Source organism: Equus przewalskii, chromosome 29 (genome assembly GCF_037783145.1).
Source record: "Equus przewalskii isolate Varuska chromosome 29, EquPr2, whole genome shotgun sequence".
In the NCBI taxonomy this organism is placed as follows: Eukaryota; Metazoa; Chordata; class Mammalia; order Perissodactyla; family Equidae; genus Equus; species Equus przewalskii.
Genome location: NC_091859.1, coordinates 35,277,052 through 35,337,999, shown reverse-complemented (window position 1 = coordinate 35,337,999; position 60,948 = coordinate 35,277,052). Strand labels below are relative to the sequence as shown.

The 60,948-nt window shown below is 62.6% G+C and overlaps 1 protein-coding gene and 1 long non-coding RNA gene across 6 annotated transcripts; one reads left to right on the top strand and one right to left on the bottom strand.

Moving 5' to 3' along the window:
* The first annotated feature begins 1,002 nt into the window (after window positions 1-1,002).
* ELFN2 (extracellular leucine rich repeat and fibronectin type III domain containing 2) lies at window positions 1,003-51,339 on the top strand. Of its 3 annotated transcripts, XM_070600684.1 has the most exons (4): window positions 1,003-1,414; window positions 10,063-10,230; window positions 35,543-40,231; window positions 48,210-51,339. In XM_070600684.1, the coding sequence occupies exon 4, from the start codon at window positions 48,642-48,644 to the stop codon at window positions 51,096-51,098; it is 2,457 nt and encodes an 818-aa protein (XP_070456785.1). In that variant the 5' UTR covers window positions 1,003-1,414; window positions 10,063-10,230; window positions 35,543-40,231; window positions 48,210-48,641; the 3' UTR covers window positions 51,099-51,339. The 3 variants fall into 3 exon arrangements, with proteins under 3 accessions (XP_070456785.1, XP_070456786.1, XP_070456787.1); XM_070600685.1 differs by lacking the exon at window positions 35,543-40,231; XM_070600686.1 differs by lacking the exons at window positions 1,003-1,414; window positions 35,543-40,231 and adding an exon at window positions 1,523-1,819.
* LOC139080380 (uncharacterized) lies at window positions 42,173-56,057 on the bottom strand. 3 transcript variants are annotated; one of them, XR_011534859.1, is made up of 4 exons: window positions 51,732-56,046; window positions 46,534-48,308; window positions 43,082-43,164; window positions 42,173-42,402 (listed from the first exon to the last, which is right to left on the bottom strand). It is a non-coding gene; the product is annotated as an uncharacterized lncRNA (long non-coding RNA). The 3 variants fall into 3 exon arrangements; XR_011534861.1 differs by having other exon boundaries at window positions 47,109-48,308; XR_011534860.1 differs by having other exon boundaries at window positions 43,082-48,308; window positions 51,732-56,057.
* Window positions 56,058-60,948: the final 4,891 nt, after the last annotated feature.

Here is a 60,948-nt window from a genome sequence, read left to right as displayed (position 1 = left end):
CTTCTTCAGCTGACCAACTCCTACTCATCCGTCAAGATTCAGCTCAGGCAGTGGCTTCCTGCAGGCACCGCCCCCTCCTTGGCCTGGAGGAGATGCTCCCGCCAGCAGTCTGCAGCCGGGGCGGCGGGCGGGCGGGTGCAGCGTTCCGCTGTGCACTTCCTGAGGACAGGCACTGGTGCAGGCGGCCCGATAAGAGTGACTGAGACGCACAGGGCCTGCTGTAGCAGCGCTTCAGCTTGTGCGTTTGCGGGTCCCAGGGGCCGACGGGCGCCTGTTTCTTCCTGCACAAGTCACAAGCCCAGTCTCCTCATCAGGGGCTTGTGTGCCCAAGTGCAGGGGTACGGCCTGGAGGCCAGAGCTTTCTCCTGCAGCTCCTACCTCGCCCTAGCATCTAGCATCTCCCCCTTCGTAGGAGGTGCAGGTGTGCGCGGGGGTGGGGGGGGGGGGCTGCGTTGGCCAGAGAGGAGCTTGGGCTCAGAGCCCAGCATCCTCCCCCCCCCCCCCCCCCCCCCCGCCCACCTTGCATGCTTCTCAAGGGGTGGGGAAGGCAGCGAGCGGCAGCCAAGAGCCCTGGCACAAGGAAGAGACCTGGAGTCCAACACCGGCTCTGCTACCGAGCTCGCCATGTGACCTTGGGGGAGTCACTCCTTTCACCGAGCCTCAGTTGTCTCGCCTGTAAAATGGGAACGCAGCAGCCACGCGTCTTGGGATGCTAGCCGTTCAGCATGGGACGCGGCGGCCGGGCATGGGGTAAGGAGGGGGTCGGCGGGTGGAGGGGGAGTCCGGGGGTCGCGGGCGTCCTCGGGCGGGCGCTGGGGGGCGCTGCGCACCTCGGGCGGCCCGCCCCGCGGCAAGTTTGCCTCCAGCTGTTGAATGCGCGCGCGACGGCGCCGGCGGCACCCGGACCCCGGGCTGGGCAGGGCCGGGCCGGGCCGGGCCGGGCGGGGCGGGGGCGCTCAGCCGTCCGCGGTGCCGCCGCTCCCGGGCGCCGCAGCTGCCGCGCTCCAGCCAGGCGCGGCCCCCACCCCCGGGCGTGTGTCTGCGAGTGTGCGTGTGTCCGTGGAAGCATCCGGCCGGGAGAGGGGGCGGGAGGGTCTGGCTGCGGAGAGGCCTGCGGAGGGAGCCCGCGCCTGGCCGGCGAGGGCGGACGGACGGACAGACCGCCGGCCGCGGCCCCTGACGCACGCTGCGCCCCGGCCCCCTCCCGGGCGGCGGGGGTGGCGGTGTCTGCGCGCACACGCTCGCTCACAGACACACACACTCACACGGGCCACGCCATAGACACACGACACGCACCGAGCCACGGCCGGGCGCCGCGCACACTCGCACCCGCGTTCACACTCACTCACGCGCAGGCCCCGCCGCCGCGGTTGCCGGAGGCGGCGCTCAGCCCGGATCCTGGCTGGGGCTGGAGGTAAGTGAATTCCTCCGGATCCGAGCGCCCGGGGCCGGCAGAGACGGTGGGAGTGGGGGCTGGAGCCGGAGGGCCCCCCCCTCCGCCAGTGGGGTGGGGCTTGGAGGGGGACACAGCCAGGGGAGGATGAGATGGAGAAAGCCACCCCAGTGCCTCCTGGGTCTGGGGATCCCCGTGAGACCCCCGGGGGACCACTCTGTGTGGGGGGTGGGGGTAGTGGTGGAGGCGGGAGGTCGCGGAGGACGGTCGGTGAGGTGAGCATTTTGGGGGGTGGTGCAGAGGCTCGATGGTGGTGCCGGTGAGTGCCACACCGCACCTCTCTGTCCCCATCTTTGCAAACCGGGGGGCCTCGCCCCCCGTTTTCACGGAGCGCTGCCGGGGTCAAGGAATTCATCTTCGTAGCTGGTAAGGGGGGGTGATTGGTGCTGGCTGACAGCTCCAGGGGCAGGCGGCCGGGGTGGGGCTTTACCTGCTTCCCCGCAGGAGGGCGATGGGTTTGGTAAGAGGATCAGAATTGGGGAGTGGGGGCCCCCGGGGGGTGGGGACCCTTGCGAAGGCTCTGCCCCTTTCTTCCTGGCGCTGGTGCCGGGCAGGCAGGGAGGCAGCCCAGGGAAGCAGCAGCAATCGGCAGAGACTGCAGCTCTGGCAGGGCCAGGCCACTGCCTGGCTGTGTGTGTGTGTGTGTGTGTGTGCGCGCGCGCGCGCGCGCGCGTGTGTGTGTGTGTGTGTGTGTGAGCGTGTGTGGGCTCCAGCAACTGGCAGAGGAGAAGGGCAGTGGGGTGGGCTTGTTGGTTGGAGGGGCGGTGTGTGCACGTGGGGAGGGATGTGTGTGCGGGGTGTGTGCACCCAGGGCCGTGTGCAGGGGTGGACCCCACTCTCTCTGTACACACACACACAGACACACACACTGTCCGTGCCCAGCAGGGTTTCCTCAGCATCTGGAGGAGAGAGAGCCGATGTGTCTATGTGCGTGTTCACTCGGGGAGCTCGTGTCCAGGACAGAGGCAGCGCGGCTGTGGTGTGTCAGGCGTGCCCGAGGAGGGAGATGGGAAGCGGGTGGTGGCGGTGACCCTGGCTTGCTCTGGAGGACCAGGAGGACCGCTGTCCTCGAGGGCACTTTCTGCAGCTCTGGGCCCCTCCCAGCCTGGCGGCTGCCTCCCTCCGCCTGGTCCCCTTGCCGAGAGACACAGGTGTTGGACCGGAGTGCGTGTGTGTGTCTGGGCTGCGGCGGCTGTCGGCTGTCAGCAGGCCAGGCTGTCGGAGGAGAGGAGCTGGGGGAGGGGGTGGCGCTGGCAGCACCTGGAGGAATGTGGTGGAAGCTGCAGGCCCGGTCTGGTCTGCCTGATTTAGTCCCTGGGGGACGTTTTCCTGTGGGGAGCCGCATGGTGAGGGCTGGGAGGTTTTGCGTGGGTATGCATGTGTGTGCCCCACTCACACACCTGTTCCTGGGGCCCGTGGGCACCTGTGGGACGTGCCATGTCCAGGCCATCAGCAGGGCATGTGGGCCTGCACATGTGTGTAAATGCGTGTCCTGTGAGAGGAATGCGCAGGCACGCACATGCACATGGAGGTGCACTCTGTAAATGCCTGTCCTGAGTGAGCGGCGTGCATGGGCGGGGACCTCCAGGCAGGAAGACGGAGGGATAATTGAGGGGGGCATCAGGGAGAAGTGTGTGTGTGTGTGTGTGTGTGAGACGTCTGCATGGGCCTGTGGATGTGACGTCAGTGAGAACCTCTGGGCGTGACATCAGCTCTAGGTTGCTGGTGACGTCACTGGGATGGCAGTGTGAGGGGTCACCCCCACCAGCCAGTGTGTGATGTCAGTGGGAGGGTGTGCGAGGCGTCACTGTGCGTGCATGTGGCCGTGTGGTCACGTCCTCTGTGTTGTGAGGGGCGAGAAGGGGGATGGATGGGCCTTAGGGTGGAGTGGTCCCTCCCAAGAGGCCCCGTTTCCTGAGGGAGTGTGGGACCCTTTCCTTAAGACCTGCCCCCCTAGAGCATATCTCCTCTGCCCCCCATTTCATATGGGAGCCTCTACCCCTCCCTGGGCCAGTCCCTGCTCTCTGCCCGCTCCCAGCCAGGTGGCACAGACCCTGGGGTGAGTGTGTACTAGTGAGTGTGTGTGCAAGTGCTCGTGACAACAGAAAACGGCCCCAGCCGGGGAGCCAGAGACTTCTGGCGCTGATCCTCTGCTGGCAGTCTCTGTTTATGGTTTAGGGACCCCCGTCACCTCTCTGAGCCTCAGCTTCTCATCTGTGACCGCGGGGTGGTTAGAGAGGTGAGGGGGCTTACAGGAGACGGTGGGCCTCCGGGGGGCCGGCGCCTGGCTCGTGGCGGGGGGCTCAGTCCGCGTGAGCGCCATCCCCGCCTCTGTCTCCCAGCCCAGAGCAGCTGTTCTCCCTCTGGGTTTGTCTTACTTTGTACAGAACTTTCTTTCCTCCCCTCGGATGCCAGCGGCCGTCCTGTGAGGCTGCCGGGGCCAACGGCTCTCACGGGGCCATGTGACAGCTGAGCAGAGTGAGGGCTGGAGGGCACAGTAAGCTGTGGTTGATTCAGCCCTTGGTGGGAGCTCCTCTGCTGGGTGGGTGTGGGAGACACACTGGGTGAGCAGGTCCCCTTCCCAGGGCACTCTGGTTTTATGGCGAGTCAGGGAGCTATGTGCAGTGGGGGTGGGGGGTGGGGTGTCAGGGTGATGGTCCCAGGGCGGAGAGGTCATTGGCTACAGGAGAGGCTGCCTCTTGACTCCCAGTCCAGTACTTGCTTGTGCTTCCGCCCCACGAGATTTGAGATTGCCACGGTGATAGAAATGGGTGCGTCGGCTGCCGAGCCTTCTCTAGTGGGCTTGGCCCGGGGGGGGGGGCGGGGATCCCCGGGGGCTCCATGCCTGCTCCCCAGTGTGGCTCCCTTGTCCCCTGAGGCCTGATAGGGTGTCTGCTCTGGAAGCAGAAGTGGTTCTAGTCACACCTCTGCTGGCTGTGTCCCGCCGGGTGTGACACGGGGGTCAGCCTCTCCTGTCTGTCGGCCAGGCGGTGGCTGCTGGCCTTGCAGGCTTGATGAGCGAGTGTGCGAGTGTGGCATCCACGTGCAGGGCCGGGACGGCACCCGTGGCGGTGACCCTCACCCTCTTTAGCTACAGTGCCCCTGGGCCTGGGCCCTCCCTCCTGCTCCCCCCACCCCATCTGCTGGGACCCTGTGCTGTGCAGAGCGGACAGCCCGGAAGCAGCATTGCCTCCAATCCCCAGCCTGCCTAGCAAGTCAGGCCTCTCCAGGGGCAGCGCTGATACTCCAGGCCGTTAACTGGATCCTCTGCCGCTCGCTGGCCAGCCCTGATCCCCTGTTAATTAACCTTCCCCTGGCTCAGTGAGCACCGGGGCAGAGGCAGCGACGCTGGTACTGGGGACAGTGTCTCAGGGGTCAGAATAATAGAGCCCCCTCCTCCTCCCCCCAGAGAGCCCCTGAGGACTGGAGAGCCACCTGGGCCGGCTTACACCTGGGTGCTGGAGGAAGGGCGCTGGCTGCAAGACGCTGCTGACAGCAATAATTACAGTGATAATAATAATAATGACATTCGCTAATATTCATTGGGCCTGTACTGAGCTGGCCCGGTGTGAAACTCTTCATAAGCAGCACTTGTGTAATCTCACGAAAGCCGTCTGCAGTAGAGCTACGATTATTCCGTATTTCACAGACAAGAAACAGAGAGGTTATAGACCAGCTCAGGGCCACACAGCAGTGGCACCAGGACTGGAAGCCCCGCAGGTGGACTCTTGCATCATTAACTGTTAATTGCTGAACAACTTTGCCAGGGGACCTTTCCATTGGGGTGCCCTTCTGGCCGAGGGACCCCGCAGGGTCTTGCTTTGCTCATCTGTAAATGGGGAAGCCCTTTGTCGTGGCTGCAGGGGCAGAGGGGCAGAAAGGCTCCTGGGTCTCAGTGGCGCTCCCCATCCCTCCTGCGCCCCTCCCTCCGTAGTGACCTGTGGCCTTCCTGAGGCAGCCCCTTGCTCCCTGTTCTCCTTCGGTGTCAGGCTCAGCCTGGGCAAACGCTGGGTGCTCTGGAGGAGCTCCCCTGGGTGATGCGGGGGATGCTGCCCTGGGATCAGTATCTTCCCCAGGCCCTGAGTCTGTCGTGGCCTCAGCTGTGGCCCCCTGGACCACTCTGCCGTGCTCTCCCCCGTCTCCCCCTGCATGTGGAAGAGCAGGGGCTCAGCTCAGGGTCTGAATCCTGCCTCTTTCTCTTCTCCATGTGTGTCCTGGGCGAGAGCATTCACTTCCACGAGGCCCTGTTTCCTCACTGGGAAGGGGGAGAGTGGTACCGAATTCCTACCTCTTCCAGGTCAGTTACGTAAGAGGATGTCAAGTGCGTAGCACTGTGTCTGGCACATAGTAGGTGTCAATTAGATGAGCTCCATCCCCCTCCCATCTGTCTCCCTTATTCATTCCTAGTTCCCTGGAGTGGGTCTTGGGCTGTGTGTGTGTGCGTGCGCGCGTTTCCTTCCCTCTCTTTTCAGCCTCCACTTCCACCCCCTGAAATGCATAGAAACTGTTTCCTGGAGCCAGGCTGTGGGTCCTGAAAAACATGGAGAAGGGCCTGGGAGCTGCCTGCCCCCCAGCTGGAGTGTGCAGAGGGGCTGGAAGGCGGGCAGGGCATGTCTGTGTGTGTGTCTGTGACTGTGTGTGTACATGTGTGTGCACGAGCATGTGAGTGCACTGGTCACCACCTGTCTCGGGGAAGGGAGGAGCAGTTCCCAAGGGCTGCCTGTCCAGCCCCTAAAGGCAGGCCTGACTCAGTTTCCCTCTTGGCCTGTCTCTGTCATCTCTCTCCTCCCACAATTCTCCCTGGGCCTTGGGGAGGCAGAGGCTGTGGGTCAGCCTGTCCGCCTCCCTGCCTTCCTTGTCCTTCTTGCTACCTGGGGTCAGGGGAGTTCGTGGCTCTGCTTATTTAGACATTTCCTGTCTGTCTCTCCTTCTGGAGGTCAGCTCGACACAGGTGGAGATGAGTAGGCTCTCAAACAACGCTATTGAACAACTTCCTTTTCTCTACGTGCCACTGAGGATGGGCCGGTGCATTTTCCATTCAGTCCACACGCACAGCACACACACCCTTAGAAGCACAGCTTACCTAGGATCACTGCGGGGCCTGGGGCTCGTGGGCCTCAGAGATGAGCTCCTGTCCTGGAGAAGAGGGGAGGCCTGTGGAACCTCTGCCCAGCGCCCAGCGTGGGGCCTGCACCCAGGAGGGCCTGCTTGCCAGGTGGTTCTCGTTAGTCTGTGCCCTGCCCGGGAGGGGTCTGGTGCTGCAGGCTGGAGGCAGATGCTGAGCCAGCCTTCTGATCAGGGTGGGAGAGCTGGAGCGACTGCTGCTCGGGGCATTGCAGAAGCCAGGACCGCACACCTGCCGTGCACCAGCCCAGGGCCGATGCTCTATCATCTTGTTTAATTTTGCTGGAGAATTGTGAAAGAGGTCCAGCCGGCCTCTGGGTGGGGGCATGCCCAGTGGAGCACACACAGGGAGCTGAGGTCCAGAGGGAGGAAAGCCCAGAGTGGATTTTGGGAAGATGGGTCTGGACGTGTGGTTTTGGTCCACCACACAAGACCGTAAACGGAGCTAAGAAACCGAGCATTCTCCTTTTTGTCGGGGAGTGCCAGAGTCTCTGGGTGTTTGTTAAAATGCAGGGTCTTGGGCCCTGCCCCTTGAGGTTTTTACTCAGCAGGGCTGATGTGGGGCCCAGGACCCTGCATTTTTAGTGCGTTTCCAGAAGGTGAGTTCATGTGTTTGTGGGCTGGATGCCAGGGGAGGGGTCTGCTGCGGGTTTCCAGGGATCTTCCGGACTCCTCCCACACTCCCTGGCAGGCAGCAAGGCCACCCTCATTTTCCAGAAGAGCCTGAGCTCCGAGAATTGAGGCACCTTGCCTTGGGTGACACAGCAGCAAGACCGAGGCCCATACTGACTAATCCTGAGTAATAATCTTCTGTTCGGACCGCTGTTGTAAGCCTGCTCAGGGAGCCCCTCAGAACGCCCCTCTGCATCATTCCTGTTGCTAAGAGGAGGAGACGGGGCAGAGTGTGCGGCCGCGGGTTCCAGGCTGCACAGCTGGTAAAAGCGTGAAGTGCGGGTGGGTGGGGGTGGAGTGAGGCTGGAGGGGGCCTGCCCTGGCATCTGGGACGGAGCGATGCCCTCCCCCTCCCTTCCTCTGGTGCGAGGGCGCGGGTGGAGCTGAGCCTGCGGCTGTGCGTGCGAGCAGAGGCCAGAGGCCGGGGTGGAGGTGGGAGCGGAGAAGCCAGAGGAGGGCTGAGAGCCCGGAAGGCCTCCCGGAGGCGGCGACCCCAGAGTCGCGGACCTGTGGCCCGAGGCCGTTCATCCGGTGGGCGCTCTGGCCAGGCGGGTCCTGGTCTGGCGGGCGGCGGAGTGGGTCGGTTCCCCGGGCGCGTCCCCGGCTGGCCCACGCCGGGCCGGTGCGCGGTGGCGGGCCGGAGCGGGGACGGGAGCGCGCACCGAGCCCCCTCCCGGCGCCCGCCCCCCGCCCCCCGCTGCCGCCCGCGGCCCGCCGGTCCCGGCTCCAGCCGCTGGCAGCTCTGCGGTGTCCCCGCCCCGCGCGGCCGGGTTCCGCCTTGGTTCCCTGTGCTCAGGATTTGCAGCCGCATCCCCGGACGCTCGCAGCCAATTTCACGGCCTCTGGGCGCGGCGCGCGGCGCGGGGCTCGTGCTGGCGGCGGGTCCTCGCGCGCCGGGACCCCGGGAGAGGGGGTGGAGGGGGCGGCTGGCGCGAGGACCCGCCGAGTTGGTGGCAAGGGGGTGTGTGTGTCAGGTGGGTGTGGACAGGATGCGGGGGGCGGGGCGCCGCCGTGAACTACCCTGGGAATGCTGTGCGGGTGTGTGCGGGGGCGCGGACCTGAGAGCGGTGCCCCATGTGTGGACATGATTGGAGCGTGTGTGTGTGTGTTGGCGTGTGCGTCTGTAGGGGCTGTGTGCCCGGGCATGGTTGGGTGTGTGTTGGGGGACGGTCCCCAGTGAGCAGGGGCCAGCGTGTTTCTGTGGGTGTGTTGACCTGTGTCTGTGCAGCGTCCCCAGGCATGCTGGCACGTGTGTGTGTCTGCGTGTTGGGGCGGGCACCTCTGTGTCTGGGTGCTGTGGGCAGCTGTGTACAGTGCGTCTGCATCTGTGTGGACACGTGGGTCTGAGGGAGTGTGACATTCTGCTGTGTTGGACGCTGTCTGAGTGTCCCGTGGGTGCTTGTTGTGTGTGAAGGTATAGTGTCACCCTGAGGTGCCATATTGTCCCTGCTGGCCGCTGGGCTCAGGGTCACGTGGAGCCCCATAGCTATGGGGGCTCCCCCCGGGGCCTGGGCTGGGAGCTCTTTCCTGGGGCAGGCCTCTGGGTGGGTGATGGTGATGGGGCTGAGGCCCGGCAGGGACTGCGTGTGTGTCTCTGTTCTGTGGCTGGCTCCCAGCACCTGGTGGGTCTACAGATGTTTGTGAATGACAGCGTCGAGGGGGCTGAGATGTGAGCCCCTGCCTACCTGGGAGGGCCGGGAGGACCATCTGGGTGGGTGTGGGTGTGGGGCCAGACGGGGAGAGGGGCCTCCATGGGAAGGGGATGAGCGTATGCGTGTGCACGTGTGCGCACAGATGGAGGCAGGGTTCAGCCGGGGCGCATCTGCCTGGGAGTGTGTGTGTCTGTGCAGGTGGAGGTCGGGCAGGTACCTCGCTCGCTCGTAGGGGGTGTGAGCACATATGGCGGGAAGCGGGGCAGAGGGATTGCACCTGGTGGGGCACAGGCTGTGGGCACACTGGGGAGGGCGCGTGCCAGTCCTGGCAGAGTTCTGAATTAGAGACGAGTGCTGGGGCAGGGGCCGGGGGAGGGGTGCCTGTGCCCTGCAGCGGATGGAGTGGGGTCCAGCTGTAGAGGGAGTGGGCGGTGTTGGGGTGACCAACAGGAGGGTGGCGTGGTTGGGCATGAGAGGGGGTGAGGGCTGTGTGTGGACCTCAGGTCAGTGTGAAGGTGCGTGTGGCCATCCCACCTGGGTGTGACGTGTGTGTCCATGAGTGTGAGTTGCGGACCTGGAACTGTGACTTGGGAGGAACCTCCAGGCTCTGGGGCCCAGCAGGGAGTGGAGTAGGGTGGGGTGGGTGGGCGTAGGGAGCCCTTCAGTTCCCAGAAAATCTACCCCTCAGTTGCTCGGCCCTCCTGCCCAGGGGCCGCGGGGGGACTGAAAGAAGTCCTGTGGCCCCTGGGCCCTCCGCTCCTCCAGGAGTCCTCTGGGGTAGGGTGGGGAGCCCCCAGCCCTCCAGCCGGGTCTCCAGGCCATTCTCCATCTGTCTTGCCCCATCATCTTTCTGTCTCTGTCTCCCTGCCCCCATCTCTTCAGCTCTCTCCCCCATCTCCCCATCTCTCTGCCTCTATCTCTCTCCATCTCTGTCTCCGGCTCCCTCCGTCCTCCCCTCCCTCTGCCTCCTCCCTCTCTCTCACACTGATATTCATTTGTGGTATATTCGGTTGCCATGGGAAACCTAAGAAAGAAGTGAGTGTACCCTTCAAGACTTCAGCGTCTCTCCCTCCTCCCTCCCTCCTGCTGCCCCCCTCCCTCTCGTTCTCTCCTCCTCCCCTCTCCCTCCCTCCCTCCCCTTTCTCCCCCTGCCTCCTGCAGAAGGAGAGGACTTGGATGAGGAGCTGCCGCTGAGCTGGGCCAGGACCTGAGACCCCACTGCTACCGCTGCTGCCGCCGCTGCCGCCGCTGCCGTGGGAACCTCCCTGAGACCAGGCCAGGGACAGAGCCTCGCTGGCTGGAGGGGTCCCCGTTGCCCACAGACGTCTGGTAAGGACAGGCTCCTTCTGACTGTGTGCGAGCACAGCTCACATGACCTGGCCGTGCGAACCCGTGATGTAACGAGGCCTCGGCCTCCTGTTTGTCCCTCCTGCCTGGCGGGGCCCCTGCCCCAGCTGCGAGCGCCCCCATCCTGCCCCTCCCCAGCTTCCCTTCCAGAGGGCCTGGGAGGCAGCGGCAGAGCGATGGGCCTTTGGGGGGCTGGGACAGGCCCACTGGGGAGGACGAGGCAGCCCCTGCTGGCTCAGAGACCGCAGTCCTGCCCCTTCGCCCGGCGGAGAGGCTGAGCCAGTGGTGTCTGTGCACCACCTACGGGTGGGGGCTGGCTTCCAGGGGATGGCCTGGGAGAACATGGCCTCTTCTCCCCCCTCGGCTGGGGGCCTCTCCATCGTAGAGAGGGCAGACTGCAGGCTGGGGGTGAGCTGGAGCAGGGGAGACGCTGGGCGGCATCAATCCTGGGCCTGATCCATGTCACTGAATCTTGGAGGCGGAGGGAGTGCAGTCTGACACTAGGAGGCCTCAGGCGGCCGGCCGGCAGGAGCTCTTGCGTCCTGGTTGGGGCTGGTGGCTGCCCTGGAGAGGAGAGGCTGAGGCTCTCGCTGTCAGCGAGGCTGTGTTGGTGGTGGCCACGTGGAGGGAGCTGTTGTCCGGGGCGGGTGCTGAGTGACGGTGGTTGCTGTGGCGAGGGAGCCGCCTCTGTGGCATTGTGGTCTCCATGGAGAGAGGAGGAGACAGAGGGAGGAGGCTGGCTGGCTGGCCCGGTGTTGGTGGTTGCTAGGAGAGAGAGATGCCGTCTCTAAGATGCGGTGGTCCCCACGTGGAGGGGCTGTGGCTGCCAAGGTGTTGAGATCCCGGGGAGGGGGAGGGGCTGGTGATGGGCGCTCTGGAGGGGCTTGTGCAGGGAGGGAGTGTGGGTGCGGGGTGCTCCATGGAGGACGGCAGGGGGGAGAGGGAGGGGCTGCTGCCCCACCGGGTCCCTCCTCCCAAGGCCCTCTCTGTCCTCCCCCACCACTTCTCTGGCCAAGTTCTCCAGCCTCTGCCTCCTCGAGCTGTCTCCCTCCTTAGGGCCTTTGAGCATATGAGTCCCCATCGTGCTCCCTCCTTGTCCCCAAGTGACTTCACCCTCATCCTTCATGTTTGCTGTGCTCCAGGAAGCCCCCCAGCCCCCTCGTGTTGATACCTGCCTTTGAGGTATCAGAGAGGGGAAGTGACTTGCCCAAGGTTGCACAGTGGTCAGGCACTGGGCCTGGAATTCAACCCCAGGGCATCTGCCTCCCCAAATGTCCAACTCACCAGGCCTAACTCCTCCCCTGGGAGCCTGCCCCTCCACCACCACCCCGTTCTCTTCCCTCGGTCCCCAGGTATTCTCCCAAAGCACTCATTTTATTTGAATACTCATAATAGGAAGCAGCATGCAAGAGCACACGGCTCTGGGTTTGAATCCTGGCTCTGGCACTTAACAGCTGTAGGACCCCGTGCCTCAGTTTCCCCATCTGTAAAATGGGACTGATGCACATGCCTCTTGGGGTTGCTGTCACTTGGGATGATGTCTGTGATGGCCCTGGTGTGGTTCCTGGCGCTTAGACTCGGTGAGTGGTAACTGCCACCATTGTCATAATTGCTTTAAAAAGTGATTTTAAAGTGGCTTTCTGACATGCCCGGGGGTGACAGCAGGCCCTCTCACCAGAGGTCTGCCTCGTCCTGCCCTTTCCCAAGACCCTTAAGAAGCAGGGGTGTTGACCTGACTTCGTAGCAGCAGGAAGGGGTCCCGCGGGGGAGGAGGGCCCCCTGATGGTCACACAGCACCCTGGTCACTGAGCCGGGATGGAACCAGGTGTGGCTGGCTCCCTGTTCAGTGCTCCCCTCTGCTTGCTCCAGGGCCTCTGTGTACCCTTCAATCAGGTGGGCCTCGTCCCCCTAGCTGTTGCCTGAGTCCCCTGCCTCCTGGCTGCTTTCACGGGGCGCAGCCTGCCAGGCCAGCGGCTGGCCGGTACCTGGGAGCATCAGGGGAGGTCTATTCTGTCCACCTCCCTGGCATCGCCAGGGGACAGGCCATGCAGGGGACTGGAAAGGATGTCCAAAGAGGGACATTTGAGGGGCCTGGGAGTGACAGGCAGGATCGCTGTCTTTTGAGTGACAGAGATCTGAGTTCACATCCTGTCTGTGCTGCTTGCTAGGTGGGGGGCCCTGGACCTGTTTCTCTGCCTTTCTAGGCCTCAGTTTCTTCATCTGTACAATGGGTGTGATCAGAACCCCTCCTTCACCTTGCGGACGTGATGCAGGGGATGAAGTCACAGCACGGGGCCTGGCCTGGGAGGCGCTTCCTAGGGCAGCAGCTGCTCTTTCTAACCCGTCAGCCCTCTTCACATGGCACGTGGACCTGGGGAAGAGCGGGGAGGGCTGTCCTCGGTGGCCCCAAAGGGCAGAAGTGGGACCCGCCAGGCACAGACCTCGGCTCACCCAACAAGAGCTTTTCTGACGTTCGGAGCCGTTGGGATGGGATGGCGTGAGGTAGTGAGCGCCCTGTGCACAGCGAGACCATGAAAGGCCTGCGGGAGCCCGGCATTTGGGATTGCAGGACCTGCGTTCGTGTCCTGACGTTGCCGTTTATGGGAGCCTCAACTTCCCCACCTGCAAAATGGGAGGAATAATAATGGAACAAGGGTTTCTTTAAGTGAAGTCAGGTATGTGGAGGAGACCCAGGATTCCCCTGGATCTGCACAGCGCCCCATTTTCCAGAAGAGGAAAGCCAGGCGCAAGGAGCTCACAGGGTTAAAGCAGTAATACCAGCAGCTGGTCTTTGTCCAGCATCTGCTGTATGCCGGGCGTTTTCCCGTCTCATCTAATTCCCCAGCCTTTGCACACGCTGTTCCTTCTGCAGGAGTTGCTGTTCCTTTTGTGCTTATTGCTGCTACCCAGGCTTGTTTCATGGCTGTCTCCTGCCCAGTGGATTGTCACCTCCTCAGGGAGGCCCTCCCTGACTGCTCTGTTCGTTGCTCTGGGCCCCCTCGTCTCTTTGTTTCCTGAGAGCCCCTGACACACCCGGTGCTGTTTTGTTTATTTACTGGTTTATATGCACTCTCCCGCCCCCGGGGTGTATCAGCTCCACGAGAGCAGGAACTTTATCTGTCTTGTTCCTGTTCTGTCCCAAGTGCCTTGAATGGGACCTGGCACATAGTAGGTGTTCAGTGAACATGTGGTGACTGCGTGGATGGTTGGCCCTGCCAGCCACCCCGGGAGGTCAATCTTATCATTCCCATTTGATACCCGAGCACAGTGGGGCGAGGGAGGCCTGGGAAATGGCCTGTGGACACGTGGCTGGAAGTAGGTGGCAGGCCTGGCGTGTGACCCCAGATTGGGCTGACTCCAGGGCAAGTGCTTTTTCTGCTGCCCTGCCCTCCCCTGCCCCGCTGGGGAGCCTGGCCTTTCAGGCAGAGAGTGTGGACCTTGCTCTGAACACAGGGGCAAAATCTCAGAACGCTCTTAGGTAGCGAAGCCTTCTGCCCTAAGGAGGAGCTTGTGGTAGCAGCCTGAATTGTCAAAAGAAATCAGTTCAGCTGCTCCATAGCTGTGTGACCTTAGGCAAATTACTTAACCCCTCTGTGTCTTAGTTTACTTGTCTGTAAAATGGGGGTAATCTCTTGGCTTATCTTGGCTGGCTTCTGGGAGGCAGTGGGCTTTGAGCTTTGATTTGCAGGCTTGGCTCCAGGGCCCCCTCCCCAGGGTGGGGAAACAGCCTCTGCTGAATTCCCGAAGTCCTGGGACGCCTCCCTGCCGGCCCTGGGGGGTTGAGATTTTGACTTCTGAATAGGCAGCATTTTAAGCGCTTGGGACAGGCTGCTTTCTGCCCTGCCAGCCTGAGCTTTCTTGCTCACCCCTCCCCCCCACCGAAAAAAAAGAGAGAAGATCAGAGAGGGGGGAGGGAAGGAAGCTGGTTCTAACTGAGCACCTGGGCCATTCCGCTCTGCGTCCCCTTTCACAGTCCCAGCGGCCCATGTGGAGCTGTGTGGTTATGCCCGTTTGACAAGTGACCAAACTCAGGTTTGGAGAAACTCTCTAGAGGGGAGGAGCAGGGCTTTGGACCTGGGCCCAGAGGCTCCGGCCTGCACTGTCGACAGAGCGGCGAGAACGACACAGGAGCCTGCGACGGGTCTGCTCTGGGGTCCCCCAGGGAGTGGGCTGTTGTTCCCAGCCCCACCAGGGCGGAGCTGAGAGTGGTCCCAATTTCAGGGGCTGGACCTTGAGGGGCTGTGGAATGGAGAGGCTGCTCCCCCTGCCTGGCAGAGCCCCCCACCCCCACCCCTGCCGCTGGCAGCCAGGCCATGGCAGGGAATAGACCTGGCGTTGTGCATGCTTGTCCTGGTGTCTCACTCAAGACCCCATTTGTTTGGGGAGGAGAAAGGGGGGTCTGTGGTGCCCAACAGAGGTGGGATTCATGGACAGGCCCGGGGTGGGGGGGCCTGCCTGGTACCAGCCAGGCCTGGAGGAGTGCCAGGACAGAGTGAGGGGAGGGGGCTGAGGCGTGGCCCGGGGCCCTGCCTGCACCCTGGGGGCGGAGTCTTGTACTCTGGGGGGAGCTGTGTGGATGGAGGTGCAGGAGGAGGGAAGTGGGAGTCCCGTCCTCGTTACTTCCTAGTCCGAAACAAGGAGAGCGTGGTGGCCCTGTCCTTGGGGAGCCCCTAGTCTTGAAGTGGGGGGACCATGCTGTCAGGTCCCTTGTCTGGGGGGGACAGCCCTGACTTAGGGAGCCCCGTCTGATGGGGGTTAGAGCCTCGACTCCCAGGAGCCCCAGTCTGAGGGCGGGGGCGCCATGCGTGTGCTGGGCTCAGTCTGCTGTGTGAGTGCAGGAGGGGGGGACAGTCTCACTGAGTGGAGGCTCCCCGAGTTCTGGGAAGACTTCCTGGAAGAGGCAGTCCCTGAGGACTGGTAAGGGGTTGGATTTGGGACAGGGGCTCCAGGAGGGTCTGCTCTGTGGTCAGAAGCAAGGTGCCGTGGGTTGGATCCTGTTGCTGAGTGGTCCCGTGCACCGGAGTCTCAGTTTGCTCATCTGTGAAATGGGGATGCTGCCGGGCTCCTGGAGGGGATGGATTGAGATGGCGTTGGAGAGAGGAGTGTCTGCACACAGTAGGCCCGCAAGACTGCTGGAGGTTCCATGGTTGTAAAGGCCTGAGGAATTCTAGAAGCTGCCGAAAACCTGTCTCCCCACCCCCTGCCTCCGCACGGGGTCACAGCTCAACCAGTCCAGCTTCACCTTTCACAGGCCAAGAGGGAGCGTGGAATCTCTGCTGAGCTGTGAGGTGGAGACAGGGCCATAGGGCTCCTTCCTGCCTCCAGCTTGCTGTGTGACCCTGGCTCTCCCACACCCTCTCTGGGCCTCAGGCTGAGACCCAGCCCCATCTTTGAGGACACCGTCTGAGATCTGTGGGGAGATGCAGACCTTCCGCTACCCAGGGCTGGGCCTCAAGGATGGAGGTGGGGGCTCGCCAAGGACCCTGAGCATCCTGGGAGGAGATGGACCCTGAGCATCCTGGGAGGAGATGGACCCTGAGCGTCCTGGGAGGAGATGGACCCTGAGCGTCCTGGGAGGAGATGGACCCTGAGCGTCCTGGGAGGAGATGGACCCTGAGTGTCCTGGGAGGAGATGGACCCTGAGCGTCCTGGGAGGAGATGCACCCTGAGCATCCTGGGAGGAGATGGGCCGCAGAGGGGTCGGCAGAGGAGAGCAGGTGCCCGAGGCGATGGCGGCTCAGGGGCCCACGAGCTAAGCAGAGCCTTGGGGAGCAGACCTTTCCCGCCTCTGCCAGACACTGAGGTGCTGGCCTGGGGGCAGCATGTCGGAGTGGAGAAACCCCTGGGGCTGAGAGATGGGGTGACCCTTGGTCAAGCACGTGGCCCAGGCCCCCATTCGACTCCCGATTCTCCCCGTCACAAGCTGCCTCACCTCTGCATGCCTCAGCCTCCTCGTCCGTAAAATGGGAATAAAAATAGTACCCACCTCTGCACCTGCCACACCGCGAGTGCCCAGTGAGCGCCGACCCTACTCACTGGTGGGTTCCTGGCGGGGAGCGGGTGGCGGGGCTCCAGCAGCCTGCTCGCCATTGCCTCGTGCTGATGGGGAAAGGCTGTGGCCCGGGGAGTCCCTGGGCCTGGGGTGCTGGGTCTGGAAATTGGGGGTGTCTGCCTCTGCGGCCCCTCCTGTCTCCGCGGTGCCTCGCAGACAAGATGTGGACGGGGCTGGCGAGTCTTGGAGTAGGCAGTGTGGGTTCCACTGTAGCTGCTTGGCTCTGGGTGGATCATCCTCTGACCCTTAGTTTCTTCATCTGTAAAATGGGCTCAGGGCGTTATGAGGATTCAGTCCGACGATGCAGGAAGGCAGTGTGCATTCCCTGCTTCTCTACAGGCCATGTTGTACCCGCTCCTCCCTGCTCAGATGCGCTGCTGGGGTCAATGATCGGGGAGGGGCTTTAGGAATGGGGTTCCTGGCTTGGCAGGGCTGGCCACTGACCTGGACGCTCTGTCCTGGATGCAGGAGGAGCTCTGGGGGGCTGTGCTCCGGGACCGTCTGGGCCTCCGGAGCAGCTGCAGATGCTGAGGGGCCTGGGCAGAGGTGGGAGCCGGGCCTTAATGGGGAATCCAGACCCCAGAGCACTGGAGGGTCAGAACCGCGGTGTCTCCACCCCACCCCTGCACGCAGGGGCAGGCTGACGCTGGAGAGGCGCTGGCCCAGGGTCACCCTGCAGTGAGTGGTCAGCTGAAAGGAGAACCTGGGTCCAGCGACTTTTCGCTTGGGCAGTTTCACTTTGCACAGCCCCGGGGCCAGCCGGAAGTGGCTGGTCCTGAGCTGGGTCCCCGGGGCCTGAGCTGAGCTTCCATATCTGCCTGTGACTCTCACTGTCCTTGTCCCCTTCCGTCTCCATCTGCCCGCCCATCTCTCCGCCTGTGGCTCCTCAAACGGCCTTGCCCCATGGTTTGTGGCAGCCTTCGTGTCCCTCCCTCAGGCTGCGTGCAGCCGTGGATGGAGAAAGCTGGGTGTGTGTGGGCGTGTGCATGTGTGTGCTGGGTGATTGTCAGGTGTGTGTTGTGTGTTGGAGTGTGTACACCCCCTTTCTAACTAGGCAGTTGACATGCTCTCTGTGTGTAAAGCAGACAGGGACGAGCTGCTGGCCCCTCCCCATCGCCGGCGGGGCCCTGCCCCACGTCCCCAGCACCCGTGAGCACGTGTCCGCCATCTGTTTTTTACCCACGTGGGACCTGCCTCGCCGCCTCTGCCCTTCATGTGGCCCTGGACCCCACACTGCGGCGTCTCCCCTCGAGGCACAGTGGGGTCCTGATCCCCTTGGGCAAGGGTCCCCTTGCACAGCCATTTCCCTGCTGTGGGCGGCTGGGTTGGTCGAACTTTTCCAGTTTCACCAACAGCGCGCAACTTCAAAGACTCACACCTCTGACCCCGGCCGCCCCTTTGCAGGGGGGTCTGCTTCTGAGGTTGAATGTGGCCATCTGGGTTCCCCTTGAAGCTGCTGGCCGAGGGCCTTAGGCAGGACCCCTCTTCTGGATGGGATTCCTGCCAGCGGGGCTCCGTGGGGCCTGGGGAGGGCTGGGGTGTGGGGGTCCCAGGCCAGGAAGCCCCCAGCCGTCCCTGGGGCGGAATGCTGGGGATGGGATGACTGTGGCTGATGCTGGGAGGCCACGCTGCCCCAGCTGTTCCCCAGCTGCTGTGTCCCAGGACCACTGGGCCTTGGCCCCATGGCATTACAGGGGGCTGCTTCAGCACCTGGCGTCCAGGGCCCCTGAGTGGCCACCGGAGTGCTCGGGCCTTCAGGCCTGGCCCCCGGCCTGCGCACGCACCACTGTCTTCCTCAGTGCCTCCAGCCTCTCTTGAACCCCCGGGGCCTGAGCTGGGGACTTCTTCATTCTCTTGGCTGAGCTGGAGCCATCTCAGTGCTGTAGGGAGAGAGCACTGGGCAGGGAGTCCTGCGTTCAGGGTTTGAGTCTCAACTCTGCCCCTTATCCTCTGTGGGACCCAATCCAGAGGCTGCCCATAGAATCAAAGGGAATAATTTATTCCCTTTATTTAACGACACCTGAGTGACACTTACCACGTGCTGGACACTGTGCTAAGGACTTTACAGAAATGAAATCCTCACAACAATCCCACAAAATGTGATCATCCCCATTTTACAGATGGAGGAGCCGAGGCACAGAGAAGTTAGGGGTCCTGCCCATGGTCACACAGCGAGTCAGTGGTGAGACGAGGATTTGAACCTGGGCCATCAGGGTCCCCAGGCCACCCTCCTAACCACCTTGCCATGTTGAGTACCCCTGGTGATCTGTGGGGAGCTGTGCTCGGGCAGGACCTGGGCCAGCCTGGTCCCCTGGCCTGAGCCTTGAGGGGCATCCAGGAAGGTGGTCCTGGTGCGTGTGGGTGTGGCAGCTTGGGATCAGGCCAGATACAAGTCCCTAACGTATCACTTCCTGAGCAGGTCACTTGACCTAGCTGAGCCTCAGTTTCCCCATATGTAAAACAGGGTAACAGTACTTAGCTGGGAAGGCTGTTGTGGGAATTCTGTGCTGTGAAGCATGAGGGGCATGGGGCGCACAGTAGGCACTCAGCACATGGTGGCGGCTCTGATGGCTCCATGACAGGGTGAGGGGGGCGGTTGGGGGGTGCCCTGTGCCAGCAAAGCTGAGTGCCCTCGGGAGCCTGCGATTAGGGGAGGGTGGGTGCCAGCCCCGCTCTGCACCGGGTGACACCTGACCATCTGGTGTGTCCATCGTGCAGCTGGGCCTAGGGCCGGGACACATCAGCTGTGTGTGTGTGTGTGTGTGTGTGTGTGTGTGTGTGTGTGAGGGCCACACCACAGACCCTGGTGTCACACACACACACTCATGGTGGAGAGTCCTCACTGATGAGGGCCGGGATGAACCTTGGAGACCATATCATCGTGCTCCTTCATTGTTGCAAAGTGGGAAACTGAGGCCCAGAGAGGGGAAGGGATTGGCACCGGGCCCACAGTGAGTTCTGATTATCTGACGTTTCGTCGCTGGATGGGACCTTTCCTAAAAAACACAGCGACAAGCCCCGCCGACAGTAGCCCGTCACCGTCAAGCTGGCCCGCGTCCTACGCGCTCAGGTCCCTGCAGGGCGCTTTTCTCTGTCCCGGGCTGTGTCGACAGTTTACGTGTTGACTCCATGGCTCGTCCGACACAGGGAGCCGTGAGGACAGGGCCCCCATCTGTCCGTTCACCACTGAGCCTGCGTGCCTGGCATGGGGCCTGGGGCATGCGTGGTGGGCACTCAGCCTGCAGGTTGAAGAATGTGGCCCAGCCCCAGGCCCCCCAGCCTGCACCCTCTCGAGGGAAAGGCTGGGTTTTAGAGGGGCAGGGACGTGCCTAGGGCCGAGCAGGGGAGACCCCGGCCTCCTGCCTCCCAGGCCTGTGCCCTCCTGTGTTGTGCACTTGTGTACACACAGGTGCACACACACGCAACACACACATGCACCACACACACGCATGCAACACACACGTGCATGCACACTCAAGCACAGAGAAGCACACACTCTACATCCTGATCCAAAAGCTTCCCTCTGAGCATTGGTCAGTTTTCTAGCTTACAGGTGTCCGTCTGTCCATCTCTCTGCCAAGGCCATGGGTTGGACACCTCCTGGGGCACCTGTTCTGGGGCCTCCCCTCAGCCTGAGGCTGCCCGCAAGATGGGGCAGGAGTCCTGGAGGGGGTCCGGGGAGGGTGGGGCCCACCCAGGGGACACCCCCTGAGGCACGTTCCCTGCTGCCAGTGGACTCTCTGTGGCCCCTGCTTCTAGCCACACCCACAGAGTCCCAGCCGCCCGAGCCTCCTGGTATCCCCGCGTCGCTGGGCCACCTCAGGCTTTGGGGGAAAGGGTGTCATTCCTGAGGACCAGCTTCCCCACCCCCTCCCCCAGGAAGCCTGCCCTGATGCCCGGGAGGATGGTAATTAGCATGAGGCAGGCTGATTAGCTCAGAAATTAAGCCTTTGTTTCCCCGCTCCCCAGTTTCCCTAATTGAGCAGATGCAGAGCGCGGGCAGGGGAGGGGCTGCGGCTGGTCACGAGGCTGGATGGGGGCGCACGGGGCTCTGCACTCACCGCAGGGGGGCAGGGGCAGGTGGGCATGGACCTGAGGGGGGGTGTTGGTCCGGGGCCAGGGGGAGGGATGCGGGGGGGTGCCCCCGGTGGCGGGTCCTGGGCTGCAGCCCCCTGGGGTTGTGCTTGCATGGCTCTGGGAGGGCAGCACACCCGGGACCCCACCCAATGCTTGTCTGCCTTCATTCATTCCTTCAGGTCTTGACATCCAGTCACCAAAAACAACTGCTGTCATTTATTGAGCACCTACTGTGTGCAGCCCCTGGGCTGGATGCCGTTTGTGTGTTGCCTTGTTCAGTCCTCAGATGACGGTGCAGGTATGGGACCCCTCATTTCCTTGGGGAGGAATCTGAGGTTCAGAGAGGTGAGGCGACTTGTTCAAGGTCACACAGTTTGGAGCGGCCAGGGCAGGGTTCAGACCCCGGCGGTCTCACATGGCCCTGTCCTGGGCTGCACAATCCTGTGGTCAGATGGTGGCTGGGGAGGCCTTTGTCCTTCTTATTGGTTCCCTGGGGACCAGTACATCCTCCTCCTTGGGGTCCTGGGAGGAGCAGGAACAGCAGGTGTAATAATGACAGCAGTGGTGACTTATTTAGTGCCTGCCGTGTGCCAGGCCGGTGACAGATGCTTCATCTGTTCTCTTATTTCGTGTTCACAACAGTCCCGCGGGCCATGGGGGGGCACCCTCATCCGAATTTCCCATTCGCAGAAGCTGAGGTCTGGGGTCCACGGTTAGTAAGTAGGGGACCCGATTCAGCCCGGGGCTGGGTGGCTCCAGGCCCCTGCTCCTCCATCACCACTCCCTGCAGTCGGTGACACCTGTAAGGTGCCTGGCACAGAGCAGGTGGTCAACAAAGGTGAGTGCCACGCCCCCTCCCTGGAGACCGTGTGTCTCTGGGGCTCAGCCGGGCATCCAGGGGGATGGCCCTCCTCATAACAACCTTTGGGGTGGGGATTGCTTGTATTTCCACTCTACAGATGGGGAAGTTGAGGCTCGCAGAGGTGAAGTGACTTGGCCAGGATCTCACAGCTTGGGAGGTGTTGGGGCGGGGATTTGAACCCAGGTGGTCTGGCTCCAAGAGCTGCCGTGTGGCAGGCCAGCATCCACTTCCAGCCATGCCTGGTCCCCAGGGGCCATCCTCCTGGCCTGGTCCTCGGCCCCTGCTCGTGGGGTAGTGCCTCCACTTCCCTGGCTCCTCTGAACAGCCCTGAGCAGGGATGCCCACGTCTCCGTCCTCGGCTGTGCCCCACCTCTGGCTGTTGGGCATTGGGTGTGGCCACCTGCTGACTGGACACGTGTTTAGGGGTGTCCCTCTGGCCCCTAAAACTCAACTTCTCTGATATATATGGGACTCTTCTCTCTCCTGCATCCTGGCACGTTTACTCCTCTGAGGCTCCCTGTTCCGGGGTGGGTACCACCATCCCGCAGACACCCCCCTGGACCCTGGGACTCCTCCCTGAACTGCCCCCTTGGCCTCCCGTCCTCATCCTGTAGGCCACCAAGACCTGCTCTCAAGTCCTCCCATCGCCTGACCACCCCGCTGCCCTCGCTCACATCGAGGCAGCCTCAGGGGCCCGGACCACCGCTGCAGCCTCTGCCAGGGCCGCCTGCCTCTGCTCGCGCCCCTCTCTCCGATGCATTCTGCACCCTGCTGTCAGCTTGCACTCCCCTGCCTGGCACTGGCTCCCTGAGGTCCTCAAGCTGAGATCCAGAATCATTACTGTGGCTTCAGACCTGCGAGGACTTGGCTGAGCCTCAGGGCTCCTCCTGGGGGCTCTGTCTCCCTCCCTCATGCCCCAATCCAGTCCTCCTGGCCTTGGTCCAGTTCCTCAAAAATGCCACCCTCTGGGTACCGGTTCCATCACCAGGATCACCCTCAGCAAAGCCTTCTCTGACCCCAGGGTAGATGAGGCCCCTCAGGTGCCCCTGCGCTGGGGACGTCCCTCTAATTCTCCTAAGAGCCCTTTGAGGGGAGCGGAGGTGCCCATTTTGCAGATGGGGAAGCTGAGACTCAGAAAGTGAAGCTGGGTCTGAACCCAAGCCTCTCTCGCTGTGGAGTCTGTGTTCTTCTCGCTGTGTGCGGGTGTGCGCATGTATGCGGGCACGTGTGCGCACACCGCAGGCACTGCTGTCTGTCTGCAGTCTGTGCCAGGTGTGTTTGGGCTGGGACGAGCCGCCCTGCTCCGGAGAGCAGGTCCCCGGTGGTCCCTGGGAGCCAGCCTGCCTGTTCCTGTGCGGGTGGTGATGCTACGTGTGAGCGTGGGGCGGGGGCGTCAGTCCCTCGCTAGCCCCGGGACCACAGCCTCCCAGCACCTCCCGCCTTTCTCCCCTTCCCTTCAAAACAAACACCCGCGAGCCCAAACTGCCCATCCAGCCAAGGCGCAGATAGAGCCCGGGTAGGAATTAATTAGTCCTGTTGCCAGGGCAACCGGGACCGGGCTCCAGCCTCCCCTCTCGGCCCGCCCCTTTCAGGCCCCGCCCCGCCGCTCACGGCCCCGCCCCTCACGGCCCTGGCCCCGCCCTCTTCCCCTGCAGCAACCTCGGGTGCCCTTGGGGACCCTCCCCAAATCAGGGAGGTGGGTGGGGATGTCCGAGAGCTGGGTTCGAGTCCCCGTGGGCCGTTCTTGGCTTGGTGGGAGCTCGGGCAAGGCCCTGAGCCTCTGGGAGCCAGCCTTGTGCAGTAGGAGGAATTGCTTCACGCCTGGACACGCCTGGGGAGGGCGGTGGAGGGGGCGACTTGAGACTGGTGACAGAGGAGGAATGGAAGTGGCCTGCACTTGAGATGCCGCTGAGACTAGCGCCGGCCTGCAGGGCCGCAGAGGCAGAGGCAGGCATGCAGCGATGGGAGCCGTCAGCTCAGCGGCTGCCAGCCTCCCGGCTTGACGGCAGTTACAGTGCTGCCTTCCCCCGCCACAGGCCCTGCACTCACTCGTTCCCCCTCCCTCTCGACCTTGCTCCTCTCATCCTCTGAGCCTGCGCCCCTCCCAGGCCTCATCTGGACACCAGTAACCAGGGCTGTGTTCTCCATCCTGGTCCTTTGGTCTGCCCACCAACCCACCAGACTCTCTTTCTTCCTGGGCGGCCCTAGGCAAATTGCTTAGCATCTCTGTGCTTCCAATTCCTTGTCTGAAAAATGGTCAGCACAGCCCATACCTGGCGAGCTGTGGAGAGCTTCCAGCACAGGGTCTCGTCCGTGGTAACCCCTCGGTCACTTCTTGTGCTCCTGCTGGATGCAGGCCAGGGGGTGCCCTGTGTGAGGGGCTCTGGGGAAGACAGGGGACAGAAGCCCCACCTTCTCTTGGGGAAGTTGAGGCTCATACACATGGCCACATTGCTGGGTTTGAGGCCCTCCAGCGCCACCGTCTCCTCTCCAAGACCAGCTCGCTCTGTCAGAGTCAGCCGTGTTGCGTGGCAGATGGGGAAATCAAGGCCTGGAGGGGATGGCTGGTGGTTGTGGGGGGCTGACAGCTGCAGCGGGTCTGGCGCCGTGTCTGGGTCTTGCTGGCTGGTGCTGGCTGGGGGGTAGTTTCCTCTTCCGTGAGATGGGGCATCATGGGTGTGGGTGGTGTAACCCCGCGTGAAGCGCCTGTGGATGGTTGGTGCCGCAGGAGGGGCTGGTGTGGGCCCGGGAGGTGCCGTTTCTGGCTGGGGCTGTTCCTGGAGGGGGACCCCAGATGGGGGATATAGAGGGGACCCGAGGGGAATGAGCCCGTTCTAACTGCTGTCCCCAGCTTTTGGAGCCCCTTGCTGGGCTCTGCTGGGGTGTGGCACATAGGTGTGCCACCCAGGCTTGGGACACCCATCGCCCGGCTGGGACGAGGCCCAGGGCAGGCCCTGTCTTCTGCTCAGTCCCCTCCTGATCCCGGCGGGACCCGGGGGGCCTGTGGAAGCTAGACACCATCTCTCCTGCCACCTGGCTTGTGGGCCATTTGCTCTTCCCCGTGCCGAGGAGGTGTTCTCAAGAGAGAAAAGGGCCAGGCCTGGTGACTGGACTCTCCTTGGCTCCACAGCACCCCCCTCAGGGACTGTGGGCAGGTGGCTGCCCCTCCGTGAGCCTCAGTTTCCTCATCCGTCAGCAGGGCCTAATGACTCGTTCAGTGAGATCACCAGGTGGGAAAGCTTTTGAGAAGCGGGAACTAGGGATGGCAAACTCAGAGGCCCACAGGGGCCAGGTCGCTCAAAGGGGTGCATCTGGTCTGAGTAAGGCAATAGGGTATGGTGGGGCCTGCAGTAAACGCCAGCGCTCAGGCCCTGCCTCATGGCATCAAGCTGGGATTTGTGTCAACACTGAGCCAGCCAAGAGAACTGATCCACGGCTGCACTGAGCTGCCAGCTTGCCCCAGAAGGCCCGCTCTACAAATGGATTAACTGGTGGGGGGGTGGGAGGGGTGGTATTTAACTCTACTTTACATAATAACAAAGCCTAACATTTATTGAGCGCTTGCTCTGTGCCAGGAGCGAACTAAGCACTTTACTGGGATTATCTTGTTTGATCCTCACACCAACCCCACGGCTGTAATTCCTACTTTGTAGGTGATGCATTTCAACCAGAGAGGGTAAGTCAGAGCCCAAGGTCACACAGCACTGGGGGAGGGAGCAGGGGTCGCTCCCTGCTTCTGATTCCTTATCTGGGGGCTTTTCCCTCCAGCCTCTTTGGGGCAGGGTGAAGGGAAGGAAGGGCAGACCTTCTTGGCCGAAAAACAACAAAATCTGCAGCTTTTTGTTTCTGTCACAGAGGAGGCTGGGGGAGGGAGGAGATACAAAAATTAAACAGACGAAGGGTGTTGTGGGGCTGAGGAGCAATAACGTTTTTTACGAGCTTGTTGACATTCGTGATGTTAAGCAAGCAGAAGTTTCTGCTCTTCCTTTGCACACGTTGAAAGGAGGGCTGTGGGGGCCCCGCCCCTCCCCGGGCAGCAGCCCCTCGCTCCCACATATGGGTTTGTTTGCCATGTGTCCTGAGGGCCCCCGTGTGCATGGCACCAGCCTCTTGCGGCTGTGGCTGTCCTTGCTGAGTCTGGGAGCGGCTGACCTGGGTGCCATCAGAGCAGCTTGGCCCTTAGTTCAGAGGCTGAATGTTCCAGAAACTGTCTCCGGCCTCCCCAGGGGCCTCAGAAGGGGCACGAGGCCCAGAGGCACAGCTTTGCTGCCTGAAGGCTGTGGGGCCTGAGGCATGTTGCCTCAGCTCTCTGGGCCTCAATTTCCTCTTCTGTAAAATGGGGACACTAGTGTTCGTACCTCACAGGGCTGTCTCCCTCTCGTGACGCTGCTCATCTGACGTGACGTTGGCTCATGGGGGTGGCGTGCCCTCTTTGCTAGCTGGCCTGGCTCTTTGGGTCCTTTGTGTCCCATGGCCTGAGGGCTGGGTGACCTCTCTTCCAGGAACCCGTCCTGGGCCCCCCACCCAGCCCCGCGGCTCCCCACGTCCCGCTTGTGATTGCTGGCCTCCTGCTCTCCTCCCTCAGCCGCGCGGGCTTCCTCAGGGGGCCGTGCCCGTCTGTCCTCATCGCTGCGGCCGCACCTGCCCCAGGGCTCCAGCGATGGTGTTAACGGAAGGAGATGCGAACTTCATCTCCTTTGGAATTAAAAGTCCCTTCCAGGTGTGTGAGAGTTAAGGTCTCAGTGCCGTTCTTTGAGTTGCGCCTTTTGATCCTCCTGCAAAGAAGGCAGGTGGGGAAACAGAGGCCCAGGTGGAAGCAGGCGTCTGAACCCAGCGCTCGCTCACTCACTCACTCGTTTGTTTGATCCGGGGAAGTTTTGGGCTCCGGCTCCGGGCTGGGTGCTGGGGATCTGGGAGGAGTGGAGTGGGCTCCTGCCCCAGGGCAGAGGGGCTGCGCTGGGTGGGCTGGCACAGCGAGGGTCGGGAGTCACCGCCCCTCGGCAGGCCTCGGTCTCCCATCTCTCTAATGTCTTGTACCCTCTGCTGGTTCTGATGGACTGAGATTCTGGGCCGTTTGGGGGGATTTGTCACCAGGCGCCCGCTAAGAGGCCCTGAGACCTCGGTCCTGCCCTTGTCCTAGCCCTGTCCACGCAGCGCTGGCCCATCAGGAGGCTGAGGGGCTCCCTGGGCACAGGGCCCTCTGGGGCTGGGGGAGGCGGCTGCCCTGCTGTGGTCCCCAGGCCTGCGGCAGTGGGGGTGGCCGTCAGCATACTGCAGAGTCTGCCTCTGGACAGATGGTGAAGTCAGATTGGCCCCAAGGGGGTGGGTTAGAAGTGGGGGGAGAGGGGCCTGAGCGCTGGTGGGATGGGGACACATGAGAGGAGGGTCAGCTTCTATGAATGGGGTGGTTCCAGTTGGGGGACACCCTGGGGGGTTGAGGCTGCAGACCAGGGAGGGTCAACCCCCCGCCCCCCAGCTTTCTGATCTTCTCCCTGCCACCCCTGCTGCCCTTGCCCGTTTCCCAGGGATCTCTGGATGGGCCTGGGCCACGGAGGGCTTGGCCCTGGGGGGGGTGGGGTGGGGCGGGGCCTTGGGCAGTCTGGGCCCCTCAGCGCCTCGGTGCCCTCATCCGTGCCTTGGGGCCAGTGTTGCTTGTGCCCCTCTCCCCAGGGTTAGTAAGGGTTCCATCAGCTGGTGGCGCAGGCCAGGCTTGTAGGCAGGTGTCCGCAGGCCCTTCATTCTTTCATTCACCGAGAAGCCGGGCGCTGGGGGAGGGAGGAGAAAGGGGAGAGATGGAGCAGGGGAGGCTGTGGGTTTTATTCCCCCCAACGGGAGTCAGCAGACAGGGAGGCAGGTGATGGCTGCCTCGTAGTTCAGGGCTGCGGCTGGAGGCTGGTGGAGGCGGGGGGAGGGGGCAGATACACGTGGTCGGTGGTCGTTGGTCATTGTTGGCTAATGAGCTTGTTCCCTCTGCCTCCAGGAGCCCGGGGAAGGCAGGGGATGGAAGAAGTGTGTGTATTCAGCAGACAGTTCTGGAGCGTCTGGTGTGGGCCAAGTGTTGTGCAAGGCCCTGGAGTCTGGGGGTGAATGAGTATGGTCTGTGCTGTCAGGGACCCCACAGCCAAGGAGGAAGGTAGGCTAGGGTGACTGATGCCCAGGTGGGCTGGAGGGCTTCCTGTAGGAGGCGGCTTGGCATTCTGCTGAGGAGTAGCATTCGCGAGGTGGGGGGTAGGGCAGGAGGGCATACCAGGTCGTGGGAGTTTCAAGGGAAAAGGCCAAGAGGTGTGAAAAGACCCATGGGTTCAGAGAGGGTGAGAGGGTCGCCTGCTCGGGCCTGGGAGTGGGGACGGAGGACCCAGGAGTCTAGGGAGGAGGGAGAGAGCAGGAGCTCCCTCCAGCCCAGGAGGAGGAGTCTGGACTGTGCGTTCTCCCGTGGCAGGGGGCTCGCCTGGCGTTTAAACACGAGTGTGGGGGATGGAGGACGGAGCCCAGAGCCGGGAGAGCTGAGGAGCGGGGAGGGGAGTTCTCGGAGGTGCTGCTCTGGGGCCGAGCTGGAGGGATGGGAGGCCGGTGGTGGTAGAGGAGGGGTCGAGGGAGGGGCCCAGGGAAGGGAGGGACCGAGGAGGCCCTGTGCCGGGCGTGCGGTGGGCACGTGTGCATGCGTGTGCAGGCGTGTGCACGTGTGTGTGCACAGTGGGAGTGGTTTGTTCTGACGGTGTCCTCATTATAGGAGGGGTGTCGGAGGGCTCCACCCTTCCAGCTGCGTAGCTTTGGGTAAGTCCTCTGACCCCGGCCTCCATTTCGTCGTCTGTAAAATGGGGACACTTGTTGGGACCACCTCTTGTGAGGTCCTTGTGAGGAAGAGGTGAGATCACTGGCCTCCAGCCCCGCTGGGAGGTGCTCCGGGTCATTGGCTGTGGTCATTACCACCTCCTGTGACACTCACAGCAGCCTGTAGGGCAGCCGCGCAGCCTCAGGGACACAGGAGCAATCGGCTCAGAGAAGCTGTTCGGCCTGCCTGAGGCCACACAGCTGGGAGGGGTACAGAGCAAGGGTCTCAATCCCAGTCGTGCGCTTTCCTCCGTGCCTGCGGCCTCCCAGGACTCCTGTAAAATGCCCAGATGCTCAGCAAGCACTTGTTTCCCTCCTTCTGCTTTGAAAGCCCCCGGGTCTGGTGCAAGGAGAAGTGCGCAGGAGTCCAGTTCAGATCCCTGACTTGGCCCCCACCAGCCATGAGACCCCAGGTCAGCCGCTTGCCCTTGGAGCCTCGGTCTCCTCATCTGTAAGCAGGGGCCTCATGTGCCCAGATAAGGGGCACCGAGGCTCCTACCGGTCAGCTGTCAGGCCCCGGCTCGGGCAGGGCTCCCCGTAGGGGCGCTATCCATCTTCCCTCCCTTTCCCTCTTCCTCTACATCTGGCTGACTGCACTGCCGCCCGCCGTCTGAGGCCAGCGTGGGAGCCATGGCACTGGTTGAGGCCCTAATGGTCACATTAATAATGATAAGGAGCTGGGAGGCCATGTTTTCACCAGTGGTAATAATGAGTCCACTCAGCATGTGGGGAGGTGGGGACAGAGGCCAGCTGGGAATTCTATGCCTGGGGGCTGTGTGGCTCTTTTGCTTTTTCCATCCCCACACCCCAGGCATCTCCTCTGTGCCAGGCCTCCTGCTGGCCCTGGGGGCCCAGAGGGCACGGGATGCTGTCTTGGCATCAGGAGGGGGATGGTGCCTGTTTAGGGGGATGCCACTTGGAGCTGGTGGGCACGGGGCGCTGTGGGGTGGTGAAGCCAGACCTAGGGTTCAAGGCAGGCTTCCTGGAGGAGGTGAAGCCCGAGCTGAGCTGAAGTGTAGCGGTTCACAGTGTTGGTGGTCAGTGGTGGGGAGAGGGAGGGGCTTGTGCTGCTGGAGGGTAGGGAACGTGGGGAGGGCCATGTGGCTGGGGCTGGAGGTGGGGAAGGAGAGGCCCACCTCACGGGAGCTTCGGACGCCAGTAGGAGCTCGGCCTCTGTCCTGGGGCTGCGGGGAGCGGGAGAGGCAGCTCCGAGCTGCCCTCTGGAAGGCTGCTTCTGGCCGCCTGTGGAGGGCCTGCAGGAGACGGAGGCCGCGGCAGGCAGCCAGGCGGTGGGGGGGGTGGGGGTGGGGTGGTGGTGGCGGGGCCTGTCCCGGTGAGATGGGGAGCAGAGGACGGACACAGGAGACGTTTTGAGGACAGTGTGGCAGGCTTGGTGGTTGGTCTCATCGCTGTCTTCCGGCGGGAAGGGGAGGAGTTGAGGATGAAGCTGGCATCCGTGGCCTGAGCAAGCTGGCGCGTGGTGTGACCTTGACCAAGAGGAGATGTGTGGGCACGAGGGGGCTTGGGGGGAAGATGACCTGGACCAGCGGAGCCTGGGGCGTCGAGGGCGTCTGTGGAGGCGTCAGGCCAGCAGGCAAAGGCCAGGATCTGGGCAGCCGCGGGCGGGCAGGAGGCCACCCGGAAGGGGCAGCTGCTGGCAGGTCCAGGACAGAGCCCGGGGAGCAGCAGCATCTGAGGGGCTGGGGCAGGAAGGGGCTGCCTGGAAGGAACTGGACCGTGGCTGTGAGGCCTTGGGCAAGGCTCTTGCCCTCTCTGGCCTCGGTTTCCTCACCTGTTATGTGACAGGGACCGGATGTGCTAAGGGAGCTGCCAGCCCTGACTTTCTCTAAACTAACCGTGAGGGTCTGAGGGTGCAGGGGGGTCCTGGCACGGTGGCTTGGAAGCCGTGGCTGGAAATGAGCTCGCTGGCGGAGTTGGGTTGGCCAGAATTTGCTGAGCTCCCGTGTTGGGGGGCTGGGACAGAGGGGACCGGGCCGTGGTGCCCACCCTCAGCGATGAGGAAGCCCCTGGAAAGCCAGGAGGGTTCCCTCACTTTGAGCAACCTCATCTGTAAAATTCAGATTTTTCTGTAAAGGAAATTTGAGGCTGGTTATATATTTTACAAAATGATTTCCAGGAGGGTTTCCTTAGAATCCAGTGTGTCCAGCGCTTGTGCCGGGGTCTCCTGCTGCTCCTCGAATTCCTCGCTCATCTGGCCTTTCCTACTCTGTGCCGGGAACCCCGGCCGGGCACACAGTGGGGGCTTGTTGGCTATGGGGGGTCTGCTTGGCAGGGTGCAGCCTCCGGGGATCCCCAGCCCCTCGGGGGGTGGCAGGTCTTCAGAGGCGCGGAGCCCTCACGGGAATCTCAGCTCCGGCATCCGGGGGTCAGCCGCAGCCTGGGCCTCTCCTCTGCCCTCTTGGCTTTGGGGTGCTCTTGGTGGCAGCCGTCAGGGGCTGGCACCCTGCGTGTCCCCGAACCCTGAGCGGGCTCCCTGCCCCTTCCCGAGCCAGCTCCCCCACCCCTTGGGGGTCCCCTGCAGGCCAGAGACCAGTTTTGCCAGCTCAGGGCCTGGTGCGTAGTAGGCCCACAGGCGTGTGGATGATGTGCCACCGCTGACGGGTTGTCTCGTCCACCCCCTTGCGGATGGGGACGCCAGGGCCCAGAGCCGGGAGGGCCTGCCTCAAGTCCTTGCTGCCGCAGAGCTGGGATGATGAGGGAGCCAGCAAGGGGTCGCCCCTCCTGGAGCATCCTGGCAGCCAGGGCTGGGAAGGAGATGGGAGCAGAGCTGGAGGGCCGGACGCTCCAGGGCTGCAACTGGGTGAGTCTCAGGCTCTCCCACTTCTTAGCTGTGTGCCCTCAGGCAACTGGCTGCATCACCCTGGGCCTCGGGTCCTCATCTGTCTATCAGATGGGTGTGGTAACAGTGTTCGCCTCACTGGGCCCTGGGGAGGGGGCACTGAGTCAGTTCATGTCACACGCTCGTCAGGGTCTGGCGTGTCGTGAGCGTTGGCACTCCGTGCTCGGGCGCAGACAACACGGCTGGGGTCCCACCACTCTGTACCAGTGGTGACCTTCAACGCCACGCTGTCTTTCTGAGCCTCAGCGTCCTCATTTGAGGAGTGGGTCTGACGCCCTGTCCTTTGTCGTCCTGTTAAGGGGGGCTGTGTCTGCACGCGGACGACACATGGCGAGGTCCTCGTTGTGGTCCGCCAGCTTCCCTGTTGGCAGTGGCCACAGCCCCGCGGGTTTGCTGTCCTGACCTGACAGAGGTCTTCGTTCTGGCCACAGGGCTGCTGCTGACGGTGCGGGGGGGCCGAGCGCAGCCAAGAGCGCACTGCTGGCCGGGCTGCCCCGATGGTGCCGAAGGGACAGCTGCCACGACAGGATCAGATGAGAGCAGGGAGCCACCGCGGGAGAGGGGGGCGCTGCAGGAGGGGGGTCTCGATGGGGAGCCGGGCAGGCCTCGTGGGGCCTTGACCTTCAGGACGACTTTTGGCTTCAGCCTGGGAGCCTGGGAAGCTTCTGGAAAGGCTTTGGGGGAGGGGCCCTCCTTGGGTCCACGGTAGACGGCATTTTGAGAGGCTGGCTGCTGAGCACAGGGCAGGAGGAACCAGGGGAGGCCGGGAGACGCTGGCAGGCAGTTGCTGCCGTCCAGTCAGGAGCCATCGGTGGCTTGGACGCACACAGGCGTGTGGCCTGGACAGGCCTCCGGCTGGATTGGAGATGAGGGACGAGGGGGCAGGCGGAGTCAGGTGTGATTCAGAGGACGGGACGGAGGCACAGAGAGGTTTGGTGATGGGCCCACAGTCACACAGCCAGCGGCTTGGGGAGGAAGCCTCAGGCCTGCGTTTGTAGGAGGCGGTGGCTCAACCTGCACAGAGGCGCGTGGGGCGGAGGTGGAAGGCCGGGTAGAGCCATCAGAGGCGTCGCTGGCGGTGGCTTCCTCTGCTTCATCACGGGCTCTGCTCAGCGCGGGCGTAATGGAGATTGATGAGGGCGTCTGCCCCGGCACGGGACTCCATTCTGTGTCGTCCGCAGCTCCATGAAGCAGGATCCGCATACCGAGGAGCTGGGCAGGGGGGGACGGAGCTGGGGCAAGATGGAGGCCGCGTGTCCCACCTCGGGGTGGCGCGTGTGATGGCGTGTGTGATGGTGAGAAGCTCAGGACCCCAAACGGGAGAGACCCTGTTACAGACAGTGCCAGCATCTCCTGGGGGGTGGCCCGGACCTCACTGGCCTCGGTTTCCCCATCTGTAACGTGGAGGTTTTCTAAGAAGAATGGGGCACTACACGACTTAGCACAGGCTTGGGGCGTGGTTCGTGCTCAGGCAGTGCTGGGTGCCACTATTATCTTTGTCATTGTCACCGCTGTTGTTGTGTGGCAGCTGAAGTCCACCCTTGCTGGCTGTGGGGCGTTGGCTTCTCTGATTTGGGACACGTGGCGGTCTGCCGAGCCAGCTTAACTCAGGGGTGGATGCTGCCCTCGAGATGAGGGGCCGGTGCCAGGACCCGGGACCCACTGGCCGCAAAGCCCAGGCCCAGGCGCGAGTGGAGGCTGGTGGTGGCGGAGGGTCAAGGAAACCGCAGAGAGGACGGGCAGCTGTCTCATGGAGAACAGAGGGTCACGTGAGTCCAGGAGAGACTCGTAAGAGCAGGGAAGAGACAATGGAGTCTGCAGAAGGATGGGACGGGGTCGACTTTGATGGAGCCCAGGGCATGCTTAGAGACTGTCCTTTGCCTGATTTTACCAGGAGGCCCAGAGAGGGTGAGGGCCTGGCTCAAGGTCACACAGCAGCTGGTGCTGGGAGCAGATCTGCTGGCTTGGCGGCCTGGGTACCGCCCCCCTCTGTGAAGGAGGGATGTGATCTTTTATCAGGGGCGTTTAATAATGAATGAAGTTGAAGTGTCTTTAATGCAGGCAGCAGGCCCGAAGTAATAAGGGGCCCTGTATTACTTCGGAAGTTAATGAATATGCAGGTGTGTCTGAGTGATTAATGGGGCTCCTGAAGCCTTCGGAGAGGGGTGCGTGCGCTGCTGCTGCTGGGCATATGAATATTGCATACATTTTGGAAGTCAGATAAACCAGGGGGCGCTGGGCGTTAACGAACCAGAGGACTCTCGCGGCCACAGAGGGCTGATACGCAAACACTCAGGGGCAGATAGATAGCGTCGTGGCTAAGCGCTCTCATTTCTTGCTGTGTGATCTTGAGCAAGTAACTTCACCTCTCTGAGCCTCAATTTCATCATCTGCAGAATGAGCATAAAAATAGTGCCAAGTTCCTAGAATCCTGAGGATGAAATCTGTGAATAGCCCTTAACACAGGGGCAGGCACAGTGGGAGCCTCCGAAAAAAACTGTGAGAGCCTTTTTAGAAAGGAGAGCGCAGCAGTGGTTGAGGAAGGCCAAGGAAAGTGAGCAGTAACTTTCCCCTTCATTCCCCTTGAATGTGGACAGCACTTGACAGTTGTACAGGCTGGACTCTCATTGGTCTACCCCTTTGCTCCTTGCAGCAGCTGCAAGGGACCCAGGAGATGGGTGTTGGGGACGCTGAGGCTCAGAGAGGGCTGGTCACTGCCCAGGTCACCCAGCCAGCAGGGCAGAGGCAGGCCTGAGCTCAGGTCTACACCGCTTGCCCGTGGATCTCAGAGTGGGTGCAGGTGGGACTCCCTGCCAGCGAGCAGCAGGGTCCCACCGAGGCACTGACGGGAAGGGCCTGCAGCGTGTTCGTTGGGCCTGGGGTTGGGGGATCCCGCATTGCCTCTTAGAGCCTCAGTTTCCCTGCCTGTCGGGTGGGGTCTGTCTGCCCCTCAGCCTGTTTTGAGGCCTTCATGAGAAGATGGGACACTGACCTCTCGCTGGTGCTCGGCCTTTGGGGAGCCCCAGGCTGCAGACATCGCTCCTGTGCGGGAGGTCTCGTGCGTCAGCCCGTCTTGCATGCGGGGCCTGCGGGAGCTGGGCCACATCTCTCGGTCTCTTTCAGCCTCAGTTTCCTCATCTTTCAAGTGGGCATAATAACGTGGCTATTGTGCTGTAGTGTGCAGGCCTGGTGCACAGCCGGTGCTGGGCGGTGAGCTCCCCCGACCCCCAGGGCCCGCCTCTCGGCCCTGCGCAAGGGACCTCTTTCTGTGCTCCCGTGGCGCCTCCTTCATCCTGCAGCCCTTTCACCGACGTTTATGGACTGCCCCTGGGTGCTGTGCTGGGCCCTGGGTTTACAGGGTGAGGGAGACCCTTCTCCCTGTCCCTGTCCCTGTCCTTGATGAGGTCCTGTCCAGGCAGAAGGCAGGTGTCCCGTGGTGCAAGCTGGCTTGGGCACGGGAGCCAGAGGACGGCCGCGCCGGATGTGGGCGGGCCAGGGGAGAGGTGCGGGCTTGTCTGCTGTCTTTCCCGCCAGACCTCCCGCCCCAGGCTGCGTCCCTTGGCCGTGAGTCCTCAGCTGCCAGCAGGAGAGCCTCAAAGAAAGGCTGTTGGAGTGAGCGAGGGAGTGAACGAGTGATGGCTGGCATCTAGGCCCCTTCCAGGCCGGGGCCAGAGGCACAGCCGAGCCCCTGCCCTGGCTGTCCCGGGGGCCCCCGGGCGAGCCTGCCTTGCCTCCTTCTCTCTTCCTCCCAGGTCTCTGGCCTGGGCCCCTGGCCTCCCCACCCGACGGTGGGTCATAGAACTGCAGGTTGTTCGTAGGAACCTGAGCCGTCATGGCCATGGGGTAGCCTGCAGTTGACAGATGAGGAAACTGAGGCCTGAAGGGAGAGGCTGTGGGGCAGGGCTGAGCTGTCTCACATGGGGCCTGCCCAGGCCTTTGCTGTCTTGGATCTGAGGATGCTTTGAACCTTCTGAGGGCTGTGGACCAGAGCTCACCCCACAGGGAGGGGAGAGCGTGCTTCTCACCTTCCTCTTCACAGCCCGGGGCTCCTGCTGGGCCCTTGGCCTGGGGAGCCGCCGGCAGCCTGGACCTGGGCTCGGCTGCCTGGGGGAGTGGAAGTGTCTTTGTCTGGGTTATCGTCATGCCTCACCTCCCTCCAGCTCTGCAGGGACACTGTGTGTACAGCCTGGGGTCCAGCCCGGGTGCTGGGCATCAGGCAAACGCCCCCTCTCCGAGCCTCAGTCTCCCCATCTGTAGAGTGGGCGCAGTTCCCTCCCAGCTTTGTGTGTCGGGCACTGAGTGCCCAGTGCTTGTGAGCCAGAGTTACCGTTTACGCTCCTCACGTGCTCATCACAAGCAGTCCTCAGAGCCCCCAGGACTGGAGTGTCGTCCCATTGGACAGATGAGGCCACCAAGGCCCCAGGGGCGGCGTGACTTGCCAGGGCCATGCTGCCTGTTGGGGCGGAATTCGGACTCGTGAAGTCCGACGTTCCTGCTCCCCGGCCCCAGCTCCTTCCCAGGGCCCGTGGGGTCCTTGGGGCAGGTGGACTCCTTGCCCCGCAGCTCCTGTCGCCACGGGAGCAGCTCCACTAACTCTTTGCTTCTCTTACAGAGCAGAGACGACTGGCCGCCCTGAGCGCTATTCAATTCAACAGACATTTACTGAGTGCCTACTATGCGCCAGGCCTAGGCTGGGCACTGGGGTGGGAGCAGAGAGGAAGAGGGGGGTCCCGTCCGCAGCAGCTCAGGGCTGGGGTGCAGAGAAGACAAGCAGGGGCTGACAACAGCTCAGAGTCAGGAGAAAAGCCGCCTGCAGGGCTGGAAGCGTCAGAGAGCCTGGGTTCCAGTGCATCCCCGGAGAGCTGCTGTCCCGTGTCTGTGCCTCAGTTTCCCCATCTGTAAAATGGGGGGAGGTGAAGTGGGGTGAGACAGCCTCTAGGCTCCTTCCAGGATTCCATGGGGATAGAATCGGGATAGGATGGGGGCAGAGCAGGGGCTATGAGGTCTGGGCCGCAGGGGGCGGGGAAGGTGGGAATGGCACCCCAGCTCAGGAACAGCATAAGCAAAGGCCCAGAGGACGTGCAGATGGGCATCCCCACAGCTCCATAGGTCGTGAAGGGATGTTGTGGGGTATGAGCTTAGAAAGGGAGAGGGCCCAAGGGCTAATGTCAGGCTGCGAGCTCTATTCTGCAGGTGTGGAGGGTGGAGAGTCAGGAACAGATGGCCCAGCTTGGTCCTGCCCCCTTCTCCTCCCTCTCTCCCTGGGGTGCGCTCCAGGATCACGTTCCCGTAGAACCTCGGGGCCCTGGTGATGCCTGCACGTGCTCGGACCTTCACACACCTGTCCCCATGGCAACGCCATAAAGTGGGCATTCAGGGGCCCACTTCACAGGTGAGGACATCGAGGCCCAAGGTCATGATCTGGCCCCCAGCCCCTCCTTCTCCCACCAGCTCTCACTGAGCGGGGTGTCTGTCCTGTGAGGCATCTCCCATCCCAGGAACCCCCCAGCTCTGAGGACTGCCTGCCGGGGGCGACATGGTGGGGTTGGAGGTGAGGGCAGGAAGCCCTGCAGGTGTTGTTAGCAGGGCGGGCTTTCTCCGAGACCCGAGTTTCTGCCCCGTGGCCGCCCTGTGAGACGGGGTGAAGCGGCGCCCTTCCCACTTTACAGATGAGCAGACTGAGGCCCTGGAGCCCTGTGGCTGGTCCATGGTCGAGCAGTGACGCCCTGGACCGGGAGCCCCATCTCCTCATCATCCGGCTGAGGCTGGAGGGGGGTTCTGGTTCCTGAGATCTGTGCAGAAGTTGACCCCACAGCCCTCCCCAGGGACTGGAAAAAATGACGTTGGAATCTCAGGCCTGGGTTCAAATCCTGGTTTTGTCTTGCACAAATGGTGTGATCTGGAGCAAGTCGTTAACCACTCTGAGCCTCAGTTTCCTCATCTATAAAAGGGAGAGAGCAGGCCTCTTCCGCTCAGGCGTTACAGGTACTCAGTGAGCATCTGGGTGCCTGGTGTGGGCTCCTGAGGAGGGTTTGGGCCCTTCCTCGGAGACCTCAGTCCGGGAGCAAAAGCAGCAGGTGTGACTCTGGCTGTGGTGGAAGGAGCCCAGGGGACTGTGGGAACCCACAGGAGGGACCCCAGCCAGACCGTTTTAACTGGTGGGGGGAGGCAGGAGGGTAGGAGAGGCTAGCAGGAACCAGCTCCACAGGACCCCCTGGGCCGGGCTTCAGATGTCTGTTGTTGGAATTTTCCCAGAACAGTAGGGAGCCAATGAGGGCCTCTGAGCAGGGGAGCGTCCCGCTCAGATGTACGTTTTAGAAGCTCATCCTCTGCTGGGTGGAGGATGGACTGAAGGGGCTGAGACTGGAGGCAGAGAGACCAGTGAGGATGCTGATGGAGAAACTTGCTTCGGACGAGGAGGCGGGGAAGGAGAGCAGGAGCCGTGGGCGGGTGCGCACGAGGCCTTCCAGGTGTGGAGGAGCTGGGCAGCTGTGGCTGCCTCTCGCGGGCTCAGGGAACAGGGAGAGAAGCGGAGGTGGGGGGTGGGTGGGCGGTGGGGGGTGAGTCCAGTGGTGGATGTGGAGTTTCAGGTGCCAGGGAGGGGTCCAGGAGGCAGCTGGGACACCGTGGTTTGGGCACCAGGCTGCTAACAAGCCTGGGGAAGGGCTAAGATGTTGGGGGGCTGGGGAGCAGGTTTGGGAAGAACAGAGGGCCGGGACCAGGCCCTCGGGGAAGCCCGAGCGGGAGCGGCCTGGGGGACAGGAGGGAAACCGAGGTGCAGGGACTTATGTCTGCCTCCCGGGAGGTGACAGAAGTCACACATGCCAGGCCGTTTGCCCAGTGCTAGGCGCCCAGGAGGGCCCAGGAGGGTCAGTCCCACCTGTCTCTCGCGGGAAGCAGAGCCTTGCTGTCCTCATCAGGAGAAAGGTGCTTGGGAAGGGGGGAGGGGGAGAAACATCTGCATGCATAACAAGGCCGAAGTGAGGGAGAGAGAAAGAGGGAGCAGGAGATGAAAAGAAATTACCATACGCCAGGATCTTGTTATTCAACCCAATTTTCAAAGGACCACAGCTGTCGCACTGAGATAATCCGTTAATTATAACAGCCATTGTGCTTTGGCAATGGGAGAGAAACCGAGGCTGGGAACAGGCTGAAGGCGGGGGTGGGAGCAGACCTTTTAGGGGTCTGGACCTATGAGAGGGGGCAGGGCCAGGGCCAGGCAGAGAGGGGTGTGTTGCCCCTCGAGATGGAAAGGAAGACCCCGTCGGGGGCCAGGCCTCATGCCTTCCTCGCTGGGGCTGCTGCGGCAGTGGGCATGAGGACCTGCTGTGCCCAGGACCGCCTCGCCCGTGAGCTGGGCCTGATAACCAGCTGGCAGCAGCTCGCTTTATTGAGCACCTCCTGTGTGCCAGGCCCTGCTTTGTGGCTGTTCACGGTGCCCCCTCTGAGGGCGTGCCATTTCACAGAAGAGGGGACTGAGGCCCAGAGGGAAGTGGCAGCCTGCCAGGGCCCCACTGTCAGAGAGCGGCAGAGCCGGGGTTTGAGCGGAAGGTGGCCCGCTCCTCCGGGAGAGTGTGAGGGAGGGCTGGTCTCTGGGGTTGGCCACACCGACCTGATGGCCACGCGTCCCAGACCGCGGTTTCTGAGCAGCGGGCAGTCCTGGGGTGGTCCTCCCCCGGGTGTTTCCGGGGCTCCCGCAGCGCAGACAGAGCCTCCTTGTTCTCTGATGCCGCAGCTGCAGGCCCCCGCGGGCCCCAGCACCTGCTCTAGAGGAGCCAGTCCCAGGGCCGGGAGGGGACCCTGTGCGACGGCTCGGTTCGGGCCTGCTGTCCTAGGAGGGCTCCTCAGCGGGGCCCTGGCTGCTGGGGTCTGGGTGAGGCGGGGGAGGGCAGGCAGGAGTCCCAGGTGAGCAGAGTACAGGGAACCTGCAGTCTGTTGGCGGGGGTGGTGGGGCGAGGGGCCATCCCAGAGCCCTGGATCCCCAGAGCCCTCGGGGCCTAAGAGCTCTCCCCAGGGCGTGGCCTTAGCAGCCGAGGCCTCAGGCCTCCTGGCGTCCACCTCGCCTTGCCTGGGACCTCAGCGCAGGCTGGCTGGCAGAGTTGTGTTTGGGAGGAGGCGACCCTCCAGCCCCCACAGGAGACCCAGACTTGACCCAGCAGCCATTGGAGAGCCGGGGCCCCACAGGGGACAGGCGGGTTGAGGGGGTCGTAGGGGTGCTCCCCTGGTTTGGGGTGCCCCCCCAAGTGGGCCTGCTCAGAGCCCAGGAGGGGTTGTGGGCCGGTCAGGGCCGCTTAAAGTCCTGTAGATTGGTGGCCCAGAGAGACCGAGACCCAGTAGAGTTTTAGGACCAAGGAGTTATAGATGCGTATGGAACTCTTGAGCCCCAGACTCATGATCAGAGAACCCCCCAAATGACAGACCCATGCTGTTAGAGTGTCCTCGAGCTGAAAAACCCTGGGGCCACAGGACCAGGCAGGACCGGGGTCAGACGGAGGTGGGGGTCTGTGGCACCTGTGGGTCCTAGACCCGGGGGCTCATGGGCTCCGTCACCCAGGCTGGGGTTCCAATTGTCCCCACTCTGGCGTTCCCTCTGCCGCCGCCTTGCAGACTCCAGTGCTCAGGGCTCAGAAGGCAACCCCAGCCAGAGAGGTCCCCCAGGCCCGGGCCCCCTGCTCTGACCCTGCAGGGCTGCAGACCTGGGCAGCCGGGGGTTCCAGGTTCTCCAGAGGATTCCAGAGATGAGGTTTCTGAAAATAAACTTTCCCAAGTTTTCAATATTGGCAACTAATTAAAAAAATTTTATTAAACCGCTGTCCAGATGAAACAGGACCCCACAGCATCTCTTGACCCAGAGCCTGGTGCTGTGGCGGGTCAAAGCCACTGTGAGCAGTCGCGAGACCTCAGTTTCCTCCTCTGTAAAGTGGGAATGATCATAGGATGGCTCGAGAGGTCGTGCCGAGGAGTAGACGAGTTATCAGGAAGGGCGCTCAGGCCCGGGCTGTAAGCTCCACGACTCTGTCGTCGTCTCGCCCAGGCCGCCCATCCCAGTGGGCGGTTCTCTCCTGGCGGGCCCCTGATGCGCTGCCCCGCCTTGGGACAGCCCCGAGGATGTTGGAAGGCAGGGAAGCGGTCACCCCCTCGGGCCCTGGAGGAGGCAGAGCCGGGAGGGCAGGCCTAGCCGGCGCCTGGTACATAGTAGGTGCTCCATAAATGTTTATTGAATGAATGAATGGAGGCCATGCAGGCAGAGGCGGCCGCACGTGCGCAGGCACTGGTGCAAGAGCGGGTCCAGTGGAGACTGGTGAGTAGTGCCCGGGGCTGCAGGTGAGCGGGGCCTGGGGTTTGCTGGAGCCAAGGCCAAGAGGCCAGCAGGGGCCAGGTGGGGGGGTCAGGGGTCAGGTGGGAGGTCAGGGGTGAGGTGGGGGGTCAGGGGCCAGGTCGGGGAGGCAGGGGACAGGAGTCAGGTGGGAGGTCAGGGGCCAGGTGGGGAATGAGGGGTCAGGTGGGGAGGCAGGGGACAGGTTGGCGGTCAGGGGCCACATGGAGGGTGAGGGGCCAGGTAGGGAGACAGGGGACAAGAGTCAGGCGGGAGGTCAGGGATCAAGTGGGAGTTAGGAGTCAGATGAGGAGGCAGGGACAAGGTGGGGGCTCAGGGGTCAGGTCAGGGGTCAGGGGTCAGGTGGGTAGGGCATGACTCAGCTGGGGGAGGCAGTCCCCTGAAGAGCCTGGAGGATTCTGGGAAAGTCAGAGATGACCCCTGGGGTGGGACTAGGAGATGGACTCTGAATACGGGTCATCCTTGGCTGTGGACAGGAGGGTCACATGCTCCCCCAGGGCCTGGCGGGGGGTGGGGTGGGTCCTGGGCTCCGGGGGCTGGGGAGGGGTGCGTGGGGAGTGGGCTGTGTGAGCTGGGCCATCTGTGAAGAGCTGCCTCCAGAACCAGGGTCAGGGCCCCTCCTGTCAGCTTGCTGGGTGGTCTGGCAAGGCCAAGGCCTCTTGGTAAAACGCTTCCATCCTCCTGGACCTCCTTCCACCCAGGTGTGGACAGGGCACAGGCGCCCCTGACAGATGCGACACCTGGGAGTCAGGGAGGCCTGAGGACCAGTGGAGTTTGTGGGGGATGACACAGGGGGCAGTTCACAGGGGGCTTTGGGGTGGCCCAGGAAACCAGAGACACGTGTGCACAGCTGTTCTCCCCCGAACAGATGAGGAAACTGAGGCCCAGAGGGGAAGGCGCTGACCTGCCCAAGGTCACAGGGGAGCCAGCCATCACCATGTCATGACAGCCTGTGACACTGCAGACTGGCCGAGCCCCTTCTCTGGCTGAGGTTGCTGGGCTTGAAGATGAGTGCCCAGTACACTGAGGCCTCGCAAACCCAGCTGAGCCCCTTAACTGTCAGCCATTGCTGCTGACGTGGTGGTCTTGTTAGGCTCTTTGAGGTAAGTTGGAAGTTCCGTGAAGGCAGGGCGGACCTGTCTGCGACAGTGCTGGGCACAGGGTAGGTGTGCAGTAAATACGTGCAGGTGTGTAAGGCACGTTGCTGAGTGTGCAGCTGGTTGCAGCTGCGGGCCTGGTCCCTGTTTCCCCTTGACACAGATATGCTGCTTGCCCATCGCAGTTGGCACAGAGCCGGGAGCAGGTCCTGAGGTATCAAGGGGCAGAAGCCAGCTCCCCCGAGATGTGGAGCAGCTGGCGCAAGGGCTGAGACTAACAAGACGTGACTGAATGGGGGTGGATGGAAACCCAGCACCTCGGGTGAAATGCAGACGGATACTGCCCAGGGCCGCCCGCGGACGTTCTGAGGGCATCGGGGGTGCCTGGCTGGATGTATGAGGGGCCCTGGGGTTTGGTTGACATCTAGGACAAGCTGAGGACACAGGCTGGCACACGCTCACCCTGCTTTGCGGGAACGTGGTGCCAAACCAGCGGAGGCGGAGGCCCCGGGTGCCAGTCACTGCTCAGACCACGTTGGCACTGATGCTCTGCTCCAGGTGACGCATTTTGGGAGGGACCTTGACAGCATCACGACCCGGGGCAGCTGGCCTGGAGGGTGGGGGACCTGACACCGCGTAGGAAGAGCGGGAGAGGCTGTGAGGCTGCTGAGCCTGGATAAGCGGATTGCAGGGGAGCAGGAGAACAGATGAGCCCATATCGGAGAGGCCTTTGAGGGGGGCTACTGGCCTTGTTCTCAGGGGCTCCAGACGGCGCTGGGACCAGTGAACAGAGGTACAAGGAGCCAGGTTTGGCTTTGTGAGAAAAGAAATTTCTAACAATCAGAGCTGCTCAAGAAGGGACTAAGTAGCCTCAGACGGGTGCTGAGATCTCTGTCACGGGTGATATGCAAGTTGGGAGAAGCCACCTCTGCAGGATTGCGGAAAGTCTGGTAGTTCTAAGAGCTCAGGCTGGCCCAGGTACCTGGCTGTGTGGTTTTTGGCAAATCACTGCACGTCTCTGAACCTCAGTTTCCTCATCTAGAAAATGGGAAGCACAGGGGGAGTCATAGGCTGAAAGGAAGGCTCAGACATTTCCTGTGCACCGTGAGCACCCCATGAGCAGGGCCCCTCCCTCTGACATTTCGCATCCTGCCTCACTGGGCTCAGGGACTCCAGATCTCCCTCCGTCCCCCGTCCCTGGCCCTGAGCTTTCATTCCACACGGCGCGTTCTGATGCTGCTCCATGCGTCTGCTACATGCCTGACCTCCTCCAGGCGTGGAGGTGACACTTGCCAATGAGATAAAGTCTGCTTTGATTTCATGGTGGGGCGGGGATGATAATAAAGAACTAAATGATGTCTGGTATTGTTGAGTGCTCTGAAGGGACCAAAGCCAGGGTTGAGTGACCAGTGAGTTATCTCAGATTAGGTGTCAGGGAAGGTGGGGCTGGGGGGGAGCAGCTGGACAGAGACCTGAGTGAAGCGAGGTAGTGGGTTGTGCAGCTAGTGGGAGAAGAGCATTCCAGGCAGAGAACAGCACGTGCAAAGGCCCTGAGGTGGGAGTGTGCTTGGGGGTTTGAGCAGCATAGCTGGTCTGGAATCAGTACTTCCTGAATGATGGCAGAATTGAAGTCTCTCTCAGCTTGTGGACAGTCCACGCTTGCACACTTTCCTGATTGGGGGTGGGGTGGTACTTACACAAGAGGCAGGAAACCCACCAGACTCCATGCATGTCCAGTCCCTGCCATGGGCCCCACTCTTCAGAGGAAGTTGGGGAAGGAGAGAGCCTCAGATTTCTGATCTGTAAAATGAAGTAACAGTGCCAGTCATGCACTAAAGTTCATTTAGGGTTCAAGGAACAGAAAATGTCAGATGCAAACGAGCCACTGGGTAAGGGATAGCTATGGGCAAGGAGACTGAAGCCCAGAGAGGTTAATGAATGTGCCTGTGTCACACAGCTCAGCATTCAATCCCAGGGCCCTTTGCCTCCAATATCCATGCTCCGTTCTCTCTGCCCTGCAGCTGGGGCTCACTGCACCTGAAATCCAAACCATTCACCGACCAGACAGTAGTTCCGTGTTGAAGGTATAATTACCCATTTTGCAGATGAGGAGCCCCAGTGAGCTAGAGGCAGCGACAAGATCCAGTGTTGGCCCCAGAGGGTGGCGGGCTTTGTCACAGAGGGCAGAGTGGTGGTATCCCACCACTGGGGCCCCTGGCCTGGTGCTGTGCTTCCAGCAGAGAGAGGGGAGGTGGCAGCCCGCCCCGTGAGTTTGGGCTGGGCCCTAGGAGTCCTCGGTCCTCCTAACCCTGGGTAATGGCACTGACAAGGACAGTGACAGTGGCACCTCGGGGAGCCTTGGCCAGCCTGGCGCAGGGGGAGCCGTGCCAGCGCTTGTCAGCTGCCGTAAATGAGATTTCCCGCTGAGCCTCACGTCCCCGCTCCTGGGAGGCCAGGACACGACTGCACCTCCCCTACCTGCTCCCCGACCCCACCGATGTCCCCACAACGTCCCTGCTGGGACAGGAGCCCAAGGTTGCACTCGCCGGGCCTCTTGCCCTGGGCAGAGCGTGTCTGTGTCCACCAGGTCCTGGGGTTTCGTGGGAGCCATGGGTGGCACTCACCTTGCCAGGCAGGTGGAGAAAGTGAGATTCAGGGAGGGCCTGCAACCCACCCGGGGTCTCCAAGCTGGCCAGCCCCGTGTCTTCCCTGCCAATGCCCGCTCCCCTGTTCCCCGCCTCGTCCCCCTCAGCAGGGCACTCAGGCACAGCTCGCCTGTCTCTCACCCAGCCGGGAGCTGGAGGCTGAGGAGGGGGCCCTGTCAGGGCAGTCGAGGTTGGCAGATCAGGATTACCCCAGGTCCCAAGCCTGACCCACCACCCCCCGAACACTCCCTTCCCCAGTCCTGGCCTCAGTTTCCCCTCTGAGAAGGGCTGAGCAAGAGCTCCTTGTCCTTCCAGCTCTGAAGCTCTAGGATTCTGAGTCCGTCCAGGGGCCCAGAACCTTGTACCTGGAGGAGGAGGGCACAGAAACCAACTGGGTCAACCGGGACTTCTGTGGGGGGAGTGTGCTGAGGCATGGAGAGGGGGTGGCAGTGGCCCAGGGTCACTCAGACATTCTGTGGCTGTGCCGGCTCCGGACTGAGACCCCACCTCGGCTCTGCCCCTCAGATCTGTCAGGTGTCGCTGACTCCCCTCCCTCCTCTCCTTCCAAGCGTGTCCCCACGAGGGGGGACATCGTGTACATGCAGCCGGCTGGACTGGGGGACCTCCCCAAGCCTCCTTGATAGCACGCTGCCCCCCAACTTTGCTGTGTCCCTTCTCTCTGTGGTGGAAGGAGAGAGGGGCCTTGGACAGGTGCTGGTGCGCATCCTGGGCCTGTCCCCTGCTCTGGCCGGAGGTCACTCATTCGGGCCACACCTGTGTGAGCAGGGGCAGGTACAGTGGGGGTGGGGAGAGGACGGGAGGGTCCCTCAGGCCAGGCCAGCCAGGAGCATACCTCTTTGCTGGACACAGCGCCACCCGGGCCGCCCCTGCATGGCCACCGTGTAGAAAAGGCCCCTGCCTCCCAGGGCTGCGTCCTGGTCCTGCCCCTTCCCCTCCCCCTGGGCTGGTCACAGGCTGCGTTTGCTGTCATCTCCCTGGCCCTGGGGTGGGTGGGCAGGGCCGGCAGCAGGCGCCGTGTCCCCCCCATCTGTCATCTCGCTGTGCTTCCCGCGATCGGTTCCTCCATCTCAGACGTGCTCTCCCTGTTCTCTCTAACCCTCTGTCTCTCCCTGCTTGGCCAGCTCCTTACTTCTGCTTTGTCGTCCTTCTCAGTGCTCGCCTCCTCCCTGCGGGCTCCCTCACCTCCTCCTTTTCTCTCCCCACCCGCCCAGAGGTGTGGGGGTAGGGCCCTACTCCTCCCACTAGTGTGTGTGCTGGGGCATCATTGTCGCGGGAGCAGGGGACGGCCCTGACCCTGGGGACCCTCGGCCCCAGGCCCGAGAGAACTGCAGTGCCCACTCCTGCCCCCCCCGCCCCCACCCCGCTGCCTTGAGTGTGTGCTCAGCGGGCAGGGGACCAAGTGCTTGCGGTACCCCTCCCTCGCTGCCTCAGGCCTCGGTGGGGCATGAGCAGGCAGCCCAGGGAAGGGGCCGGGGGTGGGAGCCTCCTCCCCTCTGTCTGAGTCAGGGGCAGGGCAGCCAGCCCCGGTACTCCTGGAGCAGGAGTGGGAGACGGCCGGGGCTCGGGCAGCTTGAGGGCTGAGGAGGGCAGAGCTCAGAGAGGCTGGGGTGGGGCGTGGCAGGGCCTCTGCCCACCCTGGACTGTTGGGGAAGGGAAGATGGGGCAGGACTAGCCTGGGCCCCTTCTCCCACTCCCCTCCCTCACCTCAGCCTTTTTGTATCCCCTCAATGTGGCCTGGGATTTCCCGAGGCTCCAGCCTGGGGCCTCCAGCCCGCTCAGCTTGCCCCACACCCGGGCCCGCCCGCGGGGGTGCTGGTTTGAGCAACTCAGATCTGAGGAGGCTAAAGTTGCACACGTGTACATATACATACACATACATGTGGAATGCACGTGCTTAAACATGTTGACCCATAGGTGGGTGTTACTCGTTCCTGATCTGCCCCCACGCTCATCCCTCCTGCCCCTGCACACACCAGCATGCCTGTGTCCACTCTAGAGAGCTCCTGTAGCCAGCTGCGCGGGCACACGTCCTGTGTACACAGGCATATGTGTGCACACACGCCTGCCTGCGCATCTGTCTGCTTGTACACGTGAGCGCTGCCTGCACCGGCGGCGCTCTGAGCCAGCGCGCACCTGTGTGTGCACCTGCATACAAATGCGGTCCCCAGACACCCAGCCCAGGAGCTGCAGATGGAAGGTCCTCTGGCGAGCTTGGCGCCTCAGCCGCCTCCAGGACAAGCTCGCTGCCTGTAGGGGCGGGAACTGAGGCCCCCAGATGGGTGGGACTGGCCCAGGGGCCCCTAGGAGCCCGCAGCCAGCCGGACGGGAGCCCAGGTCCTGGACTCTGGCACTCAGACTGCGTGGCGCAGCCAAGGACAGAAATGCTGTCTGCCACCCAGGCGCCCCTTCCTGCTTGGTGGCCTGGTGCGCCCTCCTACACCCCTGTCCGCCCCCTCAGTCCAAGCTGGCCCCGCAGGGATGGGGAGGTGGGAGGCCATCTCACCAGGAGGTCCCCATTGTCACAGCCTCTGACGCCACGTCACCCTTTTATCCGAGGGGTCATCCGGACGGCCTGTTCACCTGCCACCTCAACAAAAACTGCCTGCCTGGACTTCTCTGGGGACTTTTCCCCTCTCGCTCTCCATTCCTCTGTTCCAGCCCCCTGGGGCTCAGGGCTGTAAATTGGTTTTGCTTTAACAGCAAAGGTTTATATATTTTTTTCAGAGTGCTCTCTTTCCTGGAGTTCCCCAGGAGGAGGAGCAGGACGCAGAGGTGGTTCTTGTCAACAGTCTCTGCCTTTCTTCATCCAAACATGGGTTTCTCTGGCCTAATCGTCACAACCCTGGTCACCGCCCGGGTGGAGGGAGGGAGCACTGGTCTCTTCCCGCTGTCCAGAGAGCAGGGGGCAGGAGCTGGAGCCGGATCTGGCCGAGGGGCTGTGTCCGGCCTGCTGGGCGACCAGGGCAAGTCTCCCCTCGTCAGGGGCTCTGTTTTCCCCCTTAGAAAATGAGTGTTTGTGGGCTGTGAGCCCTGTGCCGCCAGCGCTGCCCCTCTGCATCTCAGGGGAGCACGGCTCACCTTCCTTCTTCCCCATCAGATGGCCAGGCGGGGACCTGGTGCCCACTTTATAGATGTGGAAGCGGACTCGGGGGTGTGTGCTCTATCCGGCTCATCAGACCAGGTGGACAGGCTCCAGGCCTCCTGACTCCTGGTGCCTCAGGAATCTTGATCTGGCCCAGGCTGTGCTGTGTGACTGGGGGCAAGTCCCTGCCTCTCTCTGGGCCCCTGACTCTCCATCCACGGAGGGGATGTCAGGCTTCGGAAGCCACTATTCGGAGGCCTCTGGCTTCTTCGCCTGCCTGAGCACCACCCCCTAACCCCCAGGATCAGGGCCTCTAATGGAAAGCAATTGGGGAAGTGATAGTGGGGGTGTGTCTGCCTTCCCAGACTCTGCTTGTCTCTTTCCCCTGGCTCTGCTTCTGCCTGTAGGATGAGCTCTCCCTGTGCCCTCCCACTGCGGGAGACCCCAGCCTCTGCATCCCTCTGCTTGGGGGCCCACAGCCTCACTGCTCCGCTCCCCCTCCCCCATGGAAGCTGAGACAAGGGAATTATTTTTGGAACAAGAGCAGTTACACAACAAATGAATTATTTATCTTGGGGCGTGGAGGAGAGGCGGCCTTTTGCTGGGCGTCTTAATTCTTTATCTGGACGGGAGGGTGCCCGCTTGGGTACGTGGCCATGTGTGTACAAGCCCATTTGTCGTACACCTGTCTGTGTCTGTGTGCCGTGGAGTTCGGGCTCGTGTAGGGGCATGTGGGTCTTTGTGCGGGCGGGTGGACCAGTGTGGACACGAGTGTGCTGGGGCATGAGTGTGAGGCTGTCTGTGACCTCACCTGTTACTCTCTGGGCTCCCTTCTCTGCCCACCGTCCTCAGACTCCGTCCCCCTCCCCCTCCCTCCTCCTTTCTTCAGTCTCCCTCCTTCCAGGCCCCCACCCCCTCCTCCCCCTCTTGCCCCCCATCGTCCTCCCTTCTTTTATGTAACAGGGACTCTAGAGTGCTCCTGGCACAGGGGACCGCCCCGTGGGTGGAGAAGGGGCTGGGGGCCCGTGCTGGAGCTTCGAGGGGCCACTCTGAGCCTTTGCACTGATCTGTCACCCCCTCTTGGTGCTGCCTTTCAGGAACAAGGTGACAGATGGGTCTCTTCCTTCCCACTCTCGTCTCTTGCGCTCCCTCTCGCAGCTCCGCTCTCCAGCCTCTCGCGGGAATCTTCTGAAGTTCTGGACTCAGGACCCGAGGAGGAAGAGGAGGAGGAGGGAGAGGAAGTTAGGCCCTGAGAACCTGTGCACCTTCCCGTCAGGAGAGCAGCAGCGCAGGGACGCAGGCTGTGGGGCCCGCCGTCCCCCTGGCCCAGGCCTGGCCGCAGTGCCCGGCGCCTGCCAGTAGCGCCCTGCCAGCCTCACTGGGGGCCCCCGGGCTGGGGGTCGCCCCCAAGATGGTGGCGGCCCCAGGAAGGACTGTGCTGCCAGCCCCAGCCTCTGGCTGCTAGGCCCTCCGCACCCCGGCCCCTCACGCCCAGCCCGGCCCGCGAGGGGGCCGCGGTGGCCAGCGCCATGCTGCGCCTGGGGCTGTGCGCGGCCGCGCTGCTGTGTGTGTGCCGGCCGGGCGCCGTGCGCGCCGACTGCTGGCTCATCGAGGGCGACAAGGGGTACGTGTGGCTGGCCATCTGCAGCCAGAACCAGCCGCCCTACGAGACCATCCCGCAGCATATCAACAGCACCGTGCACGACCTGCGCCTCAATGAGAACAAGCTCAAGGCCGTGCTCTACTCCTCGCTCAACCGCTTCGGGAACCTCACCGACCTCAACCTCACCAAGAACGAGATCTCCTACATCGAGGACGGCGCCTTCCTGGGCCAGTCGAGCCTGCAGGTGCTGCAGCTGGGCTACAACAAGCTCAGCAACCTGACGGAGGGCATGCTGCGCGGCATGGGGCGCCTGCAGTTCCTCTTCGTGCAGCACAACCTCATCGAGCTGGTGACGCCCGCCGCCTTCTCCGAGTGCCCCAGCCTCATCAGCATCGACCTGTCCTCCAACCGCCTCAGCCGCCTCGACGGCGCCACCTTCGCCAGCCTGGCCAGCCTCATGGTGTGCGAGCTGGCGGGCAACCCCTTCAACTGCGAGTGCGACCTCTTCGGTTTCCTCGCCTGGCTCGTCGTCTTCAACAACGTCACCAAGAACTATGACCGCCTGCAGTGCGAGTCGCCGCGGGAGTTCGCCGGCTACCCGCTGCTCGTGCCGAGGCCCTACCACAGCCTCAACGCCATCACCGTGCTCCAGGCCAAGTGTCGCAACGGCTCGCTGCCCGCGCGGCCCGCCAGCCACCCGACGCCCTACTCCACCGACGCCCAGAGGGAGCCCGACGAGAACTCGGGCTTCAACCCCGACGAGATCCTGTCGGTGGAGCCGCCGGCCTCGTCCACCACGGATGCCTCGGCGGGGCCCGCCATCAAGCTGCACCACGTCACCTTCACCTCGGCCACCCTGGTGGTCATCATCCCGCACCCCTACAGCAAGATGTACGTCCTGGTCCAGTACAACAACAGCTACTTCTCCGACGTCATGACGCTCAAGAACAAGAAGGAGATTGTCACGCTCGACAAGCTGCGGGCGCACACCGAGTACACCTTCTGTGTCACCTCCCTGCGCAACAGCCGCCGCTTCAACCACACCTGCCTGACCTTCACCACGCGGGACCCGGTCCCCGGCGATCTGGCGCCCAGCACGTCCACCACCACCCACTACATCATGACCATCCTGGGCTGCCTCTTCGGCATGGTCATCGTGCTGGGAGCCGTCTACTACTGCCTGCGCAAGCGGCGCATGCAGGAGGAGAAGCAGAAGTCCGTCAAGGTCAAGAAGACCATCCTGGAGCTGCGCTACGGGGCCGACGTGGATGCTGGCTCCGTTGTCCACGCCGCCCAGAAGCTGGGTGAGCCCCCCGTGCTGCCCGTGTCCCGAATGTCCTCCATCCCCTCCATGATCGGGGAGAAGCTGCCCACCTCCAAGGGGCTGGAGGCTGGGCTGGACACGCCCAAGGTGGCCACCAAGGGCAACTATATTGAGGTGCGCACGGGCGCGGGAGGGGACGGCCTGGCCCGGCCTGAGGACGACCTCCCGGACCTGGAGAACGGCCAGGGCTCAGCCGCTGAGATCTCCACCATCGCCAAGGAGGTGGACAAGGTCAACCAGATCATTAACAATTGCATCGATGCCCTCAAGCTGGACTCGGCCTCCTTCCTTGGGGGTGGCAGCGGTGGCGGGGACCCTGAGCTGGCCTTCGAGTGCCAGTCCCTCCCCGCGGCCGCCGTAGCCTCCTCGGCTGCTGCCCCTGGGGCGCTGGAGCGGCCCAGCTTCCTCTCACCCCCTTACAAGGAGAGCTCCCACCACCCGCTCCAGCGCCAGCTCAGTGCCGATGCCGCTGTGGCCCGCAAGACCTGCAGCGTCTCGTCCAGCGGCTCCATCAAGAGCGCCAAGGTCTTCAGCCTGGACGTGCCTGACCACCCGGCCACCGCGGGGCTGGCCAAGGGCGACTCCAAATACATCGAGAAGGGCAGCCCTCTCAACAGCCCGCTGGACCGGCTCCCGCTGGTGCCCGCGGGCGGCAGCGGGGGCGGCGGGGGTGGCGTGCACCACTTGGAGGTGAAGCCGGCCTACCATTGCAGCGAGCACCGGCACAGCTTCCCGGCCCTGTACTACGAGGAGGGCGCCGACAGCCTGAGCCAGCGCGTGTCCTTCCTCAAGCCGCTGACCCGCTCCAAGCGGGACTCCACCTACTCGCAGCTCTCGCCCAGACACTACTACTCGGGGTACTCCTCCAGCCCGGAGTACTCCTCCGAGAGCACGCACAAGATCTGGGAGCGCTTCCGGCCCTACAAGAAGCACGCCCGGGAGGAGGTGTACATGGCCGCGGGCCACGCCCTGCGCAAGAAGGTCCAGTTCGCCAAGGACGAGGATCTGCACGACATCCTCGATTACTGGAAGGGGGTCTCGGCCCAGCAGAAGCTGTGACCCTCTCCTCCCCGGTGAGGCTGGAGGGGGAGGGCCGGGGGAGGGCACATGGGGAAGGGCCCAGGGGGCCGGGCGGGCGCGCTGGGGGCCGAGGCCGAGGAGTGGACGCACACGCACACCCGCACGCACGCACCCACGCACACACCTGACCACCACCTGACTGTGAACAGCTACCACCCGACAATAACGGACAGGAAAACAGAGACACGTTCTCCTTAAAGTTTACACACTGATACCGAAACCAGTTGTCTTTACTGTGCTGCCCAGGGACTCTGCTGGGGGGCGGGGCTCGGGCGGGGGCAGGGAGGAAGCCAACGGAGGGTGTGGGGTCTGGGGCTCTGGGACGAGGGGCAGGTTTGGGGGCAAAGGAGCCTAGGGCAAGAGATGGACTGAAGCCCCCTGGGGGCAAGGAGAGGGTCCCCCCAGCTTGGGGACAGGTCACTGGGAGATGAAGCACCAGGTGGACACTGGCATCCTTTCCTTCCCTTATGAATGGGGAAACTAAGGCCCAGAGACAGGAAGTGACGACCCCAGGGTCATGGGGCAGGTTACGATCAGTCTCCCAACTTCCCAGCCCAGTGCCATCCCCCGCGCAGTGGCTCCCCAGGGGCCCTCCACCCTCGGTCCACCTACCGCGGGCTTCCAGAGCCGTGGTCTCTTGGGGCTGAGGCACTTGATGCAGGTGGGTGCTTTTCCCTTCCAGAAAGCCCCATGGCCACGCCCCCAAGCGGGGAGCTGTGATTTGTCGTGTGGGGCCTTCGCCCCCGTGCCAGCACCCACGAGAGGCGGGGGTCCTACTGACAGGAAAGGAGCCGAGGCGTGGGGACATTCCACCAGCCCCCTTCAAGTGTCTTCCAAGTAGCCTGGGAGCTGTGACGGGGTCTGAGGAGAGCGGCTGGGCCAGCTCCCACCGCGTCTCAGGTGCAGGCCCCATACCTCGGCCCCCAGCCTCCTGGGCCTCCTGGATCCCTGCTCCTCCCAGAAGGGCGGCAGTGAACTGTGATGCCCGGGGGCAGCAGAGAGGCAGGGTGTGATGGGGGCCTTCCTGCCTGTGCCCCTACATCCTGGCCTCCTGCCTGCCTGACCCCCCTCGTGGGCTCCCGGGGCGGCTTCTTAGCCTGCCCAGAGGAAGGAGGGCTTCCCCCCAACCCCTCTTGGCTACCCATCCTGCCCCACCCCCTGGCCTGAGGGGCTCCCATGTTTCCATGGAAACGGCCACTCCCCCTTGCTGACCCCCACCCATCATCGAACAAAGCACAAACAGTGAGCACCTCCCCCTCCCTGGCCAGCCTCTGTTGCCATGGCAACCCAGAGCCTGGCAGTTGGGACCGTTGGGCCCCTGGGGGTTCCCTCTCAGTGGGGCGGTGGAGGGCGGCGAGGGTGGGCAGGGCCAGAGGCGAGCTCTTGGGGGCAGATCTGGGGTCCTGAGACTGTGGGTCTTGAACACTGTTGGGGTGCCGAGGGGCTGGAGTGGGTCATCTCTTCACCTTCATTTTGGGGGAGCAGTAGGGGGCAGGGACAATGAAAGCTTTGCCCACCTGTCGATGTGACCCTTGGCTCCCTACCCACCTCAGGATGGGGAGGCGCCCACTTAGGTCTCCCCACGCCCTGCCAGAGACCCCCAGCCTCTGGTCTGTCACCCAGGTGGCTTTCTTGAGATTTGGGGAGTGTGGCAGAGATTGGGGTGAGGGTGGGCACTGGGGTGGGACCAAGACCTGTACTGTGTGGGGGGCTCTGACCAGGAAAGCTAGTGCCATCCCTGGGTGGGGTGCTCCAACGACCTTCCTTGGGGGGGAGGATTTGGGGAGGACGGTGGAGGGCAAGGGGCCTTAGGGCTCAACGGAAGGCCTCTCTCACACCCACTGGGGTACGGACCAAACCCAGGCTCACTTTGGGGTGACATTTGCAAAGAAAGGACTGTTCTCCTGGGGACGGGGTGGGGGGGAGGGGGCCAGCATGGATATGCAGAGCAGACCTCCCCCCAACCCCCAAAACCTGCCCCCCAGCCCCTCCTCACACCGGATTGGCAAAACTGAGCAAAGCGAGCAGGCGGGGAAGCCAGCGGTGTGAGAGAGCAGACTCCCTGTTATATTTGCATGACGATTTTACTGTATTTTTCTGAGCAAACATCTGTCGTGTATGTGCCAGTTTGTCCAGACTCCCCTGCCCCCCTCCCCCTTTCCCACATTCCCTCTGTTGTGATCTGACAAGCAGCTCTTGACATCCGGGGAGGGGCCAGCTCTGCAAAAGACCCAAAACAGGTGCCACCCAAACGCCCCCCACCCCACCCCCGCCTCCTGTCTTTCTGGACTTTGAGCCCACAGGTGTCGCCTCCCCTCCTCCCTCTTGGGTCCCCACTCCCATCCCATCCTGGCCCTTCCCCTCCTCTCTGCCAGGGAAGGGAAGCCCCAGGGAGGGGAGCGTGGGGTGACCTCTCCTCTGTCCCAGTTGCACCCATTTTGCAGATAGAGAAGTCAGGGCCCCCGAGGAGGGAGCCCTGATGATTTGGTGATCAGGCGGGGCGGAGGATCAGTCACACTGCTGAGGACAGGAGGCCAAGAGCTGGGGGCTTCGGGGGCGGGTTTCTGGGGAGGCTTGAGGCCCGGAGGGAGGAGCCCATGGGAGGAACCGGGGTCAGGGGGTGGGGGCCCCCAAAGTGGGCCTGGCCTCCCGGGAGGTGGAGCTGCCCACAGGGAGGGCTCCCGACAGCATTCCTGGTAGAAGATGGCCAGAAAAACCTCAGACCTCCTTCTGTGGCCCTTAAGGGCAGGTCCCCATCTTTGCTGCGAGGGTCCTCCCTCTCCAGGAGGGAAACCAACCTTCACCACCTGGGTCACACTGATGATCTTTGAGACAGAACTGGATCTACCACTGAGGCCCCCTGGCCAGGCCAGACCCCCAGCCTCGCAGGCCGGGCCCCTCCCTCACTCTAGAGAAGAGGCTCCTGCCCTGGAGCCCACCCTGGAGGCTTTCCCGAATCTGCATCCTGGGTCCCGTTCAGGAGAATTCTACCCCAAGCAGGGGCAAAATAGTCACAAAGACAAACGCTCATTTCTGTTAAGGCCCGGCCCTTTGTTTAAAACAGTGATAAGAATGGTGGACCCGGCCCGTGGCCTAGGCAGGCGGGGAGGGCAGGCGGCCAGGGGAGAAGGGAAGGGAGGCTACTTGAGGGGGGACGGGGTGGGGTGCTGGTGGAGTGGGGGGCAAGTGGGCTGGACATGTGGGTGTCACACCCTGGACCTCCTGGGGGAGGCCCCTGCCTGGGGTCACGCCTGGGCTTGCTGTCCCTATCAGAGGGTCCAGGGGACATTTCTGGGAGGTGGACCGCTAGGCCCACTCTCTCCTCGGGCACAGTGAGCGCTGCTAACCCTCTGCTGGGTCTAATGGCCTTCCAGAAGCGAAAAGCAGAGGTCTGGCAGGAAGAAAGCTTCGTCTGGTGTGGACACCTCCTCAGGGGCCCCGGGCTTGCTTCTCCCCTCGGCAGGTGGAAGGCCCCTCGCCTCTGCACCCTCCTAGGAGACAGTGCCGGAGATCTGTGGAGGTGCCAGTGTCCGGGCCGGGGAACTGGCTCTCTGCAGAGTGGTGGGAGGGCAAGACCCACTGGGGGAGAGTAGGCCAGGACAGCCCCAGAGAGGCAGCAAGAGTCTGGGCTTGGCTGAGGGTCTCCAAGGGTCTGTGATGTTCTGAACTGGAAGTTGCTCGCCCCCTCCTGGAAATTTAACAGAGGGGGAAACAGAAGCCCGGGAAAGGGAAGGAAAAAAATCTTGTAGGTTCTCCAAACCAGTAAGGACAGAGTAAGGCCGGAAAGGGAGCCAGGCGTGGGGGACAAGAGTGACAGATCCCAGCTTATATGGGGCTTACATGCAGTAAAGGGGCAGCCACAGAATGTTCCCCAGTGATGGACGCTGTGCAGAGAATTTAAATAAATAGGTTGATGGAGTGGTGAGGGGGTGGGGCTGGGCGCCCCTCAGAGGAGGAGGTGACCAGCATCCCAGCTCTGAAGCATGTGAGCTACAGGACTAGCCCGCAGGCCGCGTGAGATTGAGACCGGGGGGAGAGTGGGCTTAGGAGTGGCTGGAGGTCCCCAAGTACCTCCACGGGTGCCCCCACAGCTCTGCCCCCGTCCTCCGAGGGAACTTATCATTCGGCAGCATCCCACCGTATTCCTGGCAGAGAGGGACCCTCTTCCAGGGTGCTGAGGGGTGGGCAAGGCAGAGGAGGCCCCCAGGGAGCCTGACTCCTGCAGGGCTTACCGGGCAGGGCTGCAGCTTGTCCCCGAGGCCAGGAGGAAGGTTGGGGTGCCCCGTCCCAGTGCTCTTCTAGTCTCTGCCAAGACTTCTGCTCCATAGCCACCTCAGTCCCAGGAGCTGCTATGCTCCTTGCCCCTCCCGACTCTGGATCCTCCCCACTTGAAGACAGAACCAGTATTTACAGTCCTCGCCTCTCCTGCCTGCCTCCCACCCAGTCCCCCACTGAAGGTCCCTCACGGCTGCTGAGAGGAACGGGGAGGAGGGGAGCTGAATGGGGTGGGTGGGAGGCTCTGGGCAGCCTCTCCTTCCCCTTCCCCTTGCCAAACAAGCACAGGGCTGGGCAGGGGCCAAGGGTCCATCTTCTCCCCCGCCACCCCCCAACAAGGAGCCGCCAGCCCCACGGCCCTGCCCTTGGCACCTGGTTTGGCTCCTGCAGAGCCGGGCTTCCAGCCCCCGGCTATGAACCTGTGAACCTTAGCTGTGTGTGGACCCTTCCTCCCTCGGGGGGCCTGAGCCCTCTCCTCTTCTTCTTTCTCGGGGGGTAACCTCATTTATTTTCTCTTCCCTCTCCCTGCCTCTTCCTCCTCCCACTTTCCTGTTTTAAACTGAATGGCACGAAATTGTTTTCCTCAACTCGGAGATTCCTGTATGGAGAGAATCAATTTCTATATTTGCAATAAATTTCTTATTTAAAACAACAGGGCCAAGGTCTGTGTTGAATGTCGACCCTTGCTCAAGTTGGGGTCCCAGCGTTCCAGTTCCTGGGGCCCAGTCCCCCTTCTCACCAGAGCCTCACACGCAGGGTTAAGGGATGGGGCACATGGATGGGCAGTCACCCGTGGTCACGGAGAGAAGAAGTGTCTGCCAGACGGAGGGTGGGCCAGCAGGACACAGAGGGTCACTGTCCCCCCACCCCACAAGCCTGGCAGGCTGGGGGCCTGACGGCTCTCCTCCTGACAACCTGGAAACACCTCTGCCAACAGCCCTCCCTAGAGATGGAGGGGCCTTTGGCCATGGCTAATTCTCAGCTGGTCCCCAGGGATTATGCCCCCCAGGCAGGGGGGGAACCCCGTTTCTCACAGACCCACCTCTAATTGCTTTCCGCCCTCGGCAAGTAGGGATGGTGTGGGACCCACTGGGTCTCCTCCTGGCCGTTGTCAGGCCGTCTTCCAGGCTGCCTGCTGCTCCCCGGGTCTGCGGCCCTTTCTTCCACAGCTACGAACCCCTGCTGCTCCGCCTCAGGAGGCAAGAAATGCACCTTGTCTCTCTTGTCAGGCATGGAGCGCAGGTCTGCACCTAGTAACCTCAGGCTGAATTGCCAAACCTTTGCTCAGCTGGAGCCTAGAGCCCCCTCCAGCCCCACCTCCTTGCATCCCCCATAGACGATTGTTCTCCAAGTGGGGCGCGCCCCACCTCGGGGAAGTCCTGGATTCAGCCTGGATGGCTCCGACACGGAGACGTGCCCCCGGGAGTGATGGCACAGGGTGGCGCTGGGCAGCTTCACCCCTGGGTCAGTGGTCCCTGTGGCCTTGGTGCACTGTGGCCCCTGGGTCTGTCCTTCTAATGGGCCTGCCTTGTGGGCGGTTTTGGGTAGAGCCTTCTCGCTGGCTGAGGCTTCCATGGACTGGAGATCTCAGCTGGGATTGGGGTCTGGGCCCTACAGACAGGAGCGCAGTAACGGGCAAGACCCCACTCTTACCCCTCCTGTGTCATGCCCTCTAAATGGGGACTCTCTCAAACCAGCGCCCGTGGGACCAAGGCACGGTGACGTGGTTCTTCTGACTGGTCCAGAAAGTCTGCTGCCTGCCACGTCCTCCCCAGCCCGACCCTGTCAGCCCAGGTCCGCGTTCTCCTCCAGACCCACGGACACTCCTCCCTCGTGGGAGGGCTCCCGCCTTGCTGGGCGCTCTGCGGGGCTTGATTCCAAGGTGTCCACAGTTCCAAGGCTGTTCTGTGACCCCTCATGGCCGCTGGCCAGGGACCCTCCTCTCCCATGTAGTCGCCTAGCTCGATTCCCCTCCCGCGGGCTCCCGGCTTGCCTTAGCAACAGCAAAGCCTCTTCCTCCACAGATGCCCTCAGCCGAGCCCTTGTGCCCGAAAGGGCACTGGGGACATGGCTGGGTCTCAGCTGGTTCTCAGAGGCACGTCCCTGAAGGCACGGTCCTGGGTACCCCGGCCCCTGGCTGCGACCCCCAGCCCCCTGCCATGCGCAGGCCCACCTCTTCCTGTCTCTGCCTCGGGTGGTCAAGGTTTCTGTGGGACCCACAGGCCTTTTCCTCCAGGTCATGGCCAGACCCCTGCGCTGTGTCGTGCCCTGTAAGTGGGGGGCTGCCGTGTCCCCTGGTGTCCCCCGCACTGGTCTGCGGCCCTTTCCTCCACAGCTATGAACCCCTGCTGCTCTTCCTCAAGGAGCAAGAAATGCACCTTGTCTCTCTTGTCAGGCATGGAGTGCACATCTGCACCTAGTAACCTCAGGCTGAATTGCCAAACCTTTGCTCAGCTAGAGCCCGGAGGCCCCCCAGCCCCACCTCGTTGCTTCCCCCATAGACGGCTGTTCTCCAAGTGGGGCGCGCCCCACCTCGGGGAAGTCCTGGATTCAGCCTGGATGGCTCCAGGGGCACTTGAAGTGGACGCCCTGGCTCAGAGCCGTTCCCCCGTGAGTGGTGGCACACGGTGGCGCTGGGCAGCTCCGCCAACCCCTGGGTCAGTGGTCCCTGTGGCCCTGGTGCCCTGTGGCCCAAGGGTCTCTCCTGATGCCTCTTGCCTCTCTGAGAGTTGGTGGGACGGGGAGGGTCCTTCTGGACAGACCCAGGGCTGGAGCGCCAGCTGGCCTCCTGTCCCCTCCAAGCTGCCCTCGAGCGCCCACAGTGCTGCTGTCCCGGGACGGCTGCCACCTGGGCCCTGGGCTCCTCCCTGCTTCCTGGCTCTTCCCACGCAGCCGTGTCTTGCTTCCCGAGGGAGGGCTCCCCGTGACTCTGTACCAGGGCTGGTGGAGGAGAGAGGGGCCAGTCTGTGGAGGGGGCAGTGGGCAGGGACTTGAATCCCATAGGCTCTGGCATCTCAGGCCGACAGCTGGGCCTGCTCTGGGCCCCCCGCCTGGCTCAGGGGCAGGCCCCCGCCCCACTGTCTTCCTGGACACTTTGCCCCAGGGCCTCTCATGAGCATGAGCCTTTCTCTGGAAGGCCCATTATTTCTGAGGAAACGAAGATGTGACCAAGGGTGGACATGAAGTTGGGGGGTCCAGGCCAGTCGAGGTCCTTCTCCTCCTAGCGCCCCAAGTCCCCACTTGGGTCCGGGGGAACCTGCAGTCCCTAGGGATCTGGAAGTGTCCTCAGGGACAGCTTTGCTTTTGGGTACAGAAATGCTCATTCCGTTATCACTCCGGTTTCAAAATGAACTTTTCTTCACAAAGTTACAAATTCAAAGACGCTTACCTTTTCATTTCAACACAAAAGTTACTCTATAAATCTAGTAAATTTTAACATTTACCTTTGAGGGGACTTTTGGTTAATCTAGGTCCTGTTTACAAATGTAGTTAATTAAATGTCCTTAACTACCCCAAACTTGATCCAGAAGTTTAATATAGCTGATTTCCTTTGTAAATACTTCATTTATTTGAAGAACAAACAAAACTTTGTACCCCAATAAATTTCTACTTCTTCCTGAGGTGACTTTGGGTTCCCGTCCTGTCCTAATCTTCTTATCACTAGTGGCATTTCAAGGAAAATCACAGTTCTGGATTAATTTCTTATTTACACAGAATCAACGTGAGTTTCAGGGACACTAGTGCTTTCGTAGAGCAGACGTCACGGGTACCTGACACCGTAATGTGCCCAGATGGCTTCACACCAGTGTTCATTGTGCAAACACGACGTGTGGGTTTTGTACCTGCTTCTGATTCTTTCTGGGGTAGGGAGGTATCCGTCCACTAGTGACACAAATGTCACCCAATGGGCCTGCCTTGTGGGCGGTTTTGGGTAGAGCCTTCTCGCTGGCTGAGGCTTCCATGGACTGGAGATCTCAGCTGGGATTGGGGTCTGGGCCCTACAGACAGGAGCCCAGTAACGGGCAAGACCCCACTCTTACCCCTCCTGTGTCGTGCCCTCTAAATGGGGACTCTCTCAAACCAGCGCCCGTGGGACCAAGGCACGGTGACGTGGTTCTGGTCCAGAAAGTCTGCTGCCTGCCACGTCCTCCCCAGCCCGACCCTGTCAGCCCAGGTCCGCGTTCTCCTCCAGACCCACGGACACTCCTCCCTTGTGGGAGGGCTCCCGCCTTGCTGGGCGCTCTGCGGGGCTTGATTCCAAGGTGTCCACAGTTCCAAGGCTGTTCTGTGACCCCTCATGGCCGCTGGCCAGGGACCCTCCTCTCCCATGTAGTCGCCTAGCTCGATTCCCCTCCCGCGGGCTCCCGGCTTGCCTTAGCAACAGCAAAGCCTCTTCCTCCACAGATGCCCTCAGCCGAGCCCTTGTGCCCGAAAGGGCACTGGGGACATGGCTGGGTCTCAGCTGGTTCTCAGAGGCACGTCCCTGAAGGCACGGTCCTGGGTACCCCGGCCCCTGGCTGCGACCCCCAGCCCCCTGCCATGCGCAGGCCCACCTCTTCCTGTCTCTGCCTCGGGTGGTCAAGGTTTCTGTGGGACCCACAGGCCTTTTCCTCCAGGTCATGGCCAGACCCCTGCGCTGTGTCGTGCCCTGTAAGTGGGGGGCTGCCGTGTCCCCTGGTGTCCCCCGCACTGGTCTGCGGCCCTTTCCTCCACAGCTATGAACCCCTGCTGCTCTTCCTCAAGGAGCAAGAAATGCACCTTGTCTCTCTTGTCAGGCATGGAGTGCACATCTGCACCTAGTAACCTCAGGCTGAATTGCCAAACCTTTGCTCAGCTAGAGCCCGGAGGCCCCCCAGCCCCACCTCGTTGCTTCCCCCATAGACGGCTGTTCTCCAAGTGGGGCGCGCCCCACCTCGGGGAAGTCCTGGATTCAGCCTGGATGGCTCCAGGGGCACTTGAAGTGGACGCCCTGGCTCAGAGCCGTTCCCCCGTGAGTGGTGGCACACGGTGGCGCTGGGCAGCTCCGCCAACCCCTGGGTCAGTGGTCCCTGTGGCCCTGGTGCCCTGTGGCCCAAGGGTCTCTCCTGATGCCTCTTGCCTCTCTGAGAGTTGGTGGGACGGGGAGGGTCCTTCTGGACAGACCCAGGGCTGGAGCGCCAGCTGGCCTCCTGTCCCCTCCAAGCTGCCCTCGAGCGCCCACAGTGCTGCTGTCCCGGGACGGCTGCCACCTGGGCCCTGGGCTCCTCCCTGCTTCCTGGCTCTTCCCACGCAGCCGTGTCTTGCTTCCCGAGGGAGGGCTCCCCGTGACTCTGTACCAGGGCTGGTGGAGGAGAGAGGGGCCAGTCTGTGGAGGGGGCAGTGGGCAGGGACTTGAATCCCATAGGCTCTGGCATCTCAGGCCGACAGCTGGGCCTGCTCTGGGCCCCCCGCCTGGCTCAGGGGCAGGCCCCCGCCCCACTGTCTTCCTGGACACTTTGCCCCAGGGCCTCTCATGAGCATGAACCTTTCTCTGGAAGGCCCATTATTTCTGAGGAAACGAAGATGTGACCAAGGG

What these genes read in the sequence shown, in the direction of transcription:
- ELFN2 (XM_070600685.1), top strand. Translation starts at nt 48,642, where the DNA reads ATGCTGCGCCTGGGGCTGTGCGCGGCCGCGCTGCTGTGTGTGTGCCGG.